This window comes from Rosa rugosa, chromosome 3 (genome assembly GCF_958449725.1).
Source record: "Rosa rugosa chromosome 3, drRosRugo1.1, whole genome shotgun sequence".
Classification (NCBI taxonomy): Eukaryota; Viridiplantae; Streptophyta; class Magnoliopsida; order Rosales; family Rosaceae; genus Rosa; species Rosa rugosa.
This window is the reverse complement of record NC_084822.1, coordinates 23,426,060-23,498,148: the sequence shown is the minus strand read 5'-3', so window position 1 is coordinate 23,498,148 and position 72,089 is coordinate 23,426,060. Positions and strand designations below refer to the sequence as shown.

Below are 72,089 nucleotides of genomic sequence, written 5' to 3'. Positions count from 1 at the left end.
TTGACCATCTTCACCCTTTGCCATCTTTGTCTCTTTTCTTCTTCCTTCTCTTCTTTCTCTTTTTTTTTTCAAAACCCGCCGTTGCTGTGATCTCATATTTGGCCAATGCGATATCAGGTTGCAAATGCGATTGCCTATTGCTGGTGTGATATTGTTGTTTCGCTGCCGTGATTGATTCGTTGCATGTCATATTCTGGTGTTATCGACTCTGCTATTGCAATTGTTTGTGGCTTCGACTATATTAATCTGCTGTCGAGATCATATTGTGCTTGATCTGTTACCGCGTGCTTTGATCTGTAAGTATTTCTCCCCCTTCCGCATCCTAGCTTGCTTATTATTATTATTATTATTATTATTTTCTGGCTTGGCTTGGCTGCATGCACTCAATAGTCTTGGTTTCTGATTAGTCCCCTGATGCAACAATATATTGATTCAGTATGAGCAACTTGATCTTTTGCCATGTGTGTGGTTTTTTTTTTTTTACTGTGATTGCCATTAATTATGATGGGATTTGCTGTTAGTTTGCCTGGTCCATCGTGCTTATTAGCTTGGTTGGGGCTATGTGGATTCAAAACTTCTAGTTTAGCCCTTTGCTTGGTGTATGATTATGAATTGGCTGAGCATGGAGTGGCTTGGATTGCTGTTGTTGTTTTTTTTTTTTTTTTTTTTTTTTGCGTTATGCTCATTATGCGTGGAGTCTTACTGCTGTGATTGCAATGGAGCATGATGTAGCCTGGTATCGCATAGTTTAGTTTATCACATAGATTGTGCCTGTTAGCTTGGATTGAATGCGTTGGCTTTGCGTCTTTCATTCATCATTCTTTTTTTTTTTTTTTTTTTAGCTCGGCTTCCTACTTGATATGTAATGGTTAGTTGATTCAAGGCCGATTGTTTGCGAATAGCGTGCTGTGATTCAATGGCTTATACTTTCTTTCTCTTGTTAAGAGACACCTTATTGCATGTGCACGTCCCCGTATTCTTCTAATCTCATCATGGCTCCTGAGGTGTGTAGTTTAGTTGATCACCATTTCATGCTTGAGGATGGCCTTAAGAAGGAGTTTAGAGGCAATTATGAAACTTCCAGAGATGTCAGTCTTGAGCAGATTTCCAGGCTACTGATTGAGAGGGGGGATTATCCGGCAGTTCCCATCAACTTTGAGTATCCCTGTGGTTTAGTTACGGGATGGCCGCAATGGGTTGACTATGAACTAGGAGATGAGGCTACGAGAATCAGACTTTCAGATGCTGCTGTTCTTTCTTCCGTATTCATCTCTGCCCGTTGTGATATCAACAGGGATGTGGAGTCTCTCCGTCATGTAGTTCGAAGGTGGAATCCTCACACACATACCTTTGTTTGCGAGTGGGGAGAGTTTACCCCTACCTTGGAGGATGTCTTGAACATTATGAGGCTTCCCATTACTGGTTCCGTCAACCCTCTTGGCTTTGATTTTGACTCAGAGAAGTTGCAGGTTCTTGTGGAAGGGGCTTCCAGTATTAAAGGAAGCAAGCGCCGTTTATCGAATTGGGTGAAGCATTTTTGGGGTGTTACCGAAAATGGGGTATTTGTCCCAGGTAAAGGCTTTGATTCTGGTTGCCGTCTGGAAGCGATGCTATCCCTGTGGCTGACGAAGTTTGTCTTCATTGAGTTCTCTTATGAGTATGTTGAAGAGCGCTTATTTCCCTTGGCAATTGCAATAGCAGCCGGCAGTAGGTTTCCTTTGGGACCAATGTTCCTTGGTCACGTTTATCGTATGCTTGACTATATTGTTGTTGACGAGTTGGAGAGCGTTGGTCGGTGTGGAGTCACTACATTGGTCTCTACCACCTTTCTGCAAGTATTCATCTGGGAACGGTTTAAAGGATTAAAGATGGAGCCTCTAACCATGAGTCTCTCTTTGGAATTGTATAATAATGACAAGGAAGGCAGCAAGCAAGCACAGACTGAGTATTTGCCGCCGGTACTTCCTCTGCTGTGCCGTTGGTTCAAAAAGAGACAAGATAAGACTGTGTTTGCTCCGAGCATGTTAGACAACGTAAATAATTTCATCTGGCAGCCCTATCTCCAGTCTTCTGAGTTCGAGACTTTTTCGTTTTCTGGTAGAGAAGAGCAGTGTACTACAGCTCTAGGTCGGGTTGAACTGTACATGACTGTCTGCCCAAACTTCATCCCGTCCATTAGTGAGGATAAGGAAGACTTGGACATCTTCCCTGTTGTTTATTCTCCTGACAGAGTGATGCGACAACTTGGTTGCCTTCAGGACGTTCCCTCACCTCCACCTCGCTCTCTTAACTCTAAGATCACAAGCTTTTCTCATATGGAGCGTAGATGTGTACTCGACTTTTCTGGCAGAATTGCGGACTTCCCATCTCAGTTGCCAGGGGATGCCGCGAATGCTAACGCCTCCCCTGCTTATAGTTGTTATTGGAGGGGAGTGTTGTGCAGGTTCAGGCTTTTTGTGGAAGCCGGCGGTCCTCAGCTACAGTTGGGACCTATTACCAGCAGCAGGTTGGCTAGCCCCAAGGCTGTACTGACTTATGCCGAGAAGCATAACCTCACGTATACCGAAGTGTACAGCGATGGCACCAGAAAGGTTGTCGGCTATTTAAAGGGTTCTGAAGCTAAGAGGGTGAAGGGAGAGGAAAAGAAGTGCGATAAGAAAATAAGTGATAAAGGTGATGCGAGGGAGCACAACACTCAGAAGCCTGTTCGGCGTTTCAAGCCTAAGGTGGATTTTGACAAGTTTATGCATACGACCCAACACGGGGTCAAGCTGATGATCCCCCCAAGCATTCCGCTTCAAAAGAACAAGGAGGTCAAGAAGAAAAGATCTTCAACACCCCGAGCAGGTGGTACTTCCCTTACAAAGCAAGCAAATGCTACCAATTTCGAAGTGAAGAAAAGGGTGAAGAGGGAGGCTGGTGAAGATTTTGATGTCCCTCTCCGTCGAAGCAACCGTGTGAAATCCAAGAGTTCTCCTTAGCCTCGTGGTCCTCCAGCTTATCTTGAGTTATCTGATTCTGATCATGGAGAGGGTTCTCGAGGGGGTCCAGCTGATTCTTCTAAAGAAGATCATACTAATCCTTCAAAAGGGGCTTCTGATTATCTGCCTGAAATGCTCCCCATGGTTAGCCAAGATAGTGACAATCAGGTTGCTTCTTTTTCTTCCTTTTTCTCCCTTATTTTTTTCTTTCTTTTTTTTTTAGGAAGCTAAAACTGCTTCTCTTTTGTAGGCTACCGAAGATGAAGGCATGAGTAACGGCGATAAGGCCGTAGAAGATGAAGGCATGAGTAACGGCGATAAGGCCGTAGAAGATGAAGGCATGAGTGATGGTGATAAGCAAGTGCGCAACATCCTTTTTACTCATCTACTGCTCCTTTTTTTTTTTTATTGCCCAGATCGTCTTCTTCTCTTTTTTTTTTTTTTTGATGACGTTGCTTTCCCGCAGGCCTTAAAAAACGGCAGTGTGAGCAATGATAATCAGGTATGCCCCAGCTATTTCTTTTCCTCTTTGTTGTATTTGTCACATGCATGGAGATTCTTTGGTTCACAAAGTACATTCTTCTTAGGTTGATGCGGGATTTGAGCCTTTGCAACATATTCCGGGTGAGAGTGAGGGTAATGATCAGGTAGCTCATTTACTTGCAACTGAAAGCTTGGATTAAAAAAAAAAAAAAAATTTGCATTAGCATGCTGATGTGTTTTTTAAATTGGAGTTTTTTTTTTTGCTTTTCACCTGCCTGCTGCCACTTTCATGCATGCTCATCGAATCTTTGGCTTAAGATAATAGTATGAAAGAGTAGGTAAATGTGTAATATTGACATGGAGATTGGATGGTTAAAATAAGTTTATGTGCGTGTATCCGTATTGCAGTATGCGTAAGTGTATTTACTGATCAACAAAAAGGGTGTTTAAAAAGAATGCAATACGTGGTGGTTCCAAATCGCCATGTATTTTGTTATTGTAAAAGTATCGTGTTTGTTTGCTAAATTATTCATGAAACAAGATAATGAGATTATGCAGTCAAACAATTAACAGCAGTAAAACTAAATGACATAATATGCAAGTTGATAACGTGTGTATTAGTTATGTGAAGTGTGTGTCATGTAGTGCGGTAAGCATGACTTTTGTGTTAAGAATGATGATAAAATGCCTGCAGCTTTGTGTGGAAAATGGCATAAGAGTGATGAAAAGAATAGAGGGAACGTATAACTGAAAGCTCAAAGGGGTTATTTGCTGCTGGGAACAGCAGTAGGAGTAGTATTCATGAGAAAGTAAAAGTGTGGTATGAAGAGTCATGAGTGTACATACCGCCTATATCACATACCGCCAAGCATAAGCAACGACCTCGTACGGGGTCCTCATGGCATGGTAGGCCCCGCCTATGGCATGCATCCGGTAGACTGACACCTGAGCTACGTTGTCATGATTGAGGTCGGTCGGTATCTAATCAGGAGGCCACCCTCCCATGCTCTCCAAGAGGCTTCAAGGGAGGCAAATATGTGTATTATGTCCCACATCGGAAATGTATAATAGAGTGGGACTTCCTTTAGCTATAAAGGGAAGTCCTCCCCTTCTTGGTGAAGGATGGATCCATGATCCCTATACTTGTATCACTACAAAGGCTACTTGGCCTCACTACTAGTGGAATCTCTAAGTGGACGTAGCCTTGCCTCAAGGGCAAGGTGAACCACTATACATGCTTGTGTCCCTTTCTCTCTCTCCCTCCCCATCATGATCCACACTTAGTTCCCGTTCCGTATTCTTCAGTAGAAACATTGGCGCTAGAAGGAGGGTCCCTATGTTTGGGTAACGAGCCTCCGACCTTGAGCAAGGGTCATGGACGAGAACCACCAATCATGTATGTGCAAGACACCCCGCAGCTTGAGCAAGGGTTATGTGCAAGACACCCCACTCATGATCACGCTGCCACACCACCACCCATCAAGGAGTCAAGGTCCAGTTGCATATAGTCCCGTATGTCAACCCACCCCGGAGACCCCGACCTCTACTTGGACCCGCTGGGTTTGACTGCTCACCGGTATCACCCATTCATCTCTCGGTGACACCTTCAGACCCCGGAGGAAAAATACTTCATCCGGTGACCAACACAACCTCCCGGTAACTACCTCTAGACTCAATCTGGTTCCCGTACGGTATAATTACTCTGGTCTGCCTCATGGTACCAGCAGCACTTACCGGTACCACTCTATTCTTCCGGGAACTTACCACAACAAGACTAACCGGTACCCACTGGTCGCGTCCGAATTCCACTTGCCATGTCAACCCCCTCAATCCGGGAATCGGTACCGATGACCTCACTCCACCACTTCAAGTCCGGCTTCGAGTCAGTGGAGGCTCATTCCGCCCGGTACTCTTCTCAGACCGACACTTCAGTGACTCCCACAGACCACCGACACTGTCACCAACACTTGAGTTCTTAGCTCCGCATACCCAAAGCATGCTTCTTACCGGTACCCCCTGCCTCCATCGGTACCCTGCCATGACAACTATCATCGGTACCAGCTACCAAACCCAGATAAGTCCCGACACCACCCACCCCGGTAACACAAGCTCCGAGACTCGACCATAGTCCCGGTTACTTGACCAGGTCAACGCACAACAGACTCCCGGATCCACATGCATACCAACCCGATACCTTCTGTAGATTCATCACCCCGGGAATGCCCTCACCTAAACTCCTGAAGGCCACCGGTACCTTTGCTCGGTGACACTCCCGGTACCTTCTGAAGATTGCTTACCCCGGGAAAGCCCTCGCTCACCTTCCGGGAATTACCATATCGCAGGCCCTTCCCGGTTACTCATCGAGCAATTCCTCCTGGCAATTTCTTCACCCTACTGGCACCATCTAGTCTGGTAGCTCCGGTAATTAGGATGCTCTTGGCACCCTACTGTGTGCTTTCCAAAAAAAAAAAAAAAAAAAGGATACTCTTGGCACCCAAGCCACAACTGCTATGGACACCCGCCTTCTCATATCGGGAAGTCCCATCCGGCAACAGCTTCACCTCCTGGTAAAACTCGATCTACTGTGTTTCAAATTTTCAATAGAGAGCCTCTTCTCAGAGCTAGCTGCCTCTCTTGATGTTGGGTTCGCTTCGCTTCTCTGTACTCCAGAACGGTATCCAAATTCAGCTAAGTCCTTTTTCCTGATCATGCCATGACTATATCTGTTTTCACACAGAACCCGTATATGATTATGGTTCCATGCCATGACAAACTTATAATTCATGTCTATCACCATCTTAGGGAGTACACATGTCAAGCATGGCTCTCCTAAGTACACACTTCATGCAACCTCACACGAGTGCATGGTCAAACATCTTTAAATAACCCACTTGTCATCTTTAAATACATTGCGCACATTTCAATCATACTTATCAAATTGCCTCCTCTACATTTTATACCTATTTGGCTTATATGATTGGTAGCTGGCCATATTCCTCCATGCTTTGTGTCTATCTCATTAGAACGAGACCGCATGCTCATCCAATTAACTATTTCATAACTCTTGCATGACAGCCATCTTACGGCGACAGTGGTATATATGTAAAGCATGTCTTGCAACGTGTACACTCGCACAATATTATTGCATTCAAATCATGTAGCCGAAGTATTTAATTCACAAACACTTTGTACACCACACATTAGCATGCTCAATTAATCTTCTCATGTCAGATTAATCATTTTCATAATTACATGGGCAATTCAATCCTTCATACTATTTAAATGGATCTAAAATTGTCAATATGCCTCTCATACCATATCAGAGCATACAAGCACAATATACGTGATTCATCAAATTAAATTGTATCATATAAGTTGCTAATCACTTATTCTATTTTGCCTTTGGAGAACGCAAAATCACTCTAAACCGGGCATCTTCTTGTGCATACAAGGCCAAGTAAACTATCGACGATCATTTGTCGATTACATGGAGCGTTATACTTGGACGACTCCAACATGGTTTGATATTTGGGTCAATCCCAAATTTTCAACCTCCCCAATCGGCAAAGGATAAGTTCTCATTTACACTTTTACATTTGAGCTAATGCAATTATTTACATGCTTCAAATAACGGTTTCTATAATCTAAGCATGCCTACGATATGTGATAGTCTCGATATCATATCTATTATGACTATGTATTAATGTCAAGCTTTAATTTAATTGCAATCCAATTAAATTGCTACATATACACATGTGACACTCACTAAAATAAATGCAACATGCATCTCATAAATCCTCGCCCCGAGCGCGGTACCCCCAAGGGGTAAGTCAAGGTCATATCATTACACAAATCCTCTCCAATCAGCGAGGTACCCCAGCGGGGTTACAAGGCCAATGCCATCATTCTACCTGGGGCCATGCCACCGGGTACCGGGGCCCAAGGCCACAGGTTACCCCAACGGGGTTACATCATTCTACCCGGGGCCACGCCACCGGGTAAAGGAGGCCTACAGGCCCTCATTCAACCCCATTGGGTTAAGGAGGCTCAAGCCCTCACGTGACCCCACCGGGCCACACTGTACAAGCCCTCACTCTACCCCTTCCGGGTATCAGAGGCATCAAGCCCTCATGCTACCCTATCGGGTACTAGAGGCATCAAGCCCTCACTCTACTCTATCGGGTACTAGAGGCATCAAGCCCTCACTCTACCCTTCCGGGTACTAGAGGCATCAAGCCCTCAATCTACCCTTCCGGGTACTAGAGGCATCAAGCCCTCAATCTACCCTTCAGGGTATCAGAGGCATCAAGCCCTCACTCTACCCTATCGGGTACTAGAGGCATCAAGCCCTCACTCTACCCTTCCGGGTACTAGAGGCATCAAGCCCTCAATTTACCCTTTCGGGTATTAGAGGCTCAAGTCCTCATTTACCCTATCGGGTACTAGAGGCATCAAGCCCTCAATCTACCCTTCCGGGTATCAGAGGCATCAAGCCCTCACTCTACCCTATCGGGTACTAGAGGCATCAAGCCCTCACTCTACCCTTCCGGGTACTAGAGGCATCAAGCCCTCAATTTACCCTTTCGGGTATTAGAGGCTCAAGTCCTCATTTACCCTTCCGGGTATCAGAGGCATCAAGCCCTCACTCTACCCTTCCGGGTACTAGAGGCATCAAGCCCTCAATTTACCCTTTCGGGTATTAGAGGCTCAAGTCCTCATTTACCCTTCCGGGTATCAGAGGCATCAAGCCCTCATGCTACCCTTCCTGGTACTAGAGGCATCAAGCTCTCAATCTACCCTTCCGGGTATCAGAGGCATCAAGCCCTCATGCTACCCTATCGGGTACTAGAGGCATCAAGCCCTCACTCTACCCTATCGGGTACTAGAGGCATCAAGCCCTCAATCTACCCTTCCGGGTATCAGAGGCATCAAGCCCTCACTCTACCCTATCGGGTACTAGAGGCATCAAGCCCTCACTCTACCCTTCTGGGTACTAGAGGCATCAAGCCCTCAATTTACCCTTTCGGGTATTAGAGGCTCAAGTCCTCATTTACCCTTCCGGGTATCAGAGGCTCAAGTCCTCATTCTACCCTTCCGGGTACCAGAGTCCCAAGTCCTCAATCTACCCTTCCGGGTATCAGAGGCTCAAGTCCTCATTTACCCTTCCGGGTATTAGAGGCTCAAGTCCTCATTCTACCCTTCCGGGTACCAGAGGCCCAAGTCCTCAATCTACCCTTTCGGGTATCAGAGGCTCAAGTCCTCATTTACCCTTCCGGGTATCAGAGACCCAAATCCTCATTCTACCCCATCGGGAACCATAGACCCAAGCCCTCAGAAAACCCCCACTTGGTACCGAAGGCGGGGTAAGCCAAGGTCCAGTCCCTTGCTTTTGAGTCATCTCACCTCCCGAGCATTCTCTATACTTGGGGGACTTATTCATACCACTTATCACAAGTGGAGGTAGTTCCGACCGGGACTATCATTGAGCTTCACGCTCATACTTTTCGTGCTACGGTCTATTAATGGAAATATTGAAATTTTTCCCCTATTGTTGGTCGCAACAATTAAATTTCTTTTACATCCCATTAATAAGACCATAGGACAAAACTCTCACAACCTATCATCCGCTCAACATGAGCGAGCTCAACTCTTACATTCCCGTTACACATGAGCCAAACAATCGGGTTATGGCTTATACGTTCGGGTTAAGTAAGTTAGAGATCCTTCCTCTAACCTATACTTGGGGGACTATCATGGTCACGCCATAGTCTCGCTAGTATTGTCAATATATACTACGATGCCGGAACTCTTTGCTCAACCTCACCGGTATCGTCGAACATAACTCAAGTCCTAAACTTCGACTATACTAACTACGTGACTTGGGGGACTCGGCGAGTAACTACACTCCCGATCCTAACACATGTGCATCACGTGCATACAACATTTACATATCATCATGTCTTACCGTGTTCATCACACATATCATGTCTTACCGTGTTCATCACACATCTTTGCATCATGCATCTCACATAAACATTCATGCACCTCGATGCATTTGACTCAAATGTCACTTAGATTGCCCTAGCGCAATCGATATGTATTTTGTACTCTTATCTTATTTGCAGGTACTAGCGTGATGAGGGCCCCGTGGCACCAACCTACCCGTAGAGTCCCTTCTTACTTACGGAGTTGGGGGACTAGTATGGGTATAGCATTCAACGAGGTCATCACTCATACTTGGCGGCATCACATTTAAACTCCCCAACCAAGAAGCGCCTCTTACTCGGGGACTTGGGGGACTTGTACATACCGCCTATATCACATAGCGCCAAGCATACGCAACGACCTCGTACGGGGTCCTCATGGCATGGTAGGCCCCGCCTATGGCATGCATCCGGTAGACCGACACCTGAGCTACGTTGTCATGATTGAGGTCGGTCGGTATCTAATCAGGAGGCCACCCTCCCATGCTCTCCAAGAGGCTTCAAGGGAGGCAAATATGTGTATTATGTCCCACATCGGAAATGTATAATAGAGTGGGACTTCCTTTAGCTATAAAGGGAAGTCCTCCCCTTCTTGGTGAAGGATGGATCCATGATCCCTATACTTGTATCACTACAAAGGCTACTTGGCCTCACTACTAGTGGAATCTCTAAGTGGACGTAGCCTTGCCTCAAGGGCAAGGTGAACCACTATACATGCTTGTGTCCCTTTCTCTCTCTCCCTCCCCATCATGATCCACACTTAGTTCCCGTTCCGTATTCTTCAGTAGAAACAATGAGTATTAAATAAATTTGCAAGTAGGATGAGTAAGTTTTCAAGTAAAACAATGCGTATGTAATAAAATAGAAAAGAAAGAGAGCAAAATTGGCATGAGATGCACCTTTTGCTATGATTCTGATTATTTGCTTGGAGTAATAGGTCGGGAGATCACTTGTGGTACGTTGCGTTACTCATGCGTCTATGTTTTTTTTTTTTATCTCGCTTGCGAAGTGTGCTTGAGTATTTTAAGGACATATTTTTTTTAATTTTTTTTTTTTATAATCATGCAGCATGATATTGAAGTGTTTATGCTTTTCCCAGTCGCTGTAGTTAGTGATGATACTGTTTTGATACTGCTGCTGTTACATGAGTTTTGCCCCTTTGATGATGTGAAATGTGAAAGGCGTGTAATATTTTGCAGAATCAGATATCTTCCTTTTCTTACGATTTCCTTCCTCTCCTTTTTTTTTTTAGGAGCAGGGTCATCCTCCAGAAGTTGGTAAGAGTACCAACGAGGTTGGTCATGCCTTAGTTGAGTCTGATAAGCACATTCCAGGGATTGATAAGGTGACTGCCATTCACACTCAAAGCCTTGGCCCAAGCTTGCCTGCCAAAGGGTCAACTAGTGAGTGGGCGACCCATATGGACAACTTCATGGTTCGATTTGCTTCTAAAGAGGAGTCTGCTTTAGGCATGGCTGATGTTACACCAGTGTTGAGCGGAGACATCGCTGTTTTCGCTGGTATGAAAATTCCTTCAGAGTTGGTGGGTCCCTTGACTAGATTTGCTGAGAGATATAGCGGTGGAGATATCTTTAGCTTGATTGATCGAGATTATACTTCAAGGAAGAAGTGTGAGTTGATTAAGGAATTTGGCATGATGTTGTTCAGCATTGAAGTTTGCTAGATAAAAGATGGAGAAGTATTCCTCATTTGGAGAGACTCCTGTCGTGATTTCATGGGGGCAGGTCTTGACATTGGCTTCCTATTGGATTTCTTAAAACAAGGTGCAAAGCATTTCTTTGGTTATATGATGAGGTCTGAAGGATCAGAGAACCAGTATGTTAAAGTTCAAGGTCTGCAGGAGATGGTTTCGCAAACCAAGAAGGAGCTTGCACGTCTTGAGGGAGAGTTGCGCAAGGCTCAAGATGATCTGAGTTCCAGTCTGCGTGATGTTTCCGTGCCTGCCATGGAGTGCGTACTAGAATCTTCTTGGAAGGATGGCAGTCGTTTCTCTTATTACCTGTATTAGGATTTGGGTTTATGCTGTTTTGAAATAGGAATGCAGCTTTTGCTTTTAGTTGGGCGTTCGAGTATGAAGCTCACTCAGTAGGACTAAACTTTTGCAGCATGTATGAATGCTTATCTTTATTTATCGTCTTGGTTTGCATGCTCGTTACTTCTTTTTTTTTTTTTTTTTTTTGAAAAGGTTGCAGCTGAATGAATAGCATTTCGTTTACTGCCGGAATCGCCTTACTGCTGGGATTCCAGACTAGTGTTGACCCTTCCTTCTTTTCCTTTTCTTTTAGGTTCACACTAGCCCCCTTGTATAGATTCGCGAAGCCTTCAATTAGAGTATCTTAGTTTTGGCAAACAAGGTAAGGCAATATGTTTGGAAACACCCCTTCATTTCTCATTGCAAGCTTCTTAATACAAATTTAGGCATCAGCGCCATGGTGATGTGCCTTACAAAAGCTTCTGCCAAAACAGAAGATGTGCCTTGCAAGTGATTACAGAGATTGATAGAGGCATATACATTTTTTTTTTTGAAAGGAAACTAGACTATAAGATAGAGACCTTCGTGTATCAAGGTCTAGCAGTAGTAAGGCTTGAGCCATTTGCCATTGATAGGATCAGTCAGCCTACCGCTGTTAGCATGAATGAGGCGATAATAACCGCTGCTGTGAGACTCCTTAACGACAAATGGTCCTTCCCACTGAGCTGCAAATTTAGAAAGGCCAGGCATCTGTCTTCTTACCCAGTCAACGGTTCTGAGAACTAAGTCTCCTTCTTTGAAGCTTCTTTCTTTGACTGTTCTATTGTAAGCTTTAGTCACCCTTTGCCGATACGCTTCTGCCCTTGCTTCTGCTTGTCTTCGCCTTTCATCCGCGGCGTCAAGGTCCATTGTTCTCCACTTAGTACAGGATTCATTATCCCACTCCAAATTATTAACAGCTAGTACTCTAGCCGTCGGGACCATAAGCTCCACTGGTAAAACTGCTTCGGACCCATAGACTAGAGAATATGGGGAAAACCCGGTAGCACTCCTAGGTGAGGTACGATAAGCCCACAAGGCATCCGGTAGATGAGTGCTCCATCCTCCCTTGTATTCGTGTACCATTTTACTTAAGATTCTGACGAGCGTCTTGTTTGTGGCTTCAGCTTGGCCGTTTCCTTGAGGATAATAAGGTGTTGACCTTCTGTGCTTGATTCCATATCCCTTGAGTGTCTTGCTTACTTCTTGATTGACAAAGGGTGTTCCATTGTCAGACACAATTTTGTAAGGAATACCAAACCTGCAAACAATGTTCTCCCTTATGAAGTTCGAAATTGCAGCTCCCGTGGCCTTACGAAGTGGAACTGCCTCTACCCACTTGGTGAAAGACTCAGTTGCTGTGAGAATCCATATGAAGCCCCCAGAAGGTGGGTGAATGGTTCCTACCAAGTCCAACCACCAAGTGTGAAATGGCCAAGGTGTTTTCATGTCTTGTAACAATGTTGATGGCTTGTGACTCAAGTTTCCATGTGCTTGGCATGTGTGACACTTCTTGACTGTGTTATAGGCATCTTCACGCATGTTGGGCCAGTAGTATCCCAAATCTAGTAGCTGCCGGTAAAGCTTCTTTCTTCCTTGATGTTCTCCACATTCCCCAGCATGCACTTCTTGTAGAACCTGCTGATATTCAGTAGCCCCAAGACACCTTAATGGTTCACCATTAAATCCTTTTCTATACAGCGTGCTTCCATCCACAAAATACCTTTTCACCGTCTTCTTGACCTTGTATGCGTGCTTACGGTCTTCCGGCAGCGTTTCACTTATGAGGTATTCCAAGTACGGCGACCTCCAGTCTTCAGTAATTGCTGCTGTGAACCCTTCCTGCTCTGACAAAGTTGAGGAGCACTTAGAACATGAGAGTTGCGTCTCTGCTGCTTGTTTCTTCATGTTTGGCCAATAATAACCCCTACGTTGCAGTCTCCGGTATAGGCTGACCACCTGCTCAACTCCACAAGTGGCCTCATGTACTTCTTGCAACCTCCTTCGAGCTTCTTCTTCATCTACACAGCGGGCTAAAACTCCTCCAGGAAGGCGCTTGTATAATTCCCCAAATATCAAACTATAATCTCCTAGTGTTCTGAGTCTATCTTCCTTGTCTAACTGAGCCATCTCGCCCTTGACACCTTCTCGCCAATCTTTCTCACTTGATGGGCTTGAGAAAATCATAGCTTCTACACATGGCTTGTTATTTTGAATTACTGTGATGTTGGGTTGCTCCCTTGTGAATGAAAGCTTGGAACCAAGGGTAGCCAAAGCGTCCGCATATCTGTTAGTGCTGCCGGGAATGTGCTCAAGAGTTATCTGCTCAAACTTCTTGATTAACCTTTCTGCCAAAGTTCTATAGGGTGCCAAGGTCACTTCTTTCACCGCAAAATCTCCCTTCAATTGGCTGATGACTAAGTTTGAACCCCCGATGACTCTGATTTTCTTGACTCTCAATTCATGTGCAGTTGCAAGCCCAGCAATAAAAGCTTCATACTCTGCCACATTATTAGTGCATGAGAAGTTTAGCTTGAATGAAAGGGGCTTGGCATGCCCCTTAGGGTCCACGAGTACAATTCCAGCTCCTCCTCCGTTAGCCGTGGCTGACCCGTCGAAGTGAAGGGTCCAAGGCTCCTCTTCTTCAACCACTGCTGTCATCCCAGGTAACTCTCCAAGTATGTCATGAGAAACATCGAATCCTCCTTCTTCTAGGAAGAGGGTGATCATGTCGATGACGGCCTGCCCCTTGATAGCCCTCGGTGTCGTACATACAATGTCGAACTCAGACAACTGGAGCAGCCATCTCGCTAACCGCCCTGATAGCACTGGTTTCGTCAGCAAATATCTGACCAAATCAGTCTTCACCATAAGTTGAAGCTTGTGGGCCAAAAAATAGTGACGTAATCTTTGTGCTGCATAGACAAGTGCTAAACAAAGCCTTTCTGCCTTAGGGTAGCGTGTTTCAGCCCCTCTCAAAAGCTTACTCACATTGTAAATAGGAAATTCTTCCCCAGCTTCACTGTCCTGTGCTAATAATGCTCCCACTGCTGCATTGGTGGAGGCCAAATACAGTTTTAAGGGGACGCCTGGAATTGGTGCTTTCATGGTTGGGAGCTTGGTGATAAGCTGCTGAACCTTTAAGTAAGCCTCCTTGCATTCAGCGTCCCACGTAAATTTGTTCCCCTTTTTCAACAGGGGTGTGAATGCTTGGATTACAGCAGCCAAACCAGGTATGAAGCGTCTTATGTAAGACAATCTTCCTAGGAAACTCTTCAATTCTTTCTGATTCGAGGGTGGTGGATGAGATGCAATGGCCCGGACCTTGCTGGGATCAACATCAATGCCTCTACCATGTACCACAAAACCAAGAAACCTCGCCGAAGACACCCCAAATCCACATTTTTTTGGATTCATCTTCAGCTTATATTCCCTGCATCTTTGTAGTACTTTCCTCAAGGTACCCCAATGCTCACTTCTAGTCTTAGATTTCACCACCAGATCGTCGACGTAATCCTCCACTTCTTTTCCCACCATGTCATGGAACACTGCCGTCATTGCCCTTTGATAGGTAGCGCCAGCGTTCTTCAAGCCAAATGGCATGACTGTATAGTAAAAATTTCCATATGGTGTACGAAAAGCCGTCTTTTCAGCATCTCTGGCGGCCATTTTAATTTGGTTATAGCCGCTGAAACCATCCATGAATGATAGCATCTCGTGGCCTGAGGTTGAGTCTATGAGAACATCCATGTTTGGCAATGGGAACTCGTCTTTTGGACATGCTTTATTTAAATCCCTGAAGTCAACACAAACTCGTATCTGACCATTCTTTTTCTTTACAGGAACAATATTTGCAAGCCAAGTAGGGTGCTTGATCGGCTTGATGAAACCAGAGGCTAAGAGTTTTTCAACTTCTTGCTTGATCTGCTGCTCATCATTGGGATGGTAATTCCTTCTTGACTGCACCACTGGTTTCGCTCCTAACTGTACATTCAGCGTGTGACACACCAGATTCGGGTCTAATCCCGGCATCTCCTCGTAGCTCCAGGCAAAGACATCCTTATATTCTCTTAATAAAGAGATGAGGCAGCCTTTTTCTTCAGGTGACAAATAGGTGGAGATGGAAATATTTTTCTGAATAATGGGATCATCACTCAGGTTGACTTCTTCCATTTCTTCTGCCACAGCAGCACTTCCATCCTGCATACACTTCGGCGCTGGCATTGCCTTTTGAAGGGGAAATTTCTCAGGTACCATGGAAGCCCCTTCTGCGTTTTGAGCTTGATCACACTCCATGGCACCCGCTGATTTGGGGCCCTCCCATAATGAACGGTTAGGCCCCGCATCCCGTCATAAGCGGTATATTGTGCGGCCATCCGGCAGCACCATTCGAGAGCATTGAGGCTGCTGTGCCTGAGCATAGACGCTTTGTTGCCTCACCATCATTGCAAGCTCATTGTTACTGAGATCTTGAATGTCAAGCCATGAGGGTAAAGGAGTGCCTGTGGCTCTGGAGGGATTGCTTCCTTCTCCATCAGTGAATTCATCATAAAATTGTGCCTCGGCGTGATGACTCTCTGACTGGTGGAACGGTACTTGATTTCCTGGCAACCTGACAGGCTTGAGTCCAATCCTCCCTTTAACACACTGGTGGTAGGTGGAAGGCACGAGCTTATGCTTGTTCAGCCACGGGCGTCCCAGCAGCGCATGGTAACTAGTGTCAGCATCAACAACATAGAATTTGGTAAGGGACTGAATTGGTCCAACCTTGAGGTTTAGTAGTATGTATCCTACAGCCTGCTCACTTCCATTTGCAAATCCAGTAATTGCCATGTTTGCCTTCACAATTTTAGTCAGGGAAATTCCAGCGGCATTGAGCACTTGAAGAGATATAATGTTCAAGGAAGACCCCGTGTCTACCAAGGCTCTTCTTACGAATACACCATTGACTTGCGCTTCCAAATAGAGTGGCCTCTGGTGATCTGGATAAGAAACCTCCATATCTTTATCTGTAAACACAATGGCATTGTCTCCTTCCAGTAAGCTCCTGCCCCTTTGTGTCTCAATCCCAGCAGCAAAACATTGAGGGCCAAATGTCTCGGATACGTTCATCAGAGCTTCCGCAGCAGCTTGCCTAGCTTGGGGCCCATACTCTAGCTGGTCAAAGAGTGATTTGAACTTGGGGTATTGCTGAAGAACTTGTGCAGCAGTAGGCTTAGTACATTGCATCACATCAGCTTCTACAACGTCCTCTTCTACTTCAGTAACATGATAGACCTGATCCATTGTGCTCATAGAACTCTGACCATCATTAATTCTCCTTCGGCCCTCCACAGTTGGGCTGCATTCATCATGAGAGAACCATGGATTGTCATAGCCACACGCCCTGAAATACTGTTGCCAAGAGGCTTGGTCGACGGGGCCTTGGTATTTGCTCAATGCCCATGATCCGTTATCCTGATGCATGGTATCATCTCCTACGCCAGTGACAACAGAACATGTCCCTTTCCCATGCCGTTTTGGCAATGGATCATCATCAATAGCTTGCTTTTTTGATGGGAGCTCTAGGGTACCTTCATCAATCTTTGCATGAAGGATCCTTCGCAAGGTTTGACAAGCGGGGGTAGGATGTCCCACTATTTGGTGATAACTGCAGTAGCGTGGATTCTTCTTATCTTCCCTGGTGGGGGGCTTTTCTCGCTGCACGGGCTTGATCACTCCATCAGCAAACAATGTATCAAGAATAGCATGAAGTTCCTCATCAGTACAAGGGACTGCCGGGACTGTTCCGGATCGTTCCTTCCTCTTCAAGTATCTTTCATCTACCATTAGAGCTTGGTGTGCATCCCTCTGGGTCGTGTCTTTCTTATCCCTCCAACTCCTCTGACTTGTGGTGGTCTTAACAGACATGCTCGTTTTTCTTACTGCTTCAATCAACCTGGAAAATTGAGTAATGCCGATATTTTCCAAATAGACCCTGTATTCAGGCAGGATATTGCTGATGCAGATTTCCACCAATGATTCCTCATCCTTTTCGTCATAGCAATCCAAAGCTAAATCACGAAAGTGACGGACAAAATCCACCAGGTTTTCTCCGGTCCTTTGACGAGTGTTGTTCAGCTGCGCAATGGTCACCCTTTCCTCATATTGGAAATACTTTCTACAGAACTTGCCTGCCATTTCATCCTAGTTTCTAATGGAACCAGGAGCTAGGGCGGTGTACCAAGTATATGCACGATCAGTGAGGGTTTTGGAAAACTCCCTCAGCCTAAGATTATGATTGCTAGCATGAGGACCAAGAGAGTCGATAAATCGACTAATATGCTCTTTTGGGCTGCCTTTTCTTCCATCGAAAAGAGTAAAAGTGGGTGTCTCATAGTTCTTGGGGTAGGATAAATGCATTATGCTTGAAGGATAAGGGGGTTGAGGAGCATACTTCCAGTCTTCAGAGCCACGACGCATCTCTTTTTCCAGCATGGCAACAACATCATCTTGGGTAACGAAAGAAGGTGCCTTCTGGTTGTCTGATGCTTTCGCGGCAGAGTCCTCATGGGAAACCTTCTGTGGTTGCTCTCCATCATTTGGTTGCTCAAGCTGCTTTGTTGCTGAGATTGAGTTGACCAACTGTTTCATGGTGTCAACCATCTCCTTTTGAGTCCTACCGAAAGCGCTGAGAATGTGTGCCAAGTCTGCAGGAGTGACCTCCTCCTCCTCCTCTTGCCTTTCTTCCCGATCTTGTTGCTCTTCATGCCTGGAAATAGAATCAACGTGCTCTTCTTCCTCTTGGGAAGGCATGCTGCTGTTATTCTTCTTTCTTCGCGGTGGAGCCATCTCACAGGTCACAGCCTAGTCCCCAGTGAAGTCGCCAAAAATGTGAGGGGTGATTTCGTGACTTTGACTTTTTGCAGCAAGACCCTCCTAGTTGTGCGAGACTAGGCCCAAAGTCGTTCAATGGTTGTCCCAAGAACAACTTCGTTGTAACCTGTTAAACGTAACAGCAGCTACTTGGCTTGACGATAACAGCAGCTACTTAGCCTGATGATAACAGCAGCTACTTGGCTTGACGATAACAGCAGCTACTTAGCCTGATGATAACAGCAGCTACTTAGCCTGATGATAACAGCAGCTACTTGGTAGCGATTTAAGCCTGAGTTTATAAGAACAGGACTCATAGGCAGGAAAGGTGTGGGAGCTGGATGCATGAGAGTTTAGCAGAGAGAGAGTTCCGGCAACAACATAATTCTGGGTTTTGGGTTAAAGCTGTTTGAATATTGGTGGCTAGATTATCAGAGATGAAGCTTGATCTCTTGCTTGTATTTCTGGGCTGTTGTGGCTTGGTTTTCTACGGCAACAAACTCGCCTTTTATAACGGCGATTGAGGGGAAGGGTTTGTATCGAGAACCAGAGGTTTTGAAAGAGTATTCTTAGTTTCGATGGGATCATTCTAAGACCTTCAGCTCTTGTTTTCCCTATGAAATCAAAAGAGTGAAAACCTGCTTTGGCCGTGTGGGTAAAGACCGGTGATGCAGGCATAGGGTGGCGACGGAAATCCCAGATTTCGTGCTGCCGTGATTTTTGAGAGATCATAATCCCTTGATTTGTGGTATTGTAAACTGTGATCGTAAACTTCTAAGTATTATCGGAAATTGGGGCAGGATTTTGGAGGATGAGAATTGGTGGGCTTTTGTATAGAGTTGGAGTTCTTACCCGAAAAGGATGGAGTAGCCATCCCAGCAGCAACTCGACGGAACGACATTCCTGTTTTGGAGAAGACGACTCCAACGTGCTTCTTGGGCTACGGGTCCTAATGTAATGGACTTTGGGTAAGACTCTAATGGGCTCTAAGTTTTGTTGGGTTTGCTTTCATCTCTCTACTAGCCCACGTTAGGATATTGGCCCTCGGAGCGTGAATTTTGGTTCCCAAGTCCAAAATTACCGACGGGCCTTATCACAATAATGGGCCTCGCATGATCCGTTACCTTCCACACCATATCCCACCATATGAGCCCCAAACGTAGCTTGAGCCTACGTGTATCGCGTGATAAATAAGCGTGTTGGTCGATTTAGAAATCCCTGTCAATCGTTTGAATGTTTAGGCATCTCGTATCGCTTGTTGAATAAAGAATTCTCTCTCCGAAGAATGGGCTTGCTTGAAGACCCAATGAGGTTGATGACTCGTTCCTTTTGCCTGTCACTTAGTCAAATTCGAACTTGTGGAAATTTGGGTATCAACACCTTGTAACCTTTTTGGTTTCCTTGTTTGATTTCGTATGAACTTGTTTCTAGTTAACCTAACGTTTAGGGAGAAGTTTAAGCCCAATTTCTATGTTTAAATAAAGTTTTTGAATTCTATAATTGTGATTCGAAGTTGCTTATGTGAGTTTGTTTAATTAAATTTGCTTTATAGATATCTTTTGTATTTTAATCTTATGTGGTTCGAAACACTTAGGGTTTTGATATGAATGGTGCTAGATTTAAGAACATGAAATCAACTTTTTGTTTTGTGTAACTTGAATCGAAGTAGTAAAGGTTTTGGACAAAAACCGAATTTAATTAAAGAGAATTGCAATTAGGTGGACTTTTCCATAACTAAGTTGTACACTTGAGTTGATAGCCTTTCTCTATGTGTAATGCGTTAAACATGTTATGATTAACTAGCTTTCTAGTGCTTGAATGCATGTTTGATAGGATTGATCTAGGTGCTTTCGCTTAGGTTAATTAGCATTGAAAAGTAAAAAATGGGAAATTATTTGCTTTCAAATATTTCACATGATCAACTCCTTTCTCATGACTTAGATGAACAATTATAGGGCTTGAATCGTATTTGATTACATGGAATTGGTTTTGATCTTTGTTCCTTGCGTTCCACCCTTGTACATGTGTTTTTACATTTTCTTTATTTTATTTATTTTAATTTTCAATTTATTAATCCTAAACCCCCCTCTTTATGTTTACTTGTATATATTTTTATTTCTTTGTTTTATTTTTGTAAATAATACTTTTTACTTTTACTAATTAATTAATTGTTTTTGCAATTACAGGTGTACCATCAATCCCCGGTTAGAACGATCCCTACTTATTCTATACTAACAACTACATGCAGGGTTAAATTGCGCGCTTATTTATGTAAGAACATAATGAGTATTTTCATAGCCTTTGCATAGGACGGTCTCAGTCCTAATTTCCCTAAGGAACGAGCTTTGTAAAACGAGCGAGAGGCTTTAGAAGCAACCAATGAGAATTTTGGTTGGGCCTGAGTGTCTGAAACGCTATTTTGAAGCAAGCTGGTGATTGTATCATCACCTGGGGCGCCATCACCATGATGGACGCCATCCATGGCGTCATGGATAAGGACTACGCCAGCCCTAAGCTGGTGGTGGACGGAGGCAGTGCCCTAGGCAGCAGCTTCGGTCACACTTAGTCCAGGAATCAACTTTTGATTCATGCTTCATTTCGCTCGAGAGAAAAGATGTCCATGTGAAGTCTTTCGTAGACGGATCATCATATCATGACTAGGATGACCTATCCTGTGGTGACAAAGCCAATATGTGTCTAAATCCAAGAGATCTTCTCTCATAACTTTTATTGGATTAATAGCTCAAATAGTGACATAGAGTCCACTAGAGAGACACATAAACTTCTCTAAGATGCGCCTTTGTTCGCAATCATTAGAGGTATTGCAAAGGAACTCATTTCCGTTCTCTATATGCGTTTTCGCATGGAATCCGTTGGCTATTTATAGGTGCGATTGGCCCTAGGAGCGTAGAGAGTTTCTGTGCCAGTAATTAAGGTGCCATTTGGCAAGTGGAACTTAGGCTATTCCATGTCCTTGAATTAATACTGATGGCCCAGCCATCGTAGTCACAAAAGTCATATGCTCAGAATCAAAATGGAGTCATAATGAAAAGAACTCGAAATTTTATTCATAAGCCAACGGAGTTACATCATTGTCTCTTTGACCAAAGAAAATCTAATCCAAAATGCTAGCTAATGCAAAACAATGGTAGTCGTTTGACTTCTTTCGGTAACTCCAAAATAAATATGACCAGGTGAGTAGAGAGATGTCGGTGGATCAAAGCTCGCTTAAGTACCACTTATCTCAAAACCTTCCTAGACATCACACTCATTTTGGATGAGCCTATGTGAAGAAAAACTAAACCAATAGCATTTACTACATAGTATGGCAATTGCCTATTACATCTCTTGGAAAATAAAGACTTACACAGAATTGGTGATCTATTGATCCCAGCCAAATTTGTAGTCTTCAACCCTTTACTCTAGATCATCTTCTTGATCTTCTTGTTCCACATAGTGAGCTTCTCTTGCTTCACAATATGCTTTGTAGCGGTGACAATTTCTTCACGAGCTCTACAAATGTGTGCCCAATGATCAGACACTCCACATCGAGAACATACATCTCTTTACTCAAACTCCATTGATTGAGGCGCTTTGAAAGCGTCATTTAGATGGCTCTTAGTGTTGGTGGCGCCACCAACATGGCCAGAGGCGTTGCCTCCCTCTCTCTTTCCACGTTGACCTCTTCGGTTCCGTGTTCACCTATATTGGCGGTTACCTTCCCAAGTAGAGCGATTATATGGACCAGAACGTCCAGAAGTATCCCTAAGGTTAGGGTTTCGCTCTTGGCGCCTTCTCTTAGGGGCGCGACTATAATTGGATTCCGGAATATGCTCTATTTCCACGGATCTTGAATTATAGTTCTTCACAAGGATGTTGTCATGATTTTCAGCGACATTCATAGTTCCAATGAGCTCATGAAACCTCGTGATCCGTCCTGCAGCAATATCGATTCGATAGTTCTTAGCAACCATCAATGCAGAAACGGGGAAGGTAGAGAGAGTCTTCTCAATCAACATCGCATTTGTGATCTCTTTACCACAGAATTCCATTAAGGATTTAATGTGAAGTGCTTCCGAGTTATAGTCAAGAACTGACTTGAAATCACAGAAGCGGAGGCTATGCCATCTCACTTCTAGGTCAGGAAGCAGGGAGTCACGGACGTTGCCAAATCTTTCTTTGAGTGAGACCCACAGCCTTCTGGGGTCTTCTTCATTCATACACTCGTACTGGAGCGAATCATCCATATGATGAGTCATTAGGATGATGGCTTTCGCCTTATTTGCCTCTAAGGCTGCTCTATTTGCTTCCAAAGCTTGAGTTTGCTCAACAGTTAGCACGTCCTGGCTAGGCTCGAGAATCGTATCCAGGATTCCATCGGCCTTGAGATGCTGGCGGACATCACGAACCCACCTGTGATATTCAGAGCCAGTTGTTCCCAATGGAGCAAAGTAATTTGTTCAGGTTACTCATCCTGAAAGAGAACAAGAAATTAGGGTTAGTTTCGGAGTGTGAAAGGCTACCACGAAAACATATAAAATTTCTGAGCGTAGTCGCTTCCAAGAAATTAGGAATTTCCGAGCGTAGTCGCTTCCAAGAAATTTGATTCCAAGAGGGGTTGGATTAGATCGAAACAATGATGTGTGTGGTCGATCGTTTTCATATCAACAAACTCTTAATTTTGGAGGACTCTACAAGCTCCAAGCTTGGAGTGAGCACGAACCCCCACAGTTCGGATTTTGGTCTCCCCTATGAAGAAGAAAGGGGGGTAGAAGAAGGGAGGTTGAAAGTCCCCGAGAAAAGAAGAGAAATTGAATTTAAAAACTCTAAAAAACGGGAACGTTTAGTAAAAAATACCTCGAAATAAGTGGCCGGAAGTCGGCCGGAAAATGGTTGACCGGCGTTGACCTGAGGGTTGACCGATGTTGACCAGAGGTGCTGACGTGGCGGCCGGTTGCTGACGTGGCAGGCAGAGGGACGCTGACTGTGTGCCTGCGTGGATGATGACGTGGCTCGGGCTGGATCCCTTCTGCTTCTGGGCTTCTGGGCTTCTTCCTGCTACTGGGCCTAGGCTGCACAGTTGCTTCTGGGCTGCAGCTTCTCCTTCCTCCTTTTTTTTTTTTTTTTTCTTTTCTTTTCCTTTCCTTCTGCCGGTTTTTCTGTCGGACTTTCAGTCGGCCAGTTCAGCAATGTTTTTTCCGGTTTTTGCTATAATTCTTCCGGTTTCGAAATCTTCAGGTGGAGGAGTTTCTTTGGACAAAATTTCGTGGAAATTTGAGGTCCGGAAGATGGTGAACCGGTGGAATATTTGCTGCGAGTTGTATGGAGCTTCCGGTGGCCGGTTCGGTGGGTTTCCGACCGGTTCTTGGGGGGGGGGCCGCCGGTTCTGGACTCCTGGGATCGAGTTCTTCAATGTGTGAGGTGGAGGCAGAAAAGGCTTCAAGTTTTTGTATTCGGATTCAAGGTTTTTAGCTTCTTGAATCAAGGTTTGGCTATTTGTTTCAAGGTTAGGGCTTCGTGCTGATAACGTGTTGTAGAGAAACTGAACTTGAGAGGAATTTGCTGTGTATTCTCATTGATAATAGGGGCCTCTTTATATAGAGGATTACAATGCATAGAATCTCAATCGTACAAGGAAAGTAATCGTACATTGAATAGGAATCTAGATCCTTCTAATTTAACCCTATTACCACTAGGTCAAGTAACCTAGAGTTTGGGCCAAACACAAATTAGGGTTTACTTGAACAGATACAACAAAAAATAAATTTTTTCCATGATTTGTAGACATTTACAAATACAAAACAGAATTGTTCTCCCTTAAAAAAAATTAATAAATAAATAAATAATTAAAAACTAAAAAGATATGCCATAATTGTGAAAAAAAAAAAAAAAAAAAAGACTAAATAGAATGGCAGGATTGTAATTTCAGTCAAAATCCGGGGGCAAAATCGTATTTTCAATGAATATGAACAGTGCTAGCAGCTTTAGTATATGAATAATTTGAGGGACTACATTGTCGACGCAAGATTGTTGCACCTTGTCAAAACCAATGGATAGCGGTGAAAATTTTGAGAGTGATTTTAGAAACTTAATGAGGAGATATCTCGTCGAGAATGAAATATCTTGTTGAGGTGGAAATATTAGTCGAGGAAAAAATATCTTATTAAGGAGGAGATATCTTGTCTAAGAGGAGATATTTGGTCAATCTTGTCGTGAAGGATTTCAGTAGAATGAAACCTTTTAAGGAAGATCTGAGTGAGGAAAGATTTTCTCAAGAAGAAATCCGAGTGAGGTACAATCCCTTTGAGATGTAATCTATTCGAGGCGCAATCTCTTTGAAGAAGAATCATCTCGAGGTGGATGCGAATGAGGTGGAATCAGTCAACGTGTTAGCTCATCTGAGTCCGTAGCAAGCGGAAGCACTTTCTCACGTTGTCCAGCGAGTGGCGTCATGGGTCTACTCATGCATAACTTGCAGACCAATTAAGCACACCATTACGTGCACTAGTCTAAATATCCGCTCGAGCTCGCTTATAAATACTTGTTGAAGTAAATTTTTGAGGTAAGCAATCAATACCATCCGCACTCATTCCAACTCAAGTCATTAATGACTTGGGCATCGGAGTATATGTTGCAGGTACCAGCCCCATTTTTCAAATTTAACTTGCCATACACAAAATCAAATATCGTAGATTGTTGACCAATTTCTCAACCGCAAAGCTTTTACTCCCGCTCCAGTCAGAAAAAATAGGTGAAGAAATGTTCTACAGAATTTTTCCACACCAACAATTTTCAAACCCCAAATCCATCCCAACAAAAGCAAAGAAATGCATTCCACAATTTACACAATAAATACAATAAGCATGCAGCTTCTTGGATATGAATCCCTCTGCAATTGTACATCAACAAGAATGGCTGACGCAGTTTTCACCTATAATCATCAAAATCAAATAGAAAAAATTCTTGAAACCGAGATGCTGCATAAAAGAAGAAGAAGAAGATTGAAGAAATAAGTGAACCAATTATTTGGTTCGTCAGGAAACAAGGCAATGTTCTCCGTTTGGCGTAGCAAGTGCAATATGTACTATTTCCATGCCTAGCTCATCTGCTTAATTTCAAAACCTTCATAGCAATTTCATTGAAAAATTGCAATCAAAATTAATAGTTGCATGTCTGCCATTAACACTCTAAAACAGAGAAGAAGCCACTAAACTTAGAACAGGTTAACTTGAGTCCTTGAAGAACAAGTTATCTTGCCCATACTTGCAACAACTGAGGAGATTGTATATGGCTGGCCATGATTGGCCATATCCAATATCACTTTATTTGGCCCCAAATGATGAGAAATAGGAAAAGAACAGACGAAAGAAGAGAGATAGTGATTTGGTGTGTGTGTGTGTGTGTGGGATGACAGAAATTGTGAAAAGATTGGACCTAGATTGATAGATCAAGAAAGAGAGAGAGAGAGAGAGCTCGACCTCACGAGAGTGCGAGTTTTCCCAATGCTAGGTAAAAACGAAGAAGATGAAACGGTTAATATTTTATCATACAAGTTAACTATTTCAATTATTGCATCCAACGGTCGGTTGAGCATTTGTTCTTCCTCCATGTAATAGGTCTTCAAAGATATACTTTTCTTTATAACTAACTAACAACTTAGATAACACTAATAGGTACATCGAGATTTGGTGCGATCTAAAATATCGAAGATGAAAAATGACAAATCCTTATATTTTTCTTTATGTTTGTGTGTGTATCTGACACACGAAGAAACTAGTCACTAAACATGGAACCTCCAAAATGATTTGAAAATGGACAACTGTTGAGTAAAAATTGCACACAATGAGTGTAAATGTCACCCAACATAATTTCACTCATATTCATTTAGTAAATAGAGTTTTAATTATTTCGGGTTCGACCCATTCAAGACAGAATATGTCTCTTAATTACAATCCCTCATTACAAGGAAACACCCTTTGATTCCATTTATGAAGAAACCAATTGTAGGGATATGTGTGTTTGTTTGTTTTTGTGGTTGCACCCAGATATCTGAATGGGTTGCCTACGTACCCTTAGAGAGGGATCAAGCCATTCGTAGTTCAAGAATTCCAATGGGTAAATGACCCATTGGAGGGGTATTGCTTTTTGGAATAGGAATAGTGTTTGGACGAATTTGGTGTAAGTGAACCAGGGATTCGATTTGTTTTGGATTTGTTTGGAAAGACTGCGACGTTTCCTGGTGTTTAGCGGAATTTGACTGATGAGGTCAGAGATTCGGATTGGATGAACCAGGGAGTCAGGGATTCTGTTTGGATTTGTGTGTGAATTTGACTGGTGGAGTCAATGATTGTGTCAATTTAACTGGTGGAGTCAGTGATTCGATTTGAAATTGTGGTTGCATCTAGTGGGTCGCTAGATTGCCTACATACCCTTGAGAAGGGATCAAACCGTTGTAGTTCACAAGAATTTGTATTTATGGCTTTTGTACCAACTTTTGGGTTCGACACTTCGACGGGTATATATCTTTTGAACCCGTCAAATGTATTTCTTTTGGACACTCAATTTGGTAGAGTGTTCGCTGATTTGATTTGGGCACCCGCAGTGCTGTTCTTTGAGGTTGGGCTCTGAGACTTGAAGTGGGCCTCACACTGCTTGACAAAGTCTGAAACTCCGAAGAGTGTAAAGTTGATTTGGACACCCATTGCGAAGAGCCGAGTCGAACTGATGTTGGGCTCAGGATTTGAAGCAGGGCTATGCAGGTGGCTTGCTTGGCCTAATTCGGAGAAGAGAACACGTCCCTGTAATCTCCATAAAAGGGAGGACTCCACCATTTAATTCTACTTCTGCATCTGTCCTCGATCTTCAATTGCAGTAGTTGGTCGATCAATTGGTATGCAGAAAGCTGGTGCGGCCCCCCTTCTCCAACATAATCAATTGAACTTGCTTTTTATTTTCTTATTGACATTGTACACCACCATTTCAATCATTCAATTATACTTGCCCACATACAGCAAGTTCAAGGTGGAATTTTGTCTAAACAATTAAGCAAGTTCAAGTTTGATTTCATGTTCTAATTAAACAGTTAAGTTTGCCCCCCTTTGTTGTCTTTTGCCGATCAGACCACCACTTCAACAAAGCAAAACTTTAATCATTCTTTATTTTGCTTTTGGGCATCTGAGCCTTGTCTTCTAATTAATTAACTTGCATCCACACACACACTGACAATTGCTTTTGTATTTCTATTTTCTAAGCAGGCCTTAATCGTTCCTCCACCAAGCTTTTCACCGCCAAGACATCATTTTGTTTGATATCTTGCTTGGTGTGTTTTTCTTTGGGTTTTGTATAGCTTGTTTGGAAATGGTGTGAGGGCATTTTATTATCATGGTGAATGGGAAGACAAAAGGCTGGAAAGCTCTTTGGCGGTGGCTGATTTCATTTATTTTTGAGAGGATTTAGCATCGAACCACGGCTGTTCATGAACAACCAAAATTTTCCGACGCATTAGATTTGCAACACCATTTGGGAGGAGTTTTGAGCATTGAAACGAGGCCGTTCGTGAACAACCGTTTTGTTTCATTGCGTTAAGGATTTAAGAGCAGCAACAATGTCATTTCGACGGACTTAGAAGAACTCTAATAATAATGGTCGTTCATGAACGGCCTATTAGAGGTTTGGAAGCCACAAGACGTGGAGGATTAATTGGGGAGAGGCTTCACATACAGGGAAGGCAGATGTATACCTGCAGCTTTGCTTCTCTGGTGACTCTTCTTCTCTGCTGCGTGTTTCTGTTTTTTTTTCCTTCCTCTCCTCTCTCTCTCTCTCTCTCTCTCTCTGTTGCGTATGCTCTGTCTTTTTTTTCTTCTGCTCTTGTTGATCATATATAGCACCCTTCACCGTTTCGTGGACCATATGTGAGAGAAAGCAAAAGCTTAATTGGATATTCTTCCAAGCACATGTACGGCCTTCTTCTTCCTTCGTCACTTTGTTTCCATTAAAAGAAAGAAAAGCAAAGCCATAGCCCACCGCTTTATTAACAATTATGCTTCATATATTTTTAATGCACTTGTCCTTCTCTTTATATGCCTTCAACGTCTTCTTTTCCTCTTAGTCTAAGAACAATAATCAATTGAGCTCATTCATCATTACAATGATTAATTATTCTTATTTAGGGTCATTGCTGAGACGTACGTGCATAGAGCTTGTTTGCTTCACAACCGTAGCATCACTCCTGAAGGCAAAGCAATTGTTGATTAAAGTTTGTTCGCCACACGGAAAGCAGTCACCCACCACCGCTTGAAACACGGAAGGCACTCACTAATTTGTTTGTATCTCAACAGATGCCCCCTCATCTAATTGGACTTGTGATACTTTTTTGGGTTTCAACAACAACGTAAACAGCTGCAACCGAACTGAATTGTATAGAGATAACCTACCAACCCTTATGTGTCTTGCTTCACCAAGAATCATGTAAAGTAGCTCTTATGTCTTCTTCAACCATCCAACGTTTCACTTCCCTTCATGTTCAAGCATTAACCCAACAGATCAAGACCAACTAAATCAATACTATAAAATCTTACATTATATTTCCAGGAACTTCAACCTCAATCATCTTATTCTCTCCCCTAGAATTCAAGCACGCAAGACCATATCGAAAGCATGAGTCGATCACAAAAAACCTATCCAAGTTTCAACTATAAGCTTCTTCTCCTCGGAGTTTTCCTGGCTTTCGTTGTCCTCTTTGTCTTGAGATCAAGCTTCTCATCATCTGATTCCAATCAAAATTCATCTACCATCTCGCCAAAGGTACCTTTCCTCAATCCTTCGGCTAAAGATTTAAGTAGCACTTCTACAGACTGCTCACCAAGTACTATTCCTTGCAACAAGATCCCATCCTCTCTAGCTCAAACCATAATCCACTACACAACCTCAACCATCACCCCACAACAAACCCTCAAGGAAATCTCAGTGACAGCAAAGATTCTAGACCAGAAATCACCATGCAACTTCCTTGTCTTTGGCCTTGGCCACGACAGCCTTATGTGGAGTGCACTCAACCATGGGGGTAGGACAATTTTCCTGGAAGAAGATGAGTCCTGGATCGAGCAAATCCGACGCCGCTTCCCCACATTGGAATCATACCATGTCACATATAACAGCAAGGTGAATGAGGCTGATAATCTCATGGATGTTGGGAAGGGGCCTGAGTGCACTGCAGTTGGTAGTGATATTAAATACAGCATGTGCCAATTGGCTTTGAAGGGTCTACCGAGTGAAGTTTATGACATCAAATGGGATTTGATAATGGTGGATGCACCCACCGGGTATCATGATGAAGCACCGGGAAGAATGAGTGCCATATACACAGCTGGAATGATAGCCCGAAATAAAGAGGAAGGGGAGACTACTCATGTGTTTGTTCATGATGTGAACAGAGTTGTGGAAGACAAGTTCTCTATGTCATTCCTTTGTCAAGGTTACATGCAAAAACAGGAAGGGAGGTTGAGGCACTTCACTATTCCTAGTCACAGGGATGGTTCCAGCAGGCCATTTTGCCCTGAATGATCGGCATTTTGTTGTTTTATTTCGTCAATTTCTTTTGGAGACGAATTGTTTCAAGGTTTATTTCAATGCTGCTGGCTTTCGTGTGTGAGATGATGGTGCTACCTACAAGCCTAATGTGCGCAACAACAGTTTTGATAAAATTGGAATAGAGATTGGCTCTCTGTAAATGCTTTTCCACATGCATCCATTGTACTAGTCCTTGCCAAGTAAGAACAGATATATACATATGGCAGTTTGATGTCCATTCTTACCCGATGAGTATTTTAGTTTTTTTCTTCCTTTGGTTATTTTCGATTTGTTCTTGTGTTTCTGTCAAAGATCAAAATTGAAAATCTTGTTTAAGATGATATATGCATGTGTGCATGTGTGTGTGATTCATGATTTGGTTTCAGCAACTTACGTGGACAATGAGGGACTACCTTTTCTCGCTTCAACATCACTATAAAGGTTTACAACAAGTCTATTTGCTTGAACTGTTCTTGTTATTGATTAAAAGTCTAAAATATGTACATTTTTGGACTAGCTACATAAGCAAAAGTCACAGAGGAATAATAAATAAATAAATGGAACTACTCTTAATTAATCCTGATATATATTTAATATGCTTCCTAACTAGGCGCTTCACAAAGTTAATTGTATTCATGCTGGTGGCCACGACCAGCTTATTTCAATCATTTGAGACACACTCTTATTCCATATATGTTGAACATTGATGGGGGTAATTCTGAAAAAAGAAAATTAACGATCTTGGATTGAGGGGTTTGAAGTGTTAGCTTGATTTTGAACTCTTTGGATGAATATAATAATTGAAAAGAGTTGATGGCACCAACTTATTCCGTTATTATATAAAAAAAATTAGCAATTTTAAAGTTATTAATTCTGTTATATGATAATGGAAGTTGGGAACTGTAAGCATCCCTGCTATAATTCCACTTTAAGTTCTGATCCCTAGCTGGAAATTAATTAATTAGATCTCACTTCAAAAATTTGTTTCCACTTAATTGTTGACATCTATGATCTCATAATGCTAATAAGTTCTCCATATTCAGAAAACCATGCAGTCACTAGGGGAGCAGCAACTAATTATCCAACACGTACAACAACCACAAGGAAACATTGAAACTACCACCCTACCATTACCTCAATAACAAAAAGAAGTTTACTAATTACTTCTTTTTTTATGGTTTCCTTCCAAAACATTTTCAGCAGATCAAAAAGCATGAGACTGAAAGCACGACCAACTCTTAACCTTAAGCTTCTCCTCCCCTTCTTTTTTTTTTTTTGGTAATATTAAGCTTCTCCTCCTTGGATTCCTTGCTTTCTCCTTTCTCTTCGTGTTAAGCTCGAGAGTCGAGCCCATGGCTTTTCATAGAAAGATAGATCAACAAACTAGTCACTAAACTTCAACAAGATCCCCCCTATTCCATAAAATTCTCCTACCCACATCACATGTATATGGCCATAATAATGCTAGAACAAGTCAATACCGAAAAAAAAAAATTAAAAAAAATTGTTGTTAGACAAAAAATTTATTATTTCAATAGTTAGGAAAATTATAAGGTACCTACTTTGTATGTCATACACATATTTATAGATATATGTGATAACAAATTTATCGACATTGTTGTAACGTTAGTACTTTTTTGTGTAGAAGCTTGTTGACAAATTATGAGGTTATTACTCCACCTACAACCACTACTAGCAAAATGTGACTATACACAAAAGGACTCACATTTTGTCTAAATGTGATGTGAGTAATCCTCTCCTCTCTTGGCAGCATTTCATTCCTTGGGCTGCTGCTAACTGGAAGGGTAAATCTTTATATGTTGCAATAAAAAAGTTGGCATTGCAAGCTGCAGTTTATGCTATCTGGCGCGAGAGAAATAACCGCAAGTTCCGTAACGAAAGCCTCGCTCCCTTCTACTGTTGTGTTCAAGGCAATTGTGGAGTCCATGCGGTTATGCTTATTGTCTTGGAAGATCCCTCATTCTCCTTCTAACAGTTATATTATTCATGAATGGAGACTCCCTTCTTAATGGGGCCATCTCTGGGATGTATAGTTGTTAGGTTGTTTGTGTTTGTTTCCCTTTGTTTTTCTGTTCCCTCTTTGCTGAGGGTGTTGCTTTGTTAGCTTTTTTAGCTACTGTTCCTTGTTGCTTGTCTGGCTTTGTTTAAAGCCAGGTTTCTTCTATATATTCATTCATTTACTAAAAAAAAAAAAAATTGACTATACACACTTATTGAAATCAGTGAATATAAAACCTAATAGTCACCGATATCTGTGTGAGAAGCCCAATAGCTACCCTACACTCACACATTGTTTTGAATGAAATACTTCATTAAGGGCTACATCCAACATAAATGGAAAGGTTACAATCCACCTGAGTCAACTAGACAAAGGGAAAACAGAAAGAATCTAATCTGAAAAAAGACACCAGCAGCTATCTCAGAGCACCTCCACATGAGGGCAGGGCAATCCATCGTTCTTGAGAACCAAAGACAAAGAGGGTGGTGGCTGGTCAGCCCATCTTTGAAGACCCACCCTCCAATTGGCAAGCGCAGCTGCAATGTACACTCACACATTTAATTTCTGTCCCATTAGAGAAGGGTGGCCTTTCGTCTCTCCCCACGGATAGAAAAATTAGTGTGAATTATTTTGTGGGATCCATTCATATCTCACATTATATAAATAAAATTGTAATTTAAATTTAATTATTTCAAAAAATTTGTGAGAACTATTACAAAACTAAAATCTGTGAAATAGTATAGAACTAAAATCTGTGAAAGGAGACACAATGAAATTTTCATTCTCCTACATCAGTAACTTACTGCACAGTAAAAAAATTAATTTCAACTATAAAGTAATTTTTCCATTCTCTTGTATCAGTAACTTATTGCATAGTAAAAACTTCATTCCAACACATTCAATTGAAATCGATACAAGGAAAGATAATTCTTCATTCTAAAATATAATTATTCATATAATTACAAACTACAATTCATATTGTTTCCAGGATAAACTTCTAATACATTAAGAGTTCTTGGAAATCAAAACAAGGTAATTGTTGATGAAGGTGGAAGACCATTATGACTTTCTCCTTCAACAACAAATTTCTTGTCCAAAAACATCACTATTCTAGCCCATCTATATTTACCTATTAAACTTCCTTAAGATTAGATTGAGAGCAGTTTAGAACAAAAACAAAAAGCTACTCTCATGACATTTACAGTAGTAGCAGAGCTTACCATATCAGTTTGTCAAAGTTCTGGGTATTTCTAGGTGATATCCATACTGCATAGATGGAGTTGGGATGACTGGAATACTACTTTATGGCCGGGTTAAAGTAACTTGTGTGATCTGCTCTACAAATGCTTGTGATACCTTGTCTATGTCTGAAAATCCAATTTCTTTCATCCATTGACCCATTCTTAGAACTGCTCTTTGCTCCCCCATCTTCAAGTCCTATTCCATTAGTGTAATCTGATTCCTTCTAAAATTTTCCATCTCTTCAGCCATTAGTATCACAACATTTTTTTTTTTGTTATAAATATTATTGATATCGAATCTAATTTCAAGCAGTAAATCAAGGTGGACATGCGGCTCAAGTATAGACGCCTAGACACAAATTCCCTTTTACATCCTTTAGGCAACCTTACTGAAATGGCCAGGTAGGGGAGGGCGAACACGAGAGACAAAATCCATTTTGGCATGAGCTACTCCCACATAGTGGTTTAGGCCCATTTGCAAGCACTTCTGGATTCAAAAACCCGTCATGAATGTTGTCCCCTTCCTAGACACCATTCCACATAGGCTATACTTACTGAGATGAAAAAGGTTATAAGTGTGAAGACAGTTCAACAAGTGTTAATAAAGGCCGCCCTCAACCTTAAGGGATCTGAACTAGGCACCAATAAGGGGTTTAGGCCAATATTAACAAAAGAGACTTCACCTATTCTATTCAATTTACAACTTACAATTAAAATTCGTATTCAACAATATAAAAAACATCCTAGTTAGTTTAAACTAAGTTTCAAACAGTTTATATACAATAATTATAAACAAAAACAAGTGATTTTTCAATCCCCGGCAATGGCGCCAAAAATTGATACGCCTAAAAGTAAGCGCGCAATTTAACCTTGAAAAATGTCATCGTTAGTATATGGTAAATAGGGGTCGTTCTAACCGGGGATTGAGGGTACACCTGTCATTGTAAAACAAGTAAAGAATTAATAAAAGTACAAAGTATAAATTTTCAAAAAGAACATATACAAATAACGAAATAAAAGGGGGGTTTAAGAATTAAAGTTTTGAAAATTAAAATAAATAAAAGAAAGGAAATATAAAAACACATGTACAAGAATGAAACGTAATAAACAAAGATCAAAACCAATTCCATACGATTAAACTCAATTCAAATCCTATAATTGATCATCTAAGTCATGAGAAAGAAGTTGATCATGTGAAACATTTGACGCAATTGATTTCCCATTTTTTACTTTCCTTGAATAATTGATCTAAGTGAAAGCACCTAAATCAATCCTATTAAACATGCAATCAAAGTCTAGAAAGCTAGCTAATCAAAACATGTTCAACGCAAGAAGCATAGAGAAAGGTTATCAACTTAAGTGCACAACCTAGTTATGAATAAGTTCACCTATTTGCAATCCCCTTCAATTGAATTCGACATTTGTCCAAAGCCTTTACTACTTGTGATTTAGGTTCACAAAACTATTAGGTGAATCGTTTACCTAAATCTAGCACCAATTACATGCAAATCCTATAAGTGTCGACCCAAATAAGATAAACATATAAAAGTTTTTTGTCAAGCAAATTCAATTGAACAAACTCACATAAGCAACTTAGAATCACAATTATAAGAATTCGAAAACTTTATTTAAACATAGAAATTGGGCTTAAACTTTGCCCTAAACGTTATTGTTAACTAGAAACAAATTCATACGAAATCAAAAGATTACAAGGAAAAAGAATGAATTACACCGTGAGTTGGAGATGGAGATGGAGATGGAGAGTTTGATGGTTGGAATCTTGAATCTTGGAAGCAAGCCTTCAAGGTGGACAATGGAGGTAGATCTTCACGGCTCCTTCTTCTTCTTCCTCTCCTTGCTTGAAAACGCGGAACTTGCAACTAGAGAGTGGAGAGGGAGGGAGAGCTTTCTGACGTTATGGAGGATTTCTGAATGAAAGTGTGTGTTTAAACGTCAAGCATAAGGGGTTTATATAGGGGGACGCCAAGCTTCATGATCATTCTTCTAATTTCTCAAGGAATTAATCTGATTATGCCACACAGCTTCGACCAATCACGTAGCGCCACGTCAGCTCTGTTGTGTCATCCAACCAATCAAAAAGCTCTAAAATCAATCCCTAATATATTATTGCCGAATTTCCCATGATTTAATCTGATTTTATTCACAATTTTCGGCCAAATATCTAGGCATGAACCTAGACAATGTATCCAGACGCATTTTGAACATTTTATCCCTTAAATCTCTCCATGGCTTTATCCTTAACATTCTCCCCTTGATTTTCTCTTGATTTTCACATTAAAACTGCAGATTTTAATTCCTTAATTTCGACCAACATATCTTGAGGGAATTGAGGAACGAATCTGGACTTGTTTTGAGCCTTTTCTTGTTGCACAATCTCTTGAAACTCTCCCTTGATATTCTCAACGTAATCTCCTTGATCTTCTCTTGATAATTCACTTAAATTAAAGATTTATTCTCCAAAAATCCCTCTTTGACGTTCACAAAACCCTAAATCCAATGGGCTTTCTCCATTTGCCGAAAATCCAAATTAATCCAGAAGATTCTTGGGCCTCAAATGCGTAATCTTCAAGCCATGTGTTCTCCTAGTGCCTTCAGGTTTCCTAGCCTCATCAGGATTCATGCGTTGACTGGGATTCCTAGTCGGACCAGGAAAACTCCATTTCTTCATTTTAGCTCATTTCTGCATCCCTTGTGCCTTGCCTTTGTCATCTCCAATGTCTCACATCCTTCATGTGTCTTTAAGCTCATTTCCTTGTCATTTATTCCAATGTACCTAGAAAATAGAAACTAAATTAAAAATGATTAAGTAAAGGAAATAACTAAGCAAAATATGAGGAAATAACTATTAAAACATCGCATAAAAATGCTCCTATCAAGAACTAACCAATCTCTGCTCCAATCAATTAATCCTACACCACAAACCATAAAAACCAAAATTATGAACGAACTACACATCTGCTCCAATCATGAAATACCAAAATCAAACAAGACAACAAGAAATGCACTATACTTTGCATCATGAGATATCAACGACCATTAAAATAACCCAACTGTCAACAGACATTTGATAACAACTCTATTAATGATGGATAAAATAGCAATGCAGATCAAAAACAACAAAGAACAAGAAATACCTATTTCCTCCCATTAAACAATCAGATCTACCACTTCCAGAGTCCCAGAGAAACCCCACTTCCCAGACCTGATGAGGCCAACTAGAGGAAGTTTAGACACTGATCTTTGCACCAACAAAACAGAACTAAGATTACCATCGACAACATCATATGAAATTTGTGTCCTTAATACATCTTAAAGCAACACCAATGTCTATCAATCACTCTAAAAAAAATCCTCAAAATACAAGAAGGCAAAAGTGGGTACCTTGAGGACCCTGAGCTTAATGCTTCCATAGACGAGCCCAATATAGAATGCAGAAGTGGGAGCTACGCCCAAACCCAAAAGAAAATGCTCTAGGCACCCAGACCAAAAACGTGGTCTCTTCCACCTGCAACAAGCCACGAAAGTGCCCAACAACGATCACAGCGCCCCTGCCACCTTGCTCGGAACTACACCATTGCACAACGCCGATGATGTTGGTAACACCGTAACCCCGAGACCGCGAGCAAGCTTGTAACCTCCTGACTTAAGTTCCACCAAGCCGACGTCGCCTCCAGTCCCTGCTCTAACAACCTCATCGATCTGCTACTAGCGGCCTTTGCCCAACCCTTGTCACCATAGAAGGCCACTACGACAGAAGTCGAGTGGAGATCTCTGCTAATCATAAGGATGAGAAGGAAACAAAAGAGGCTAAATCCAATAAGAGTCCCTAGTTGGGAGACGGTGGTGGAGACATTGACCCAAAACGGCCACCGCTCCCATTTGGATGCTCGAAGAGTTTTTGTAGCCAGGGCAAAACCCTAGTAGAGCAAAAATTTTCGTGTCAAAACAAAACGTAGATATTATAAAATCTTAATTGAATATAACAAGAATTTAAAGAGTCTTAAAAATCCTAATTGAATATCCATAAACTTTTAAAAATCCTAATTCACAAGGATTAACTGTGTCATTAACGACACGTACTTATAGAGGGGTGGGATAAGAACATCATCAGGCTATAACGAAATTCATAGTGATCTTTCTCGAATTTTTAAGTCCAATATTAAAATTCGAAAGATAAAGTTGTTAAATGAGAAAGAAAGAAAGAAAGAAAGAAAGAAAAGAAAAAAAAATTGCATAGTGCTGCTCTCTGGTACGCGCTACATGCGCATTCCCCAAACCCCTCAGCCTTTACTACATCTGAACTCCGATCGGCCGCTGACCTTACCTTCTCCGGCCGGCCTCTCTCCGGCTCTATCAAGGTACTGGTGATAGGAGCATAAAATGCGACGTTTATAATGTTTAAACCCTATATTTTACTAAGTTATTTCCTTTATCTTGATCAATTTAACTTAGTTAGTGTTTTACAGGTGTAAATGGAGTCTCAAAGTCCAAAAATGGCTAAGGAAGGCACAAGTGGCGCAGAAATGAAGAGAAATGAAGAAATGGAAGTTCTCCCAGTTTGACTAGGAAAAGGAATCCCAGTTGGAGTAGGAGTCTGAAGCTGACTTGGACTAGAAGTTCTACTTGGACAAGGAAACCCAATTCTACTCAGATAAGGAATACTAGTATGACAAGGAGTCCTTGTTGGATAAGGATTACTCAAGAAGGTTCCGGAAGAGTGTAGAAGCATCTCGGAAAAGAAAGCAGTATTCAACTAGGAAACCTACTTGCATATGGAGTTCTACTCATACTAGGAGAGCCTTGGAACATTCATGAAGTATCTAGAAGTCTCAAGAAGATCATATGCCGTGCACATGGAAGAGAAAGCAACAAGGAATTCGGATTTCAAAGCAATGAGGAGTTTGAATTTCTAGTTGAGTATGGATTGGAATTGCCGTGAGATTCTTGAAGGTTCTAGGGAGTTCTTGACGTTTCATTCTTCAATAAGGCATGGAAGACATGTGAGAGGCATGTGATGTGAAGGAAAACCGAGTTGGACTTAAGTTATGCTTTAAAAGTCAAATCCATTACAGATTCGGATTACTGCCTGTGCAGATCAGTCAACTTCAACGGAGTGTCATAAATCTCTCAGAGCTCAGAAAATTATGATCTTTATATGGTTGGAAAGCTACAGATGTCTAGTTTCCATAAATGTTTACAGCTCAGCGATATCTATTTTCTAGAGGAAGTTATGGCCATTTTAGTGCACTGAGGTCAAGTCTGCCGGAAATCTGTTTTGTGCCAAACAAGTCCTAAATCAACACAACTTTGGAGAAACCAAGTAGAAACGAATTGGGAGTGCCTTGAGACGTTCTTCTATATATACCTAGTGTATTAGACGTTTCGGGGTTGACATATTCTCCACAATTTCGATTTCTCACTTGGGTGCTCTTGAGTTTCAGGTTTTCGCTACTACAAGTTCCTAGTCGTGCCATCCTCCATCTTTGCCGTGATCTTCACTTTGTGCCGCCGCCTTGGATCTGCGTTGGACCTTGGGACGTGTCTAAGGGTTGTTCATACCACCTTCCATATGTATTCTTCACGGTTTAGTGTTCTTGTAGTTAGATTTTCTGTTTTTGATTTTCTTTGTGTAAAACCGAAACAATGATTTGATACTTTGATTTTTGGATGCGATTTGGATAGTCTTTCAATGTTTGATGTGTTTATGTGTGTTTGATTCTTGTTGATTGCCGATTTTATGGAATGATGATCTGATTTTGTTTTATGGAAAACTTTTGCATGTTTTTGTTCTTTGAGTGCACGCTTAGAGTGATTGCATGTAATTGGAGCTAGTAATTAGGTTTATGCGTTGTAACCCTAATTCACTTAAGTAGTAAAGGCTTTGGACAAAGGTCGAAATCAGATTATGCATGTAATGAAAAGACTTGCGTTGAGTACTTGAATTTGCATGTTCATTGACCAAACTTTCACTTGTTCTTAATGATTCGAATGCATGAGATCATGAGTTGCGTTGATTGTGTGATACCTGCATTTGAAATATGTTGGATTAAGTGCGTTGCTTAATTGACTAAGTAAAGGGAAGTAAAATAAGGGACATTGGTTGCGTTGATCTTTGTTTCTTGGTTGATGATGTTCCATGGTAATTAACAAGATTAAGGGATGCATGAATATGTTGTTCTTGAATTGTTCTTGATAAATTGTTTTCCGAAAATCCTTCTTTTCCCACCTATGTAAATAAAATGTTTTTAATCTTTTATTTGTTTTCGAAAATTTATGTTTTTCAATCTTCAAAAACCCCCCAATCTTTTATGTTTTGTGTTCTTGTATATTTGTAAGTAATTAAAATTAACTTAGAGTTTTTAGGTAGCATGTTCATATAAATAATAAAATAAATAAAAAAATGTTTTAAAAATTCGTGAATAGTGTCTCCATGAATAGTAAATATGTGTTAGTGTTTTCTAGGAATTAATTTAGTGTTTTTTTAGGATTTTGTTTTGTGTTTTTTAGGTGTTCCTAAATTTTAGGGATGCTTTGGTGTTTTTTAGGAAAAGTAGTTAGAGTTAGTTTTGACTTAGGATTTCTTGTTTGACTTGGTCAATAATTTGTTTCCTTGTTGTATATGGATTCCCTATGTGATATGGATTTGTAATTGTGTATAAATAGGAGTGGGATTTCCAAAACCTTTTCTAACTTGTTTTCTCTCTTTCTTTCGAATTCTATGTGTATATATATGTGATTTTCGTTGCTCTCTATTGTTCATTGATCTCTAATTCGTATAACATGTATGTGCTCTCTCTCTTTTCTTTGTTGTTCTAATTTTAAGCATGCTTGTAACTTGTAATATTTTCGTAAAAATTGTATATGTTTGTTCTTTAATTTCGTGACTTGTATATTCTTTCTTTAATTTGTTTCTCACATGTTAGCACCCTCAATCCCCGGTTTAGAACGATCCCTGCTTATCCTATACTAACGTTCGACTTTTTCAGGGTTTAAATTGGCGATGCTTTTGCACGTATCAACTGGTGGCCACGCCGGCTTTCGTATTCTCCGCCCTTCCACCGGGAAGCGGCGGAGCTAGTGATTCCCAAATGCTACAAAGGAAACGAACTAAGAAGGGTGGAGATATCTCTACGGATCTTGAAGCCCTTCGCATGGAGGACCTTGATTCTACTGTCAAGGCTGCTCTCCCTCACTTCTCTGATGTGAGCTATGCTTGCAAGCTCAAAAACCCAGTCGATCGCTACAGTAAGACGATGATGGAGGATTTCGAGTTCACCGATGAGGACTGTACCTACACCCAAGGCAAGCACAGCCAAAATGTCTCGTTCTCAGAAAAGGTACACAACAAACTTGATTATGATTGGCGTTGTGCTGTGGTGGTTAAGCTCATGGGTAAACCAAACTCTACAAACACTTTTGATTTCATGCTTAAGGGATTAAGAAGGAAGTGGCAAGTCAAAGGGGGCTGGCAATTAATTGATCTGCCTAACGATTTCTTCATTGTTTAGTTCAATTTAGAGGAAGATATGAACTATGTTCTCTATGGTGGACCTTGGATTTTGGCTGGGCATACCTTAATTGTTAGGAAATGGAGGCCTGATTTTGACCCTATGAGTGAGGTAATTGGTAAAATGGCTTTATGGGTTAGAATCTGTGGTCTACCTGTGAAATACTTGAAGGATTACACTGTTGCAAAAATTGGGAAAGTGCTTGGTGATGTTGTTAAGGTAGATCAGGTCACATTAGGCCAAGCCAGAGGGAAATTTGCCAGAGTCTGTATTGAAATTGATCTTAACAAACCGCTTAGGCCTTTTGTTGAAGTGGAATCTGTGGCTTACAATGTTATATATGAGGGAATCTCTCTGATATGCTTTGAATGTGGTTGTTATGGTCATGCCAAGGATAAGTGCCCTTCTATTGCTATTGACCCTAGTGCTCCAAACCCTGTTAACAACACTAATGATCACATCATGGATTCTGCTGAAAAGGAGGGTTTAAGGCATGACTCTGATGGCCATGATGATCAGACTTCTGTGATCAAGGAAGATATGGGTCCCTGGATGTTAATGAACTATAGGAATAAGAAGAAAAGTATTCAGGCTAATGGTCCTAAGAAGAATGACAACAAGGGCTCTAGGTTCACAGTGCTGCAAGATGAGCCTGCTACTGATGATGCTGAACCTGAGACTATCCCTGACACTTCTGTAAAAACATCAACTGTCCCCATTGTGAAACTCTGGACCAGCTTCCAAGAGAAGAAGAAGAAGAAGAACCTGAATAAGGCCACCCCTGCCAAACCTGGCTCGTCTACTGTTTCTAATGTTACTGGTATTGGTACTTTTGCATCTGAAAGTCTGAAGACTGGTCCTCGAGTCCCAATGAAAGATGTATCTAATGTTGAGAGCAGCAGTGGCTCCAAATCTACTATGCAATATCAAAGAAAATCTAAAGGTATTATTTCTTCTGTTGCCAAACACCAACTGTTGATATCACTTATATTACATACCGCCAAGCATAATCAACGACCTCATAGGTGGGCCCCGCGGCATGGCTAGCCCCGCCTATGGCATGAATCCGGTAGGCCGACACCCGAGCTACGTTGCCATGGTGGAGGTCGGCCGGTATCTATTCAAGAGGCCACCCTCCCATGCTCTCCAGGAGGCTTCAAGAGAAGCAATATATGTATTATTGTCCCACATCGAGGATATGTAAATAGAGTGGGACTTCCCTTAGCTATAAAGGGAAGTCCTCCCCTTCTTAGAGAGGGATGGATCCATGATCCCCACACTTGTATCACTACAAAGGTCACTTGACCTCACTCATAGTAAAATATCTAAGTGGACGTAGCCTTGCCCCAAGTGCAAGGTGAACCACTATACATCCGGTGTCATCTCTCTCTCTCCCCATCATGCTTCTTAGTTACCGTATTCTTCAGTAGAAACATTGGCGCTAGAAGGAGGGTCCCTAAGTTTGGGTAACAAGCCTCCGACCTTGGGCAAGAGTCATGGATGGGTACCACGAGTCATGGACGGGTACCACAGGCCATCGGGTACATGAGCTTCCGGGTACACGTACCACCCCTCACCTTCCTCCCCATGCCTCTGAGGAGCCATCGGGTACATGAGCCATCGGGTACATGAGGCTCCGGGTACAAGTCCAAAAAAAGCTAAGTCCTTGTGCTCAATTATACATAAATGCCTGTGTTAGAGGTGCGGTATGGCATTCATACATGTATGTGCAGCATATATATACATACATGTGGTAGGACCCATGCATTCAGCCATTATTTGACAAGCATAGTTGGGTTGTCACCATGTCTCTACGGCACATATATACATATATCTATGTCCAGATGCCTCCCATCACCGACAGTTCCCGGAGACACCAGTCCGGTCACTTTGAGCACCCATTCCGGTACCCCGAAGCGTTGATACAAGTGGTGAGTTGTCATGTTTTGCATCCGAGATTAGGAGCGAAGGCGCGAACTCATCTGTCCAGAGGCCTATATCTCCGAGCGCACCTACTATACATGTCAGCATATCCAGGACTTCCAGAAGTCACATCCCGCCCGGGTCGAACCCAAAAGCCACACATCCAAGCACTCCATTCTGCTCTGGGCACCCCGGAGACCGATTTGGACACCCAATCCGACCGGGACTTGTTTGGTCTACTTTCATTTGCCATCACTTCATCTCCAGGCAGCTCATCCCGGAAGGCAGCTCATCTCTCGGTATGGCAGTCTCTCAATCTCTCTCAGTACCGCCGACACAAACAACCAAAACAAAAGAAGAGAAGAGGTGCATATGTGTTTACTCTCTACACCCAGCAACCCCGCTTCTTGGATCATGTTATGACAAAACCCGCCAGCCCGGATCGATCAACACCTCAAGTTACAGCCACATCATGGTCAGATGGGTCTCCATCCGGGAACCACTTACGACGAATACCGGTGAACCTCACATCTAGCCTACACCACACCACAGCAGACTGCTACCCGAAGAAAGCTTCTGGGTACCATTGTACAACCCCGCCCGACACTTCAAAAATTGATCTGGGATCAGGCCTCACCCACAGCTCTCACGGTACCTGCTTCCATCTCCAGTACCCACAGCCCTCACGGTACCTGCTTCCATCTCCAGTACCCACAGCCCTCACGGTACCTGCTGCCATCTCCGGTACCCACAGCCCTCACGGTACCTGCTGCCATCACCGGTACCCACAGCCTTCACCGGTACCCTTGCTATCACCGGTACCAGCTGGTCTCCACCAATTTTTGTTCTCCCGGGGCAACAGAGACGCTCCAGCATTTGAAAAAAAAAAAAAAAAAGAGCTCCGGCAGACCGTCATTCACCTCTCGATGAGCAAACCCGGAAACAATCCATGGCACCCGTTGGCTCCCCACCAACCTGGAAATTTCTTCACCTCGCTGATATCATCGGTACCTTCTTCACTCCTGGCAACTTCGTTTTATCCTCACGAAAGTACTGATCCCAGCGGGAACGAGGTCCACTTTGACAACAAAATTTTCTGGGCTTACTGATATCTACTCTATTCGCCCACTCTTCAGAGATAAGTTCTTCTTTTCGCTGTCCTTTATGAAAGCTCAAAACCTCAAGGCATGCTTCACGAATATATGACATCTGTTAGCTTCTCTACATGTCCTCACCACTACGTGGTGCATATTAGTGAATGTGTGCATGTGATCCACATCAAATGTCAAACATAACTGTTATTTGGCACAATCTACACGTATATGCTTATTCATTTGGGCTACATGACAAGAAACATAATTATTAGTTTATCCTTCTACATGATAAACTCAAACAATCAAGTTTCACTGCACTCAGTTTTTATTTGCTATATGCCATGCCATGACTCTTAAGACACAGACTTCATACATGCCGTCTTACACATGTCAAACATGGCCCCCTATACGTACCCACTTGCAAAACTCATGCGTACCAATCAAGCACCTTTGCTTTAATTCATTGTTGATATTTACAGTACCATGAGTCCATGACCACTCATGGTTAAACTTGCATGATTTCTAGTGCCATTCAATTTATGTAATCAAGTATGAGTTATGTGCCGTGCCATGCCATGATTATTCTTGTACACTCAATGCTTATTGAGCATGATCATTGATTCAGTTCAATCCTTTTCACAAATTAATCAATTCCATATTTCTATGGTCAAATAATTAGTCATTTTACATCACATTAATAAGTTGTTAATCGGTTATTTCTTCTCGAAGTAGTACATTTGTCCAATGAGCCATTTGTTTATGCAACAAGGCCAAATAAACTACAAGCACTCTCTAACCGGGGGGGGGGGGGGAGCGTCATGATTTGGTTTTTGCGACAATTACAATTTTTATGCAACTTCTCCACGGCTCCAGATAAGTCATCATTCACGCTCCTCCAATTAGAGCTAATGCTATACTTTACATGCTTCAATAACAATTACTATAATCTAAGCATGCCTATGATATTTGATAATTTTGATATCATATCTATTATCATATCTATTATGCCTAATGCCATGCTTCAATTTAATTGACTATCAATTAAAATTGCTACATATATAAATATGGCACTAAATTAGTGTCAAATACGGCGCTTAAAATCCTCGCCCCGAGCGAGGTACCCTCAAGGGGTAAGTCAAGGTCAAATGTTTGTATAAATCTCCTCCTATCATGCGAGGCTAATATCGTCATTCTACCCGGGGCCACGCCACCGGGTACCGGAGGCGAAAGCTACCGGATACCCCAACGGGGTTACAAGGCTCAATCTCTGATTCTACCCGGGGCCACGCCACCGGGTAAAGGAGGCCTACAGGCCCTCATTCAACCCCATTGGGTTAAGGAGGCTCAAGCCCTCACGTGACTCCACCGGGCCACGCTGTACAAGCCCTCACTCTACCCCATCGGGTACTAGAGGCATCAAGCCCTCATGCTACCCTATCGGGTACGAGAGGCATCAAGCCCTCATGCTACCCCATCGGGTACTAGAGGCATCAAGCCCTCACTCTACCCCATCGGGTACTAGAGGCATCAAGCCCTCACTCTACCCTATCGGGTACGAGAGGCATCAAGCCCTCATGCTACCCCATCGGGTACTAGAGGCATCAAGCCCTCACTCTACCCCATCGGGTACGAGAGGCATCAAGCCCTCATGCTACCCCATCGGGTACTAGAGGCATCAAGCCCTCACTCTACCCCATCGGGTACTAGAGGCATCAAACCCTCACTCTACCCCATCGGGTACTAGAGGCATCAAGCCCTCACTCTACCCTATCGGGTACGAGAGGCATCAAGCCCTCATGCTACCCTATCGGGTACGAGAGGCATCAAGCCCTCACTCTACCCTATCGGGTACGAGAGGCATCAAGCCCTCACTCTACCCTATCGGGTACGAGAGGCATCAAGCCCTCGTGCTACCCTATCGGGTACGAGAGGCATCAAGTCCTCAATCTACCCTTCCGGGTATCAGAGGCTCAAGTCCTCAATCTACCCTTCCGGGTATCAGAGGCTCAAGTCCTCAGTCTACCCTTCCGGGTACCAGCTTCTCAAGTCCTCAGTCTACCCTTCCGGGTACCAGCGGCTCAAGACCTCAATCTACCCTTCCGGGTATCAGAGGCCCAAGTCCTCAATCTACCCTTCCGGGTATCAGAGGCTCAAGTCCTCAATCTACCCTTCCGGGTATCAGAGACCCAAATCCTCATTCTACCCCATCGGGCACCATAGGCTCAAGCCCTCATAAAACCCCACTTGGTACCCCCACGGGGTAAGCCAAGGTCCAATCCCTTTCTTCTAACTCATCTCACCTCCCAAGCATTCTCTACACTTGGGGGGACTTATTCATACCACTTATCACAAGTGGAGGTAGTACCCGACCGGGACTATCATTGAGCTTCACGCTCATACTTTCGTGTTATGGTCTATTAATGGAAATATTGAAATTTTTCACCTATTGTTGATCGCAACAATTAAATTTCTTTTACATCCCATTAATAGGACCATAGGACCTAATTCACACAACCTACTGCTCGCTCAATATGAGCGATCGCAATTCTTACATTCATACTTGGGGGACTATCATGGTCTTGCTATAATCTCGCTAGTATGACACGTAACTTCGATACCGGGGCTTCATTCTTAGTCTCACCGGCATCGTCGAACATAATCTAAGTCCGAATTCCCGTTTTACTAACTGTGTGACTTGGGGGACTCGGCGAGTAACAACACTCCCGATCCTAACACATATGTATCACGTGCATACAACATTACATATCATTATGTGTCATCGTGTTCATCACACATCTATGCATCATACGCACTTCGTTATACTATCATAACACATACATTTTTCGACTTATACGTCGTATGTCAAACATTACATAATATGTGCATACACACATTGTGTAACATGCATCTCACATAAACATTCATGCACCTCGATGCATTTGACTCAAATGTCACTTAGATTGCCCTAGCGCAATCAATATGCTTTGTGTGCACTCATCTTATTTGCAGGTACTAGCTTGATGAGGGCCCCGGGGCACCAACATACCCGTAGAGTCCCTTCTTACTTACGGAGTTGGGGGACTAGTATGGGTATAGCGTTCAACGAGGTCATCACTCATACTTGGCGGCATCACATTTAAACTCCCCAACCAAGAAGCGCCTCTTACTCGGGGACTTGGGGGACTTGTTGATATCACTTATATTACATACCGCCAAGCATAATCAACGACCTCATAGGTGGGCCCCGCGGCATGGCTAGCCCCGCCTATGGCATGCATCCGGTAGGCCGACACCCGAGCTACGTTGCCATGGTGGAGGTCGGCCGGTATCTATTCAGGAGGCCACCCTCCCATGCTCTCCAGGAGGCTTCAAGAGAAGCAATATATGTATTATTGTCCCACATCGAGGATATGTAAATAGAGTGGGACTTCCCTTAGCTATAAAGGGAAGTCCTCCCCTTCTTAGAGAGGGATGGATCCATGATCCCCACACTTGTATCACTACAAAGGTCACTTGACCTCACTCATAGTAAAATATCTAAGTGGACGTAGCCTTGCCCCAAGTGCAAGGTGAACCACTATACATCCGGTGTCATCTCTCTCTCTCCCCATCATGCTTCTTAGTTACCATATTCTTCAGTAGAAACACCAACCTAACGTTTTCAAAAAGCTTTCCTTTGAGAATGTTGAGAATGTGTTTGGGAATGGAATTTCTGCAATATTTGGTCACTGCCCTCCTGAGGAGAGTATGTTGGAAGCTAGAACTGAACCATCTATTTCTCAGGCCTCTGATTGTTTTGTTGAGAAGACCTTTGCTGACAATAGCAATTTGACCGGTGATGACAACCAGCCTTCCCAAGTTGGGGAAGGTATGGTTGATGCCTAGTTTGGGTTTTTTCCCTCCTCCCCTTTACATTTTAATGGATCACATCCTTTTTTGGAATGCTCGTGGAGCTGGGAGTGAGAAGTTCAGGTCCTCAATTCAGGACATTGTCAAAATGCAGAATGTTGATTTGTTAATTGTGTGTGAGCCTCGTATCCAATTCAAAGGGGCCAAGAAATGTATTCTGTCACTTGGTTTTACTGATTACAGAGTTATGGAAGCAAGTGGGTTTTCTGGTGGTCTTTGGCTTCTATGGAATAAAAATAAAGTTACTGTTGACTTTGTGGATTCTAATTTTCAGTCTATCTCTATTAAGGTTACTTCGAATGGGGTGCAGACTTGGTTGCTTTCTGGAATATATGCCAGTCCTTGTAATACATCTAGAAGCACACTTTGGAACTATCTTGATGACTTGTCCAAGACTATTAATCTCCCCTGGATGATTGTGGGAGACTTTAATGAACTACTCTCTTTCGCTGATAAGATTGGTGGTTCTAAGCACTATAGGTTTGGGGGGATGCAAGATTGGGTTTGCAGGAATGGCCTTATAGACATGGGTTACCGAGGTGCTGATTTCACATGGACAAATAATACAGTAAAAGAAAGGTTAGACAGATGCTTCTGCAATAGTGATTGGAGGATTTTATTTCCTGATGCTTGTGTCATCCACCTAGCTAGGATGAAGTTTGATCATTGCCCCATTCTAGTTAAGCTTGGTCCTGATACTAGACATTCGAGGAAAAACCCTCCTTTTAGATTTCAGGCTATGTGGATGCAACATGAAAGCTATACAGAGATGATCAATGAAACCTGGAATAAGTGCTCTGGGGATCTCATGCACAAGACCACAGCTTTGGCTACTTCTCTTAATAACTGGAATAATGAGGTGTTTAGAAATATTTTCAGACAAAAGAGGGCTATCCTTGCTAGAATTTGTGGTATCCAAAAGAGTTTGGGAAGGAATGAGAATCCTTTTCTGCAGGATTTGGAGAAGGAACTGATTGCTAAATATGAAAAGATTAGAGATGCTGAGGCTCTTTTTTGGAAGCAAAAGTCAAGAGATAAATGGTTAAGTGAGGGTGACAGAAACACCAAAATTTTCCACTTAACTACTATAATTAGAAGAAGAAGACATAAGATTGATGGTCTTTTCGATTCTAATGGTATTTGGACTGATGACCCTACTGCCATGCAACAAATTGCTGTGAGATTTTTTAGTAATATCTTCTCTGCTGAGATTAGTCCGCATCTTAGATTTCACATTCCTATACTGTTTCCAGATGTTAATGTCACTGATCTCAATTTGATGGGCAGGCCTGTCTCGGATACTGAGATTCACAATGCTCTTTTTAGAATTGGAAGACTTAAAGCCCCTGGTGTTGATGGATTTCCTGCCTTTTTCTATCAACAACATTGGCCCCTTTGCTCCTCTGAGATTATCAAGGTTGTCAATTCTGCGTTTCAAACTGGTACAATCCCTCCTGGCCTTAATCACACTCTTATTACTTTAGTCCCAAAAGTTACTACTCCACAGCATATGCACCTTTTTAGACCTATTAGCATGTGCTGTACTGTCTACAAAATAATTTCTAAGATTGTTGTTGATAGGATTAGACCTATGCTTGGGAAATGGATTAGTCCAAATCAAGTAAGCTTTGTCCCTGGAAGGCATATTTCTGACAATATCATGATTGCTCAAGAAATATTGCATAAGTGCAAAAGTTCTAAGGGTGCCAAAGGATTTATGGCCTGGAAAGTGGATTTGTCTAAGGCCTATGATAAACTCAGTTGGAACTTTATTGAGCAAGTCTTGTATGAAGTTAGAATCCCTGATAATCTTGTCGATCATTGTTAATGGTGAACTTTCTGAGTCCTTTATTGGTGGTAGAGGTATTAGACAAGGTGACCCTCTCTCTCCTTTCTTGTTTGTGCTCTGCATGGAGAAACTTTCCCATCTCATTAGATCTTCTATCGAAGTCAATCTGTGGAAACCAATCCAATCTTCTCAATCTGGACCCTTTGTGTCCCATCTTTTCTTTGCTGATGACTTAATTCTATTCTCTGAAGCCAGTACTAGCCAAGCTAAAGTGTTAAAGCAATGCATGGATCTTTTCTGTGGCCTCTCTGGTCAAACAGTACGTCAACTTTGAGAAGTCTATGGTGTCACGCCCCTGATTTTTAACAACAATAAAAATCGATATATATAATCCCATAATTATACATGCGTGAATGTTCAGTCATCAATACAAATACCTGGAACATCTTTCCCTTAAAACAAGTACTTACTGATACACTGAACCATCCAAGTTAATATACACTCGCTCCACAGAGTTATATATTACAAAAATTTACGAATTTAAATTGTCATCACAAAATAAAACGTAAATGCTCCTCAGAGCTTACTGCATAGCGGAAGTCATATATTGGCAAAGCCAACAAAAATTGCTTCCTACCCATTCTGCTGCCAACAAGCTCCTTCAGCTTCAGCCACGATTTTCCTGACCTGCAGGATTAGCCCCTACACCATTGAATGGTGCACCGGGGTTGCCAAACAACAAACCCGGTAAGCTTCTTCAAGCTCGTATGAGTAACTCATGAACATCAATCAACAACTCACGTCAATCTACTTAAGGAACATGCCACCATGATTTCCTTCTAACATTCCATATCCTTTCCATAGAAAGGACAACATGAGTCACCACTATGACCATGCCCTATTTGCTAACTTAACCATCAAGTAGCAATTCAAGTCTCATCTAGACAATTAAAGAAGAATGCCATCAGAACTCTCCTTTAAGCTGCATACCTATGAGTCTCAAGCAACCTCGACCGTTACTCCCATAAGCTATCATGACAGACAGACTAGAGCTCTATTGAAATCGTAATCACTCGTCCTACCAAGGACGTGATTACCAACTTCCTGCCTTGGTCACCATCTGCGACCTGTCACCATCTGTGACATATGATTTCAGACCCCGTCTGATCATGAAATCAAACATCAAGGTCGCCATCTGCAACCTGTCACCATCTGTAACCTATGACTTTCAGACCCTGTCCGGTCTCAAAGTCGAACGTTAAGTAAGTCACACCTGACCTAAAACGTTACTAACATCTAATCTCGGCTTTCCTTATCCCTGCTCACCATCTGTAACTCTTGGTACAAAGACCAATACATTTAAATGAGTCACGCTTGACTCAAAAATGTAACATCAAACATCAATACATTTCAACAATAGAAAACATCTTTTTCCACAATATTGTTTCCATGAAAAATCATATTCAACAATAATATAAGCATCATCATGCATATTATTCATCAAATACCATCCACATGAATATATATATTTCACGTAAATATATATATACGTAGTCATTCGCTCAGGAATGCCTACTAATACCAACTATAGTTTGCAGTTAAATAATTAACGCCAAAACAATAATGGTACTTCTGTTCATAAAGATCCTTGTGAGATTTACTCACCTTGAATTCCCGCTGCGTCTTCAACCAAGAACAAAACAGTCAATCCGCCAATTAACCGTCCAAATACTTCGTCAAGTACCTAATCACAACGGTATCCACTTAGTAACGATTCACATTTGATTTAAATCCGAAACCCCTGTTTTGGACTAAAATCCCCAAAGTGGCGCCAATCGAGGCAAAACCACATCCGAGACCTCCCAAGGTCACCGGAACACTTCCATGATCGATGTGTCCAAACCACAAGTCGATCGGATACTCAAATCCTCACGGATCGAATAAATTCATCGATATGAAACGATAAAAATCATAACAAATTCATTCGAACTCCAAAACTTGCATATTATATATCGAAACGCTCGTATCAACGAGTAGAAGACATATAATACCAGAAACTGTCTCATACATGGACGGAACACCGCCGGAACGCCGCCACAGACGGAGGCGCACCGCCGCCGACCAAAACTCAATATTTCACAAAACTCCCAACATCAAAAAGCTTCATCTAAGCATGCTTGTGCCAACACATAACTAGCTCGAAGTCAGAAAACAACCATAAGGGATCGAAAACTACCTCACAAGCCGTGAACAGTAATCCCAACTGAGTTGATCGAGTTTTCACGTGTATCCTTCCAAACAACCACCACAGCTCGCACAAGGAGGCTGCTGCAAACTCCCCAGGCCAAGGTTGAAGCGCCGCCGACGTCGAAGTTGCGTTTTCCGGTCGGGTTGAAAAACCACGAACTGCACCGCCTTGCAGCGCCGCCGTGGAGGAGAATCGTCGATAGAGACCACCACAGAGACGACCGGAGTAAGGAGGCGAACCTGTCTGGAAAGTTTCGTCGCCGGAGACCGCCGCAGTCCGCCGGAAAAGTCGGGTCGGGTCGGCCGGGTCCGGGTCGGGTCAGTCGAAGATTTTCGTTTCTGAAGGAGTCGACCGAGAGAGAAGAGAGAGAGAGGAGAAGGGTTTCCGGAAAAGGAAAGGGGAAAATGAAATAAAATTTCAGATTTTCCATATTTATACTAAAACGGAAACTTCTTCCGATAGCCATAACTTCCTCATACGAACTCCGATTCCCACATTCCACATGTCCACGAACTCGTATCGACGTGCTCTACAACTTTCGTGAAGGAAGTTTTCCGAGAATCCCAACATATAAAAAGTCAAACTTCACACGACCTCCTAAACTGTGAAATTCAAATATTTATACGTACGAAAACCATTCCACTTCACATACAATCTACGAATAAAGCACAATAATAATTATTCGCACAACTGGCCCATTATTAATTACCAAAATTAAATAACAGAAATCCAGGTCATCACATATGGTCTACTGCTCTCCTAACATTAATAAGGCAACTGCTACTGCCATTAGTAGAATATGTGGCTCTCCCTTTACCAATGATATTGGGATGTATGCCTATGCTTCATACTAGGGTCACAAGAAACACTTATGCAGGTATTGTTGACAAAGTTCAGTCTAGCAATCTAGTTGAAAGAGCAAGACTTTGAATATGGTTGGGCGCTTAACTCTTATTCAATCAGTTAATTCTTCAATTCATGTCTATGCAATGCAGACTGCAAAGCTTCCGACCCAAATATGTGATAAATTGGATAAGCTCAATATGGATTTTCTGTGGGGAGACACTGAGCAGAAGAGGAAAGTTCACCTCACTAATTGGGATATGGTGTGCAGGCCTAAGTGTTTTGGTGGTTTAGGAATCAAAAAGACAGCTGACATGAATAAGTCCATGCTGGCTAAGGCCAGTTGGAGATTAGTGCAAAATGACCAAGGCTTATGGAGCAAAATTTATATGAAAAAGTATCTTCATTCTAGTTCTCTGTTGCAGAATAATTATAAAAAGCCCTTGAACTGCTCTAGTACGTGGTCTGGTATTGTCTATGGAGCTGATCTCTTGAGGAAAGGTTTAAGCTGGAGAATTGGAAATGGTGTTAAGGCCAAGTTTTGGACTGATAAGTGGTCTCCTTGTGGTATTCTTAAGAATTATGCTCTTAATCATGATACCATTGACTTAAATTCCTCTGTTCAAAACTTTTGGATTGAGAGGAGATGGAACCTGCCTATGTTAATGGACAATCTTCCTATTGAGATTGTGGACAAAATCATTGCTATCCCTATTGCTGACTGTGATCTTCCTGATCAAGTTATATGGGGAAATACTTCCTTTGGGTTGTTTTCAGTCAAATCTGCCTACCGAATTCTCTGTGATGAGCAGGGATTTCATAATTACTGTTGGTTGAAAAATTGGTCTCTCCCTATCCCTCCCAAGCTCAAGATCTTTCTATGGTCCTTTGTTTCAGGTAAGCTTTTAACTAATGAACAGCGGTTTAAACGACGGCTCACCCTAATCCTTCTTGCCAGGTCTGCACAAGTGCTCAGGAAACTATGTTACATCTTTTTTGTGACTGCCCCATGGCTAAACAGGTTTGGCAATCCTTTGATATCCCTGCTAACATGCTAGCGACTTTCAATTTAAATTGGGAGGATTAGATATTTGCCAACTTATTACAAAAAGGGTACCATATGAACAACCTGAGCTGGAATATCTTTTTCATTTTCTGTTGTTGGTTCATCTGGAAATGGAGATGCAAGAATGAGTTTGATGTTGGTTTTCATTATCCTTATAACCCCCCTGATGTTATATATAGCTATGCCACTGAATGGTCTAAAGCTACTGCCAAGGCTAATGTTAGTTTGGCTAGAAATGTTGAAATGCTCTCTTGGCTTAAACCTGCTGCTGGTAATCATAAGCTTAACGTTGATGGCTCAAGAGTCAACTCGGGTGCTATTGGTGCAGGTGGTGTTATAAGGGATGACTCGGGGTCCTGGTGTGGTGGATTTATGGTCAATGTTGGTGCTGGGGAGGTTTTACAAGCTGAATCTTGGGGTCTTTTTCATGGCCTGCAGCTGGCCTTGAGTTTAAGGATCACTAAATTGGAAGTTGAGTCTGATTCCTCTGTGCTTATCAATCTTATCCACAGTGACAATATTGATCTTCACCCCTTGGGGACCTTGATCATGAACTGCAAAAGTCTGATGTAAGAGTTTGAGCTCATTCCTTCATGCCAAAGGAATCTGCATTTTGCATGACCCTCCTGCCTTGATTACTGAATATTTGTTGGACGATATTGTTGGGATTCCCCTAGGTTTTATGGCCAGCTGTGCTGTTTTCTTTCTGGGCTGATGGCCCCATATGTACCAAAAAAAAAAAAAATTGGCCGATTGTGTGGGACCCATTTCCCCCTAATTCCTAATTTATATTCCGTTTGAAAAAAAAAACTTGTGTGGTACACTTGGTGGACCTCTGTCCAGTTTTACAGTTGCTGCTTCGTCTTCCTTGATCGATCATGACTCAGCGGTTCGAGTCTCCAAGCAAGCGGTTCTCGGTGTTCGACTTCGACGAAGACGACGTCGTCGAGATTGAGTCCGCCAAATCGAATGCCAAATTTCGAAAGCCCAGGGCTTCCATTCCTTCCAACAACAAGAAGAAGAAGAAGAAGAAGAAGAAGAGCCCCATTACCAAGTACACGTTTCTCCAATGCTGTAATATTCTCTTTCCCTTTTTCTAATTTCTACTTGATTGATTGATTGATCCAGTCTGAAATTCAAAGCGGGTCGGCTGTGACTCCTTACTCGTGTGCAGTTTCTAAAGGAGCAAAGACTCCACTCAAGGAAATTAGCAATGTCACAATAGAGGTCGATGCTTTGGGCTCTTCAAATCATCAAGTATTTTGCTTTCTGATTTTCTATGGCACTCAATTTACCTTAAAACAATTCTCTACCTGATATCACTTACTTGTGGATCTTACTTTGTCTAAATTGCTGCAGAATAAGCAAGTACATAAAATTCCAGATGATGAGGATGGGCTTCACATGTGCTCTTCGACAACCTTGATATCCAGTCCTTCAAAGAATGAAGGTCTCTTTTATTTTTTTTGTTTGTTTTCTTTTTCTGCCATGCAATCAAAACATATTTGTGAAAATTGTGGCTGCTTTTTTTTTTTTTTTCCTCTTAAACTTGGTGTATTTCATTTATCTGACCCAATGTGTTTTCAAAATTCAGCTACGTTAGAAGAACAAGCATCAGAGCCAGGTTCTTGCGGATATGACAATGTGAGCGGTCCTTCCACTCCTTTTGTTAGTTTTCATGTACCCTCTAAATCATGAGGATGTTTGAAATCCTTTTTGAAGTTGATAAGGAAAGAAACATACAAATTAGACGAACTAAAAGATGAGACATAGTAATAGACAGTGGAAGTACAAAATGATTAAGGCTTTTATGAAAGCTTCCGAAGGTCTTTGTAGTAAGAAAGTGGAGTATCTTCTCATAGTGCCATTCTTGAAGTTTGAGCCCTGTGGAGCACCCAATATATATCTTTTTTCCTGGAAACACTGGGGCCTGGATCTGGGTGTAATCTTCTATGTAGATTTAGTAAGGGTCTTCTGCATGTTCCCTAACCACAACTTCGCTTCATGGAGAGGTCCTGAGGTGGGATACTCTTTTTTTTTGCAAGAGTTCCTTGACCAGCTGACCTTGAAAGATGCAAAGCTGCCTGCTTTTCTTGGAGAGACAACTGTGTTTAATCTAGGAATTTCCTTTTGGATTTAGCCTCACTATGTCATTATCTTCTTGATGTTACTACACATGTTCACAGTTTAAACTCATTCTTAGGCTCAAGTTTTTATCTTCTCTTTTTAATGGTATGAAAGCATTACCAAGCTTAAATTTAACTGGGGTCATTCCTTTTGGGGTATGTGGGGTTACATAAATATGGGTAAGAGCTGCTTAGTCAGCAGCCTCCTTCAAGTAGGTGACTCTGTCCTGTAAGATATGTTCAACCACAAGGTGGCAAGCCGTCTCATACCTCAAAGCCCTGTCTACTAGATAGCCTGTTTTGTCAAATTTAAGATATCTTTAAGGTTGAGTCAGAATGGGGTTGAAGGTGACTACAGACCTGCATTTCCTAATCACTTTTATATAATCAATATGATAACTTGCTTACAGGTTGAAACTGCTTTAAGAAATCTTCGTCTTGAATCAAAGAATTCTAGAAGAGCTGGAAAGAGAAACAAAAAATCAGGTTGGCCCATACTTGGATTGCTGTTGATGGAGCTATCTTCTCTTTGATATTATATTGAATCACTTTTTTTTTTTTTTACCTTAAAACTCCGTTTCTATAAAATGTTAAATGCGTGTTGCAGTCCTCAATTGAGAAAATAATGTTTTTGATCCTCAACTTTGTGTGGTGTAAACTTAATGTTGAGAAATTATTTTTCAAGAATGGTGTATATCCAGTTTTATAATGAGAGCATATTTTTACCAATTGTACTGTACCTTTGCATATAAAATTAATAGTTTTCTTGCTGTACATAGGTCCAATTTCAATACAAAAGTCCAATGATCTAATTCCCAACATTTATTTTAGATTGCATTGTCCAATAGTGACACAATAAGAATATGAGAATTGCGCTTTGCTTTGTGATATTTATATATGAAATTAAAGTTCAAACTTGTGTGTGTGTGTGTGTGTGTAATTTTTTTCTTGGGTTTTCTCACGCTTTTGTTCATTATTTCTTGTCTTGCATCAACTTGCTTTGTATTGTTTTGGTCATTGACCCACTTATCAATGTACTCTCAAGAAAATCTTACTATCTGATAGGACCTCTCTCTCTCTCTCCCAAAAAATTGCTTTATATTTTTTCAAAAAATTTACTGTCCTACTATCGCATGCAGGTTTGAAACAGTTGAGGAGTGCAGTTTATGACCCTCATTGGTCCAAAAGACAGGAAGAAAATAAATCATTAGATAGCAGATACGGTGATACATGGAACTTTAATTTTGAGTGAGTGCTTTAACATGCTTGATATGTACTTTTTATTTTTTTCACTCACTTTGTGTGTTCAATTGTTCATCTGTTAGCGTTTTGTAATTCACAATTGACATAGGGTGGTGGGGCTCCATTTATTATTATAGTTTTTTATTCAAAATGAAGTAGTTCCGTATTCAAAGTATGTAAGTCACCCCTGCCTCCCAATTATAGCTAGTTCATATGCCTGTTTCATGTCTGTTGCTATTTCCTCAAGTGCTGCTTTATATGCCTAAACCATAGCTCTCATGTAGGGCTTCGAATTGATTTTGAAGTGTGTGCTCGGTTCATTTTTATCTAGTGTGCTTGATTCATTTTTATCTAGTTATTTGTTAATATTTGGGTTTTGCCTAACAGTAACCATTCTATGTATGTTGGCCTTGTTTGTTCACTAGAGAGTTGAACTTGACCTGGACACAATCTTATTGGGGAAAAATATTAATTGCTATCGTGTTATCTTATACTTAGACACAAGGATCTTGTTGTATCACTACATACTACTGTGTGTAAGACATCAAAAACATGGTACTTTGTAAAATCCTAGCATCACAAGTTTGCTTTTCTTTGCATAACGATGATAATACGGTCTAACATCTCATGGTGCTCCATTGCACTCAGTTTATGGCTTTTCAAGTAGCACCATAATGTGTGTTTGTCTTTTGTTTAATATGTTTCTTTCAACATATTTCAACACTTGGAATTTTGACTTATTATTTTAATTCTAAGTTTATTGTCTTTTGTATTACTCAATCTCACTCATTTTTGCATCCTTTTTATCTGTATTGATTTAGATTGTTCATTGCAGTTCTGATAAGCCTTTTGAAGACGTTATCTATCCAAAAGGGGATCCTGATGCAGTTACTATAAGTAAGAGAGATCTTGAACTTCTTGAGCCAGAGACATTCATTAATGACACCATAATTGACTTCTATATTCTGTAAGTTTGGCATGGCTCCTTTGAAAGATATTGCATGTATTTCAAGCATTAGAAATTCATTTCTTTTCTGGCTCCCATACATATTCATGTAGGTCTTTACATTATTGACCTTCAAAATTTTCGTTTCTTCATGCATATGACTTGGGTGTTGGTTTTTGCTGTCCCTTATATTTTACCGCAACAAGATGCATTTCATATAGTACAGTTCACAGCAAAGGAATCAACTTTTATGGTAGGCATCTGGTTTTTATTTTCACAAAAACTACTCAGATTATTATTGAACTTGAAGAAAAAGGAGTAATCCACATACACAATCAAAAGACAAGCAACATTGAATGATTTAGGAATTCTGATTTTCACTTATTGGCAGATACTTGAAAAGCAACATTCAACCTGAGGAAAAGCATAGGTTTCACTTCTTCAATAGTTTCTTCTTTCGGAAACTTGCTGATCTGGAGAAAGACCCATCAAGTTCCTGTGAACGCAAGGCAGCTTTTCAGCGTGTTCGGAAATGGACTAGGAAAGTGAATCTGTTTGAAAAGGATTACATCTTCATTCCTGTAAACCACAGGTGATAACTTGTCTTGCATTATTTTCTTTCTGCTTGTAGCACTGGAGGATAATCCTTTGATACCACCATTTTAATATGAACTTCACTGCAACTTGTTAATAGGCTCCACTGGAGTTTGATTGTCATTTGTCATCCCGGTGAAGTGGCTAATTGTGAAGGCAAGACATTTTATGATTTAGTTATCAGTGCTATATGTACTGTGGTTATCGCCATTTAATTTTATTTTATTTTCATCATATTTTTTTTCTTATACTCCTGCAATTTATCTTGCAGACGAGAGAATTGAAAGCTTACCCAGGGTGCCATGCATCTTGCATATGGATTCAATTAAAGGAAGCCACAGAGACCTGAAAAATCTTGTTCAAAGGTAGCTTGATATCTGAATTCATGATCAGTCTCCTTATGGGCCAATACTTGCATCATACATTCTTCCAAAAGTATATTCAGTCTTCTGCATTTCTTTAACAGAAGGCACTTTGAATTTACGCTTCTATTTCACTGGTTTGCATATATATTAGTGTTCTGAATCCGTTTACAATTATTAAATGAGGAAAAAGAGAAACTTTCATCCTGAAAAAGATAAGTGACAAAAACATTACATGTCAAATGTGCATCATCATTTAACTGTCAGAATGTAGGTATCATGCAATCAGTTATTATTGTGTCTCAGTGTGCTCCACTTTCTCATATTGAAATTCTGGAAAGAAGCCATAGTTGCTCACTTTGAAAAGTCAATGACAATATTTCAATGTTATGTATTACTAATGAAAAAATTAAATATATTTAATTTCTACAGTATATGTATACTCTCTGGTTTGAGAAGGTTAAATCTGAATGCTTTACAGTATTTAGAAATTTTACTCCTAGGGTGATTCCGTGAACTGGTAATTTCATTCTCCAATGCCAATACACACTAGTAGCCCGGTTCACCTAGTCAATGAATTTCTGGTTTAAAATCTAAGTCTATTTGTTTGATTAAAAGATTTTATTGCAGTAATTATATTTAAGTTTGTTTCTATCTCCTAGTTTTGCAACTGTACATATTTTGGCCTAATCTTTAATATTATAATGAGATGACAGATACCTATGTGAAGAGTGGAAAGAGAGGCATGGTGACACAGCAGAAGGTGATTCTTTGAGATTTTTACAATTGAGATTTCTTGAACTGGAGGTAATACACCTTGGTGACCTTGCGTTTTTATATAAATACTTGACAAAATTAATGAATAAATTTTTCCTTTTTATGGTTTATCGTGATTGGATGCTACTATGCAGGTAATCTATTGGTTGTTATGCAGTTAGGCTTTAGTTGTTTTTTTTTTTTCTTGTACCATTTTTCCGTTTATAAATAAAGTTTTGCTTATGGAAAATATTGTACCATTTTATCTAAACCATTTTCGTTTTGTTAACTTTTGCTCCTTTTTTTCTTGCTGATAACAGCTACCACAGCAGGAAAATTTATCTGATTGTGGACTCTTTTTGCTTCATTATGTGGAGCGTTTTCTGGCAGAAGCTCCTGTTAACTTTAGCCCTTTTAAGATCACAGAGCTCTCCAACTTTGTAAGTGATCTTCCTCCTTTCATCATACCCCATACTTAGAATCTATATGCTATGTGTTCTGCATCCAAGACCTGTAGGGACGACACACTAACCTCTCTGTCAGTTCTGTCATCTGTCTCTTTTCTGCCTCCTATTCAGTTATCCCTACAGGCATTTTCTTAAAGTTTCTTTAGTTCTATGCCAAACTTTCCCTTGCACCTCGTGTTCTGTCATCCTTTTTTGTTCATTTGTTCGACTTTTCTCTATTATCTAATTTCAGCTAAAGAAAAAGTGGTTCCCTCCTGCTGAGGCTTCTCTTAAACGCCATCAGATTAAGAAGTTGCTATACGATATCCTCGATCAATCTCGGGAAGCTGTTATAGCCGATTGTATTAATTTAGATGAATCCCCTCAAGTACTCAAAAATCCAGACAATGAAGAACCTGGCATAAAGCATTTTTACGAAATGTCCAATTCAACACAAAAAATTCATGGGAATTGTTATAGTTCTGATGCACATGGGATCAGAATTACATCGCCAGGAGCTTATTCTTCTCCTAGTCATGTATGCTGCTCTAGAGAAAGGGGACGTGTTGCTGATAAGAATTATCTGCCGTTGACTGCCAATAATATGACGAGTTTTATGTCACCAATACAGGTAATCCCTTGTTTTCCTACCATCGGCTCTAGAATTTCCTTTGGTTTTTGGCATTGTGCGTGTCTGAAGCAATGGTTGCTACTACTGAGTTGCTAGTACCAAATGTCTAAAGGGCCTTTTTATGACTGAAATTTATTGTTGGTTGGCATTAGAAATGTGCGACACCCAAAATTATAACTATACAATTTTGACCATGTCACATTCCATTTCCACTTCTGCACTTGGTCAAATCATTCAATATACCCATGCACTTAACCAGGGAGCTCACCAACGGTGTCAAAGAAATTTGACATTCTTGGGGAAAGCTTTAGTGGTATGCATGTGACTCTTTTCCAACAGGATAAAAAAGAAAATGATATCACTATTTTGGTACAGAAGTAACCTCCCCAATGTTTGTTATGGAGCCTAGGTACATCCCATGATTGATAATGGGAAACTTTTGCTAGTGTCCAAATTTGCTGGAGCATCTGCCTTTTACTCGATGCTTTCTGTGTTATGTAAAAGTTCCCAACACCCAGTCAAGGATCTTTAAGGATTCACCTATTTATCAGGAAAAATAGGCATCCGCTTTTCACATTCCTATTATGTCTAAAACTAAACTGTACGGGGAGACCTGTGTGTGAAACCTGCTTACTGATTTCCAGCATACTATGTCTAAAATACTTGCAAAGTGGGATCAAAGCTTCTTGATTCCTTCACAGTAGTCTTTATAGAAGGGTAATGTCAGCAATCAGCATGCATACTAGTAATTCCTAGAATATTAGATTATATCCCATCCTCATTTCTCTATTGTAGTCGGAGAACCGTGTTGTTAGCTCACACTTTGGTTTTAGACTTGTTCAAAACTGATACATATGTAATTTATCCTGCTTGAAAACAGGAAGTTGGAGATACTGAGGAAATGACTGATTCGCCGGTCGACATTGAAGCTTGTCCGAAAGACACTGCATTACCTTCTGATATACTACCCAGGGATGCATCTCAGAACCATGGGTTCTCAAAGAACATTGGAGATAATGCTGATGTGAACTCAATTTCTGATACATCTAGTAGTGGATCAGAGATTTTTTCAGTGGTAGGGATAGATGAAGATGAAGATGACTCACTTGTGGAAGCTGAGGCGTTTAACTGTCCAAGGAAAACAGAGAAATCTGAATCGTCTTCAAGTGGGGATCTCACTGCTTGTGTTGTACAGGATTCTGAAGAGGAAAGTGACATGCATGGCACTGAGGTTAAATGTATCTCATCCTCTCCAGCAAACCAACAATTCTTCCATCAACAAGCTGACTCTACTGGAAACAATAATCATAAAGAGATTAATATGCTATCGAGTAGTGAGGATCAAGCATCCGAATCAGATGAGCGGCAGACTCCAAAAAGACCAAGGCTCACATATCCTGTAGGTCGAAGAAGGCATACAAGAAGCCTCATGAGAGCGTTGCATTTGTGATCGTCATGCAGTTACTTGTGTTTAAGAATAAGTGCTGCGCAAGGAAACATTATGAAGGGCAATAAGTATTATTTCCCTGTATATAAATGTGGGAGGTTTTGTTATTATATGAACTGCGTGTGGGATTTTGTTATATATGTATATAGATAGAGAGGGCCCCTTGTATTAAGGGTTCTGTTTTTCGATATGTTCCTTTATAATTCATTTATTTAGAACCTCATTCTCAATTAACATGTTGTAAATTTTCACAAGCCATGAGTGACATTCATGGGCTTCACAAAATAGATAGTAAAAGGCGAAAGAATAGTTCGTTCTGCACATTGTCCTGAATCTTCTCAAGCAAGATGACATTGATCATCACCTTTTGGGAACCATCTTGATTCTATCTGCAATTATTCATTCTGCACTATTTCACTTGCTTTCATGTCCAACACGTTCCTGTGGTGGCTGATATTCTTGTCAAAGGACAATGTCTCCAATTACATGTGGTTACCAGAATGGTGGCTGATATTCTAACGTGATGTAATCATGATAAGGTTCAGTATGGTTGTTATAATGCATATAATAGGGTCTTCTACAATACATTTAATTTTTGGGCCAATCACATAATGTCTCCTTGAGATAAAGTAAAATCCTGAGAAAGAGCGAAGGAATGGGGGACGAGAAGGTGAAGGCAGAGGCTTTAGAGTTACTGGGAATGTTCCAAGTGCTTCCCAGATTGGTTGTCTTCGATCTTGATTACACTCTTTGGCCTTTCTATCGGTACTACATGATCCTTTTTTCCCAAACTTAATTCTATTTTGCGTTGTTTCATTTCCCTCTTCTCTGGGTTGAAACAAAGATTTAGGATTGCACCATAAATGTAATCTCTTATTTATACACAAAGTCATTCAATACAAGTGTGGGAATTAATCCCGCTACTTGTATTTTGATACCCAAGCTAAATTTGACTTGTGGGTTTAGTTAGTTGCACATATCTATGATTGGATGATCCTAGGGGGGAAACTTACAGCAACACCAACAAAGGGAGAACAATTCTTTGATTTGGGGGGGCACATAGTTGAGTTGACATGATTAATGTACTATGTTGGAGATTTCTTCTTCTTTTTTTTCCTTTTCCCTTGTGTTCGATGATTTAGGCTGAGACTCAACTTAATCTGTGTTTTTCCAGCGAATGTCGCTCCAAGCAGTATCATCGTCTTTTTTTTTTTCTTTTCTTTTCTTTTAACATCTGAAATTATATGAATCAAATACTTATTATATCCATAAATTTTGGAAACTTGTGGAGCCTTAAATATTTTCTGGCAACTTGTTTAAAATAAAATTTTAAATGGAATATACAGGTATGGGCTAAAGTGACATTGAAGTGTTAAAGCTATAGCATTGGTTCCATACATAAGTGGATGCATATAGGTTTAATGTCACTTTAGCCCACCTAGGGAAGCTGAAAAAGTGCAGTTCACAGAATAATGGAGATCAAATTTGTCCAGGCACTTAAGTGGTGTGGAAATATTACCTCCCTGTATCCATCATACTTCTGCTTCACCTTATCAGTACTCACTGTTGGTTGTCTATAAAATATGTGAGAAAGACTGTCAATAAGAGTTGTAAAACTTTATATCCATACAAAACCTGTATTGCGATCGTATAGAATTTATACCGATGTTTAATATAGAGTGCAATCTTTCACCTGTATATCAAATAACTATTATCATGTTATGGTATTTACAGGTTTCAAAGATGGGTGTAACGAGCATTTTGGTAAACAAAGGAGTAAATGTTGGAGCGTTGAGGCAAGGTCTTACAAAATACTCTGAAAATGTGAACATATCTGAAAAGAACAAGCAGAAATGGCGCACAAAGTTCTCCCAAAATTCAAATTCATCAAAGAAGAATGAGAGTGAAGATAAATGAGTCCGCTGTAGATGTGGATTATATACCAACTACTTGGAAACGGTTCCTTGTATTGTTAAGGGTCATTCTGTACAACTGCACCCTTGTCGTGGCTACTGATTTGTTGTATCAAAAAATACCAACAATTGTTCTTGGACCTCTCTGGTTATCCTGTAGCATATGCTCCACATGACCACATGTAGTGGAATAGATTTTTTTTTTTTTTTCTTTTCACAAAATTGGAAGAGTTGTGATTGTTTTATAAACCATACTTTATTTTTGAACCAGGAGAAATTTGACGTCATCCTAAAGCAGTATATCTGAGTCTTTTAGGTATTTGTTTGTTGAACAATATATACAAATGTTTTGTTGTGTAATAAACAAGTCCAGGTTGCAGGATCAGTTTAAGGAGGATGGAAATCGCTGAAATAGTTCATGAAATGGGTTAAAGAATCTAGAGATACACATTGAAGTCTGTAACATGAAGATATAAGCTAATGTAGAAGCTCCGGAGCACAATCTAAACAAAGCATAGAATTGAAAATGTCACCTCATTTAATCCAGGGCTATGGAACTAGTGTTCTTTCTCCAGATGGACAGAAAATGGTCCGATGAGATGGTAAGAAAACAGGCCAAGTGGTGGTCTCTTTTCCTCTACCTCATGGCCTTAAGCTTTTTCATAGAATTTCAAAGTGAGTTTTAAGTGTCCTAAAGTTAATACAAAAGAAAAACAAAAAATTGTGTCAAGACGGCTTAGAGGCTGTAGGATATCCCGTCATTTCTGTCCCGGTTCAAACTGAAATCTTCAGCAATTTAAATCAACATTAACTCGATAGTCTATTTTCATTCACACCATTGCACTGAATTAAACTGAATTACAAGTGCATGCCTCAGAAATATAGAATCTGAACACCATTGCACACTCAAACAAATCCTTACACAGATAAGGCCTAAGAGAATAAATGGACTCATGCACGCAACGCAATAACTTGGCTGCTCTTCCTTTTAGAAAGAAAAGAAATGGCTGCGCTCTGTGGTGACTCAGTCATACAATACACCACCTTGCCACTGGTTCAAGCTGAATCAGTCCAGTTTCAAAGCTTCTACTGCTTCTACTTCCTTCTTTGGTGGCAACTGCATACAAAAGAAAGCTATTACGGTACATTCCCAACAAAAATATACAAATCGTGACATAAAATTCTGGATTAAAATTTGAAGCAAAACTGAAAACTCATGCATGAGGATCTGTTCATCTTGAGAACTTAACTGCAGAGTGAGTTAGAGTATTACACCTATTTTCCTGAATGTAGTATGTTAAAGAGGATGGATTTTGTCATCTTCTGTATTTATTATTTAAGTAGACCTATACTGCTACTAGTCTTACTTTTTCCCCACAGAGACAATGTGTGACATCCCTCAACATCATTGACTGTGTTAATTTCATTATGCAGTTAGAATGTCAAAAAACTGTGCACCTATATGGTTATATCACTTTCATGTTCGACAGGCTTGCAAAGTGCTTCACTAAATTGTTGCACTACCTAAAAGTTTGAATTAGGCGCTAAAACCCTGAAACAGATTACAGAATTCAAGGATACCAGAATGAAGTTGAGGAAGGGCTTTTACTGAACTTAAAAGCAAAATCCCTTGAGCACAAAAAGAGGTTCCATGAGTAATTACTTACAAATATGCATCTAATCCCCCATGTAAGCTAGTGATTATTTTACTAAAATTTTAAGAAAACTGATGGTGGGGTGGGGTGAAGATTTTCAGAATTACCTTTTACCATGTTCGTCAGTGAGAACTGTATTTCTTCTCTTCACTATAGCTACCGAAGATTCATCTCTTTCAAGGGTAATCTTCCAGCACTAGCTTCAATTTTTCTTGCTGACGCAGAAATTGTAGTGCTTTCATTCTCTTGGGTAGAATCATAGAGCAAATTATCGACTGTTAAACCGACTGGTGGTCCAACCTCTTCCTTAAATCCTTGCAGCATTGTTTCTAAAACATCCATCATCCTTGTATCCTCATAAGTGAGCTCACCGATACGATCACAAAATTCTTCAAGATGAACAAAAATATTCCCTCTTTCTTTTGATAGCTTTGTGGTGTCTTGAAGAAGGATAGCTTTTTCATATTCAAGCTGCTTGACTATGCCTTCCGAAATCCTCTGTTCAACCATCACCTTATTGGTTTCCAGTTTCTTGGCTTCCAATAATGCTTCAAGTTCCTCTACCTGTTGTTTAAGATGGAACAAGGCTTCCTCCTGATGTATCAATCTTTGGCGCGAACCAGTTACTTCTTTCTCCAAATCAACAATTCTTTTGTTCCTGTGTTCAATCTGTAGCTCTGACATATGCTTGGCCTTCTTCAAAGCTTCAGTAAGCACATCAATTGTAACTAGATTTTCTACAACTTCAGCAAAGGAGGAAGTTAAAACAGTAGTCAAGTCTTGCTCTAATGATACTGCATATACCTCAAGACTTTGTATGTTCTGATCTTTCTCACTGATAACCTTGAAAAGCCTCTCTTTATCTCGTCCAACACATTTCTCTGCATCAAACCTTGCTAGAATTGTCGCTTCCATTTCTCTTCTTATGCACTCTTGTTCCAGCTGTGAGATATCTTTGTGGAGATTTTCTATGCAGCTATCCTTGTCCTTTGCATTTTGGATAAGGTTCTCTTTGTCTTGTGTGCAGGCTTCCACTTCCTCATTCTTTGCTGCTACTGCAGCTGCTAATAGGACTATCTGCTGCTGCAGAACATCAAGTGTATTGTTTTTCTCTTTGATAATGGAGATGAGGCTTTCTCTCTCATTCTTAAGGATTTCTTCATTCTTTGTTTGTACAGGGATTGAATCCTCTATTTGTCGACATTTTTCTTGATTTTCTTCACAGCAAATTTTCAAGCTTTCAGCACTAGACTTCCAACTCTTTAATTCGTCTTCTAATCGACTTATTTCACAAATTTTCTCAGCCAACTCAAGATTCACCTTTTCTAAAGTCTCAGAAATATCTTGTTTCTCACCTTCCATCAGCAAAAATTGGTCTTTCAGGTAAAGTTGATGAACAGACAACTCCTCGAGCATATTTTTGTGTTGTTTTAGCTCTTCCTCCATGTTATTCTGCCTCTGTTCAGTAAGTTCCAAGGACCTTACCCTCTTCATCAATATTTCTACTTGCTCATGTTCTTGTTCAAGATCAAGAAGAACTTTTCTAAAATCACAGTCCTTCATCTCCAACTGTGCAGTAAGTACAGAGATCTTGTTATCCATTTCACCACACAACTCCACTTCGGCTTTTGGATCAGATTTTTTGGAGAACGCCTCCAAAAATTCCGATTTGAAGATTGTGAGTATTATTGAAATCTCTTCACTTAAAACCTCGATCATAGAATGGCAGCTCTCTAGCTCCAACTCAGTTTCCTGTATTTGTTTCTCCTTACCCTTCAACTCAGAGTTATACCCATTTAAAACTCCTTTCATCTTCTCTATTTGGGAACTCCATTCAGATTCTTTCGCTTTTAAATTTCTGGAACAGTTACTGTGTGCCTGCTCCAAGCCCCTAAGCTTGTTCCGAAGCTTTGTGAGTGAAGTGGCCCCAGCATTTCTGATCTGAGATTCCTGCAGCTCTTTAAGAGATTCTCTTAATTCCTGATTCTCTTGCTCAAGGTGAGCAATTCTGATTTCCATTTCTTTTGTTGATGTATCTCTTGTTCCAATTGAGTTTCTTAGCTTCGCAATCTCTTCGTCCCTTTGAACAGTTAAGCTTTCAAACTTTGACCTTTCTTGTTGGCACTGAGCAAAGACATCCTCATAACGTGATTTGAATTCGGATATTTCAACCTCCAAAAACTTCCTCATACTTTCTTCACGAGCTAAAGCTTGGTTGCACATCTCTAAACGTTTTTGGACATCTTTAAGAATTCTAGTTTTGGAATCCAAGCTTGTCTGCAACAAAGAGATCTCTTCAAGCAGGGCTGATTTGCCCCTCTCCCACTCATCTTTATTCAACTTAAACTGATCTTGTAGCCTTCTATGTGCTTCTTCAAGATGTTTAAACTGCTCTTTCTTCCATTTCAATTGATCTTGAGCATTTCTATTCTCCTCCTCTAAGTTCATTATTATATCATCTCTCTGCCTCAGATCTTTGGCTGCTTGGGCCTTTTGCTCTGCCTCGTAACACTTGCTTTCTGTAGTCAATAAGCGTCTCTTAAGGCCCTCAATCTCCCGACTACTGGCACAAGCATTCTGCTCCAGTTGTTTGTTTTTTTCTGAAACTTCATCAAACGCAAATGCCAATTCTTTATTCTCTCCTTCCAGTTTTTTCAGCTTCAGCTCACGATCAGCTCGGAGCTTTTCATGCAAAGAACTCAAATGCCTAAGAGATGATTCTTTTTCATGCAAACAAGATTGGAGGGTTTCGGAGACTTTCCTTACTTGAGAAATTTCGTCAAGCTTGAGATTTAGCTCTTGAGCTTGTTTCTCAACCTCCCGCTTAGCTTGTTGAAACTTGATCAGCTGCTCACTGTGAGATTTCTTCAAAGTGTCAGAAATTGCCTTCTCAACCCGAAGCTCAGCCTTGAGCCTCTCCATCTCTGCTTTGACATTGTCTAATTCTTTATAAACATTCTCCATCTCTCTTTGATTATCAACCTTCAAGATTTCCTAGGTGCAGTACAAATCTGAAACATGATAAAGCACGTCAAAGTGACTACTATTTGCAGATAGAAAATCCAGATGAATTGTCTTTCTTTCATTCGAGGGAGGCGGATAAGAATATAGAAAACTATGATGATAACAACACAATCACAAATGAGGTAGCAAAAAGCAGATTGAAGTATAAAACCCTAAGACTAGAAGAATTTCATGGGAGTGTTATGTGTGGCAAAAAGCTGGGGTTAGTTTTCGGTATAAAGGTTGTTCCTTACAAATTGCTAGCACTGATTTTTGGGATCTAGCCATGAGTAACTAAGATCACTGCGAAGAAATTAATCTCAGATGAGAAGCATTTATGAAATCCAAATTAAATTTGTTGTATGAAATGTAAAGGCAAATTGTACTCATGAGTTGATTCAGATTCACAAATAAGTGATGAGAATAAAGCAATAGAGGAATCTGTCGGTCAAATCAGATGATGAATCTAGATCCAAATAAATAATATATGAAGAGGAAACCCTAAAAAACACAAATTGCAGGTCTTTGCTAAGAAATTAGAGCAGCGAGCGTTGCTAGATTTGATTGAAGAAATTAAGGAAGAGATTCTAGCTAGTACCTGGGACTGGAACTGGGAGTCGCAGAACCACCGCTGGGAATCTGGCTGCTATTTGCTAAGCGGGAAGCACCCTCTGTTTTGTTGATTTCAAAAACAAACCAAAATGGGATATTTGCTTCTTCTTCTTTTTTTTTTTCTTTTTTTTTTAACTTCCTTTTACATCGATCTTTCTAATTTCTATAGTATCCCACCCGGCTTTTTTTACAAAAAAGTACTATTAACTTCCTTTTATATGGCTGGATATTCTTTCTTTCTAAATTACAGAAATTATTTCTTTTTACTTTTTAAGTCATGTTTTTCTTGCCTTTTGAGGTTTTTAAATGTAATTATTATTCTATTTCTTGATTGTTCAACTTCCGCTTCTGTGTAAATCCGACCTTTGCCGGAGGCACTATCTGCTTCTGAACCCGAGGACGCCTCTAGCGCCGGTCAATTGGTCGGGTTGCGACGCCCAAGAGAGGAGGAGGATGAACCGGTTGAAGGTAAGAAGGCCAAACACTGTCTGGCCCTTGTCCCTGCCGGGTTGCAGCAAAAAAACCCAGGGTTGGGCCTATCTCCAGAGGGAACGATTGAGGTTTCTGTCACCGCTACTCCCAAGGTGTACAAGAAACGTGGTAGGCTCGTGGACGGAGGAACACACCCAAGACCGCTCTGGTGTCTCAGTTGGCCATGCACTCTATTTGTTCTGAGGGAGATTTTGAGGTTCCATCTTTGGGGGTCTCGGGACAAGTTACTCTTTCCTACGTTGGCTAGGAGCTGCTTCTCTGCGTGCTCTAACTTAGGTTGTGGCTGCTTTGGTCGTTGCATCGTATACCAAGATGGTCTTAGGTGACAAAATGATCATGGTAGTGGCTCAGTTTAGGGTATCGTAGGAGTAGGATTTTATTGTCTGCAGTTTTATATGGTATTTACCTTTTTTGAGTTTCCGTTTTCTTGGATTTTAGTAGTTTCACCTAAGCATCGATTATGTAATATGGGGGGTCTATGTACCCTTCATGCTTGACCGAGTGAGGTCATATGATTTCTATCAATGAATCATTCTTCTGTTGCCAAAAAAAGAAAAAAAGAAAAAAAAATCTTCCCACTTCTTGTACCACCGGTTCAATTGTATATTCTTGGGCTTGTCATGCTATGGTGGTAGTTTTTCTATTCCGTCATTGCCCGTTGATGGTGTATCCGGTTTCCAAATCACCTAGTAAGAAAAATTTTGGAAAAAACAAGCCTTAGGGGAACTCCAACAATGGGGAGCTATCCCAAATTTGAGACCCAATAGGACTTGGACTCTCCAACAATCAGTTTTAGGAGGGATTGGTGTCACACCCCGAATTTTGAATAACAAATTCAAATCCGAAACATGAATAATCAACTAAACCAAATTAACGTTCTGACTTTTTTTCTTAAATAAACACACTACACGCTACTCGAATTATAAATCCCGAAATCCTCGAGTTAATTATTACAACACACTCTCACAAAGTAAAACTGTAAAGCTCTAAATGAGCATAACAAAACCTCACAAAAGAAATGCGAATAAACAAATATTGCTACCCTAAACAGCTCGATCACCGCCCTGATTCTCCTGACCAGAAGGATTATCCGCTACACCATTTGAATAGTGTACCGGGATTGCAAACACCAAAACCCGGTAAGCTTTTTGCAAAGCTCGTATGAGTAAATTTAAATTAAATCATTGCTAACCATTTATGTGAATTCATTTATCAAGACAACCTCAAATCAAAAAAGTCATTCATCCATTTATCAAACCAATACTAACTCTAAAAAATAACCAAGGAACTAATCGCACATCTTTCTTCTCAAAACCCTGAATGCGTATTTATACAAATACGGTGACTGACAGACTAGAGCTCTAACTGTATCGTAGCCCATCACCTGGCTTAGGTTATGGCATCCGACATACTTGTCACTATCGTAGTCCATCAACATAGTTTAGAACGTCCGATACGTATACTCAAACTAACCCGTCACCCGATAAGGGTCGTGGCATCTATTATACTCAACCAATCGTAGCCCATCATCCACCTAGGATTAGAGCATCCGATTCTCTCATACCGGTCACTACGTCGACCCTAAATCCAAAATCGGAACATATAGAATAGCATTCACACCACAAGATCAACATTCCATTATTCAACAATTAAATGCGGAAATAATAGCTTGAATAATAACCAATCCATTCTCAATCATTTCATCACTCAATGTCACACCATTCAATATATATATACACCACGTAAATATATATATATATATATATATATATATATATATATATATATATATATATATATATATATATATACATACATAATCATTCACTCAGGAATGACCACTAATACCAACAATAGTCCACACATAGTGAAAACCAAGAAATTCATTTTTATAGTTTAAGTACGTTTTACTTACCTATGGACCGTAGAAGAACAAGTCCATATAATTTAAAACAAATATTTATTTCCATAAAACATTTTCAATCAATTACGATATAAATAAAGTAATTTCGGTTCGTAAATGAACCATGTGAGATTTACTCACCTCTGATCTAGTTGCGTCTTCTTACAGCTCAAAATATACGTTCCGGATCGTCCGCCAAATCAAACTGTCAATCACCTAATCAAACACGACCTTAACTTAGCAAACGCCACATAAAATACACTTAAACAACAATCCACCGGTCAGATTCAAATTTAACGATGATCCAACGGTCGGATCGAATTTAAATGATGATCTAACGGTCAGATCCTCACGGATCGCCCTTAGGATCATCCTCCCAAATTTTCACGAAGATCC

At 41.0% G+C, this 72,089-nt stretch overlaps 3 protein-coding genes across 4 annotated transcripts; 2 read left to right on the top strand and 1 right to left on the bottom strand.

Annotated features, from left to right (window-relative positions):
* Nucleotides 1-28,715: 28,715 nt before the first annotated feature.
* On the top strand, nt 28,716-30,246 carry LOC133738739 (glucuronoxylan 4-O-methyltransferase 1-like). Its single transcript, XM_062166329.1, has one exon. It carries the CDS (start codon nt 28,992-28,994, stop codon nt 29,895-29,897), a length of 906 nt encoding a protein of 301 aa, XP_062022313.1. The 5' UTR covers nt 28,716-28,991; the 3' UTR covers nt 29,898-30,246.
* A 24,148-nt stretch (nt 30,247-54,394) lies between these two features.
* On the top strand, nt 54,395-62,349 carry LOC133736875 (probable ubiquitin-like-specific protease 2B). 2 transcript variants are annotated; one of them, XM_062164477.1, is made up of 14 exons: nt 54,395-54,639; nt 54,740-54,792; nt 54,925-55,015; nt 55,160-55,209; nt 56,102-56,177; nt 56,831-56,939; nt 57,769-57,900; nt 58,271-58,471; nt 58,574-58,629; nt 58,745-58,838; nt 59,552-59,642; nt 59,912-60,031; nt 60,291-60,668; nt 61,549-62,349. In XM_062164477.1, the coding sequence occupies exons 1-14, from the start codon at nt 54,444-54,446 to the stop codon at nt 62,116-62,118; spliced, it is 2,217 nt and encodes a 738-aa protein (XP_062020461.1). In that variant the 5' UTR covers nt 54,395-54,443; the 3' UTR covers nt 62,119-62,349. The 2 variants fall into 2 exon arrangements, with proteins under 2 accessions (XP_062020461.1, XP_062020460.1); XM_062164476.1 differs by having other exon boundaries at nt 54,740-54,822.
* Nucleotides 62,350-64,769: 2,420 nt separating this feature from the next.
* On the bottom strand, nt 64,770-69,420 carry LOC133736874 (uncharacterized protein At4g38062-like). The gene is made up of 3 exons (XM_062164475.1): nt 69,285-69,420; nt 65,791-68,694; nt 64,770-65,145 (listed from the first exon to the last, which is right to left on the bottom strand). The coding sequence occupies exon 2, from the start codon at nt 68,645-68,647 to the stop codon at nt 65,840-65,842; it is 2,808 nt and encodes a 935-aa protein (XP_062020459.1). The 5' UTR covers nt 68,648-68,694; nt 69,285-69,420; the 3' UTR covers nt 64,770-65,145; nt 65,791-65,839.
* Between the last annotated feature and the right edge of the window lie 2,669 nt (nt 69,421-72,089).

Coding starts and splice junctions, on each gene's coding strand:
- LOC133736874 (XM_062164475.1), bottom strand. CDS start 68,647: ATGGAGAATGTTTATAAAGAATTAGACAATGTCAAAGCAGAGATGGAG.
- LOC133736875 (XM_062164476.1), top strand. CDS start 54,444: ATGACTCAGCGGTTCGAGTCTCCAAGCAAGCGGTTCTCGGTGTTCGAC. Junction 55,016..55,159: donor CAGTCCTTCAAAGAATGAAG/GTCTCTTTTATT, acceptor TTCAAAATTCAG/CTACGTTAGAAGAACAAGCA. Junction 56,178..56,830: donor AAAGAGAAACAAAAAATCAG/GTTGGCCCATAC, acceptor TATCGCATGCAG/GTTTGAAACAGTTGAGGAGT.
- LOC133738739 (XM_062166329.1), top strand. CDS start 28,992: ATGAGTCGATCACAAAAAACCTATCCAAGTTTCAACTATAAGCTTCTT.